At 43.3% G+C, this 72089-nt stretch overlaps 1 protein-coding gene across 3 annotated transcripts; it reads left to right on the forward strand.

Moving 5' to 3' along the window:
- The first annotated feature begins 43215 nt into the window (after positions 1-43215).
- On the forward strand, positions 43216-57967 carry LOC117839277 (WAT1-related protein At4g08290). Of its 3 annotated transcripts, XM_034719585.2 has the most exons (8): positions 43216-43507; positions 45603-45665; positions 45759-45875; positions 45980-46220; positions 46377-46535; positions 46660-46811; positions 57059-57149; positions 57242-57967. In XM_034719585.2, exons 1-7 carry the CDS (start codon positions 43317-43319, stop codon positions 57120-57122), a joined length of 987 nt encoding a protein of 328 aa, XP_034575476.1. In that variant the 5' UTR covers positions 43216-43316; the 3' UTR covers positions 57123-57149; positions 57242-57967. The 3 variants fall into 3 exon arrangements, with proteins under 3 accessions (XP_034575476.1, XP_072146839.1, XP_034575475.1); XM_034719584.1 differs by lacking the exons at positions 57059-57149; positions 57242-57967 and adding an exon at positions 46913-47351 and having other exon boundaries at positions 43217-43507; XM_072290738.1 differs by lacking the exons at positions 45603-45665; positions 45759-45875; positions 57059-57149; positions 57242-57967 and adding an exon at positions 46913-47351.
- Positions 57968-72089: the final 14122 nt, after the last annotated feature.

The raw sequence follows: 72089 nt of genomic DNA on the forward strand, positions 1-72089 counted from the left end.
TGCGCGAGGCTAGTGGTCGTCTGCCACGTGGCCCATCAAAGGCTTCCCGCGCCCGCGTGCTCCTACTAGGGCCTTGGGGCGCTAGCCGGTGGGGCGCCTAGCCTACATGGCGTTGACCCGCGCCATCACGTGGTGCGCTAGTTGCTGGGTCCGCTCACAGCAGGGCCCGCCCGTATGGCTTCTGAGCGTCATCAGACAATGACATCAGAACCTCTTAATATTTTATTTATCCCTGTATGCAGACGCGCTGTCCTGAAAAAAGTGATTTACCAAAACTCATGGAAATGATTAGAGATAAACTCCTATCCCTAAGTTGGTGCTTGTTATTTTACTATTTTGATGAAGAAGTTGACAGTCTGATTTGGCGATAAGGATTGTCAACACATGTCATAGCGATTCATCACTACAAAGTTCATAATCATCGTTCATACTTATCCTAATTTACTATATAATACCATCAGCTACAAAAAGGAAAGAACGATCCCACCTCTCAACGATCTACCTTAGCAACAAGCAGTAAAAATCACAGCAGCAACAAGTTTCATAACATGGCATGTCATAGCCATTTATCATTACAAAGTTCATAACCATCCTTAATAGCTATCATAATTTGCCAGATAGTATCATTAGCTACCAAAATACAAGCATGATCCCACCTCTCAACCATCCACCTAGCAATAACATCACATTATGCCTTTAACAGTCCTTGAGTGACCTTATATATTTGGCCTGCAGCAGTGACTTTCTTGACCTTCTTCACCACATTGGTGGCCTGTTCCAGGTGTCCCTTCACCTTCTATAGCTCAGCGGCAGTCTCTTCAAGCTCCATGTTAGTCTTTGTGCATTCTTCCTTCCTCATCCTTGCATTGTTTTCAGCTTTTAGATTCTTGTACAATTTCCCAAGTTTAGCTCCAACATCAATGCATCGTTTCTAGCTTTCTTCCTCATGCTCATTAGCACATTGGTGGTCTCCCCAAGTATCGCTTCACGATGTGCAGCTCATAGATTGTTTCATTGAGCTCCTTCCAGAGTCTTCTTCCTACTTGCTACCTCTTCAACTTTTTTCTTCCTCTTCATCAGCTTCACTAGAATACGTTTAGTCCTAGCATCCCATTTAGGATCAACCCACTTAAAAGCCACACATTTCTACCCTTCATCCTGTAGGGACCAATTGCATTCATATAATTTGCCATTAACAACACTAACATCAAAGTACAAGCTAGGTTCACTGGAATTGAAACAAGTTATCATTTACATTGTAGCATCATCCATACCGCCACCTAGGGTTGTCAAATGTCCAATCATATCTCACATAGAGAGCCATCCTGTGTTCGCACTTGTTTTTTAGGATCCACAATGATAACATCACGATCAGGCAACGACGATCTGTAGCTATCAGTGACTCCAAGCACCTGTGGAAGCTAATGAAATACAAAAACCTAATAAACTATAAACTAATTGTATCATGAAAGTCATTGTAACTTGAAATCAATGTTTAGTTTTGCACTTCATAAACTATAGGCTATCGACCTTTAACACCAATTAGAAATCTCCTAGTATCTTCAACCCAGATCCCCAAATCTAGAAATCCCCTTCCTTAGGGAGATAGGGGAAGTAGCGGCACAAAACAAGAGACTAACTTGATTGTACCTCCTCCACCTCCTGTCACCGCTAGGATGCATCATTCCCACCATGGGCCGTCGCAGATATGCGCACTGATGCTAGCTCTAGTCTTTGCCACAGCAGATAGGAGCATGGTGTTGGCAAGTCTCTTGTAGTAGTGTATGCCGTGTCAAGAAATGAGAAATATACCTGATGCTTGGGCCTGCAACTGGCATGTGGACCACACATCATGTGGACATCCCACTAATTACATAAGACCATGCATCAGGTACACAAGCTCATGTGTATGAAGGACCAATTACATGCAGCCTTGCTAAGAAACTCCAACAAGAGGTTCATGCTTTCTTTGCTGAAATTAACTTCAACATACGTCAGGATTTTATACTACCTAAATTCTTTAGATTGGTTGTGATTAGGTATAGACATGAAGAGGATGGTAGTGCACTACCTAGAGATGAAACACAACAATCAGATCAAACCACAAGAAACAGACCAGCAAAGAACATTTGGATACAAGCGGACCAACCTAATGAAGCCAAACGTCCAGATTGTTCCCATTTTGATCTATTCGTACATGTATAATGAATCCGTCATAACTCTTGATTTTCGATATCTCTGCAGGTGAATGAGTTTTTCATGGAACGGGCTTGAGGTCTAGTTTCCAATACAACAAACCGCATATCCATAGGACATCCCAATAAGGAGTTGAACGATTTAGTGAAGACTGCACAAAAGCTGAGAAGACGCGCGGGATTCAAAGGTCACCTCGTGAATGCTTCACCACTTGACCTTCCACCTTTGAACATGGAGAGTTCAGTTCATACCTATCTACGAGGGTTGTTCCTAGTATAAATAACCCCTATGTACTACTAGAAAAACAAGTTGAATTTTGATGAATAGATAACCTCATATGGTTTTGCAGCCAAGCTGCTGAGCTCGTTGCATACCCTTGTTCTTCCCTGTTCTTCGAGGAATTGTGAAGAAGATCTCTCTAGGTTCCCCTAATTCATGCTCTATGGCTTCCAATTAGGCTGCACCATTTTTTGTGGATTAGTCCCGGATTGTGGTTTTGCAGTCGTTCGGTGATCAATTCGAAGTCTTCAAGGTTTTAGTGCTTCTCACCCTGTCGCTTGGTTACATCCACCCTAGATCGTGGTTCTGTGCTCGTTCAGTGATTGATTCACATTTCTCTTTGGTGCCTCTCTCCCCATCACTTGGTCGCACCCAACCTTTGTCAAGTATAAAGCTACTTACCCGTTGCTTGCAGCAAGTTATCTTTGTTACGAGACCTACTACAGTGAAGATCGAGCCATTCCAAGGATCTTTCTTGTAACGGTCCATATCATGGGGTAATAAGAGCTATCGTTGTCATGGTAGGTTTTGTTATCACCTACATAACTATCCTTTACTTTACCATCTGTTACTTTGTTTTGTTCATGTCCTACAGTCCACTAAAAGCTACACAAAAAAACCCATAGCCTTTTCATGGTACTGTTGCTTTGTGTGTTGCGTTGATCTTGTTGCAAGTCACCATCGTTGTTCTTCCGCTGTACTTTAATTTTTTTCCGCACCCCTCATATGTTGTGTTTGTTGTTAGTGGAAAAAATCAGAAAAAAATGTGAAAGAAAGAGCAAAAAAATAGAGAAAAAAAGAGAAAAAAAGAAAAGAGAAGTTGAAAGTGGCTGTTTTGCGGACCGTGTTACCAAAAGTTTTATATTTGCAACTAAAGTTGGTGGTGATTTCTGGATAGTAGCGTTTACATTTTATTGAATGGGATATACACTTTGTTACAGTACCATAGCCTTCCTTGAACAACCACCGATAGCTCCACAAAAAGCCGTAAACTAGACCTCTCATTTATTAAACCTTTCGATCACTTAATCACAGATAGGATACACCACATTAGCACACTCACGGTCCTTAAGAACGGGTAAGAACTTGGGTAAGCAAGAGGTGAGGTTGTGTGATTCCACAAATTTTTCCTATTCCACTTTCTCTTGCAATATCCTAACATGGTAGGATCTGATTCGAGTGTTCATGGTGGCCATCATGGAGAACAAGAAGCCCCTATTCAGCTAGTTGAGTTACATCAACTCCAAAACTCACTCTTGGAGGCCATGGAGAGGATGTTCAATGAACGTCTTCCTGTAGGGGATGGAAGAGCTCCATAATATCAACATGAAGAATCTAGTGATGAAAATTCTGGTTTCGGGCATGGTTTTCATGACTGTTTTGGAGGTGGTCGTGATGGTCGTGGTGGTGGTAGGCATGCTGGTCATGAGGACCGGCGTGCAGGAGGTGATCATGGAAATTGTCGCCATGTTCACTTTGATGATGAAGATGAATCTTAGGGAAGCTATGCAGAGAGCTATGATGATGAGAATTCTTTTGCAAACCATGGGTGGTTTGGACATCACCATAATCATCATCGTGGGGCTGGTCATGATGGTGAACATCATTATGGTTGCAATAGGGATGATCCGGACAGCATTACTCGTGTGAAGTTAAGTGTTCCAAAATTTTCAGGAAAAGAAGATGCAGACACATATCTTTAGTGGGAAGAGCAGTGTGATCACATTTTTAGAGTGCACAATCTCTCTAACAAGAGGCGTGTTAGTCTGGGTTCCGTTGAATTCTCTGGTTATGCTCTCACTTGGTGGAATCTAATAGAAGAAAATCAGCTTGTGTTTGGACATGATCATATCAACACATGGGCTGAAATGAAGCGAGTGATGAGGAGGCATTTTGTTCCATCAAGCTATCAACGTGACCTTCGCAATAGGTTGCAAACATTGAGACAAGAATCCATATCAGTTGATGACTATTACAAGGAGATGCAATTACTCTTGATCAGATCTGGACTTAGAGAAGATGATGAGTCAAAAATGGCAAGATTTTTGCATGGTCTCAATGATGAAATTTCAGATTTTGTTGAGATGTTTCCATATCATAATTTGCAAGATCTTGTTGATCAAGCTATGCGCACTGAGAGGAAGATTCAGCAAGAAGGATATGGTTGGTCCTATGGAAGTCGATCTATCTCAACTCCATGGCGTCGGCAGCAGCCCAGTACCTCTGTTGGTGGTGGTCAATCTCAAAGCACTACAACTAGGCCTTCTCCATCTATTGGTGCTGCAAAGACAATAGTTTCTAGTGCTTCTTCACCTACAATTCAGCAAGATACTCGACGTCCTGCTACAAGTACATCAGCCTCATTGGTTGCATAGGCCGCTGCATCACATAGCCGAAGCATTATGTGTCACAAGTGCCAAGGTAGTGGGTATATTGCTACTGAATATCCTAGTAGAAGGACCATGATTGTGAATGAGCAAGGTGAATGGGAATCTGAAAATGAAGCAGAAGATGCTCCAAAGTATGATGAAGAAATTGAGAATGATGAAAGTGAAATCCAAGTTGATAAAGGTGATAATAATTGCTTTATTTCTCGTCGTGTTCTTAGTGTTACTACTGCAAAGAAAAGAATGGGCAGCAGCACAATCTTTTTCACACTCGAGGCATGATCAAGGACAAGCTATGCCAAATCATTGTTGATAATGGCAGCTGCAACAATATTGCAAGTCAAAAATTGGTTGATAGAATGGGTTTCAAACCGCGGCGTCATCCCAATCTATACAAGATGCAATGGCTTAATGATTGTGGTGCACTGCGTGTATCGAACAGTCTGACCGTTCCTTTCTCTATTGGAAGGTACAATGATCAAGAGGAGTGTGATGTGGTGCCTATGCAAGCATGCCAGCTGCTGTTGGGAAGACCATGGTTGTATGACTGTGATGTTCAGATTTGTGGTTGAGCCAACAAGCATCTTCTTATGCACAAAGGAGAGTGCATCTCTTTGCTCCCGTTGACATCAGAGGAGATCTTGAAAGATGACATAAAAACAAAACAACGAGAGAGTGAGAAACACTTGCGAGTGACCCACAAAAATAGTGAGGGAGTGTCTCCAAAGCCAAATGAAACTCTACAGCTGCAAAGAATCGAGCCTAAGTGAAAAGTGGGTTTAGTGATGATGGCTAGGAAAGGGGATTTAAAAGAATTGAGTGAACCCAATGCCATGTTCTTTGTAATCCTGTAGAAGGACAATTTTCTTTCCACTAACGACTTACCCTCTACTTTGCCTACTGCTATTTTTGATGTGCTATAGGAATATGATGATGTCTTTCCAAAGGAAGTACCACCAGGGCTGCCACCAAATAGAGGGATTGAACATCAAATTGACCTTATTCCTGGTGCTTCACTTCCAAACCGTGCACCGTACCGCACCAACCCGGAGGAAACAAAAGAAATTCAGTGTCAAGTACAAGAGCTCATCAACAAAGGCTATGTAAAGGAAAGCCTCTCACCTTGTGCAGTTCCTGTTCTTTTAGTTCCAAAAAAAAATATGGCTCATGGAGAATGTGTGTTGATTGTCGCGCTATTAATAACATTACCATAAGGTATAGGCATCCCATACCTAGGCTTGATGACTTGCTTCATGAGCTTAGTGGTGCTATCATTTTCACAAAAAATGATATGAGAAGTGGCTATCACCAAATTCATATGAAAGAGGGAGATGAATGGAAAACAGACTTCAAAACAAAGTTTTAGCTATATGAATGGTTGGTGATTGATGCCTTTTGGATTGACCAATGCACCTAGTACTTTCATGTGATTGATGAATCATGTGCTTAGGGCTTTCATTGGCAAGTTTGTTGTTGTTTATTTTGTTGATATCTTGATTTACAGCATGTCTCTTGATAAACATGTTGAACATATAAAATGTGTGTGTGCTATTTTGAGGAAGGAATGCTTGTATGCTAACCTTGTCAAGTGCACCTTTTGCACCGACAAGGTAGTCTTCCTTGGCTTTGTTGTTTTTGCTCAAGGACTGGAGGTTGATGAAGAAAAGATTAAAGCTGATCGTGAATGGTTGCATCCACAAAATGTGAGCCAAGTGCGAAGCTTCCTTGGACTTGCTAGCTTCTACCATCGGTTTGTGAAAGATTTCAACACCGTTTCTGCCCCAATTAACAAGTTGACGAAGAAGGAAGTGCCATTCCATTTGGGTGCAACACAAGAAAAGGCTTGTGAAGAGCTGAAAAAGAAGTTGACGATAGACCAACTCCTTGCACTTCCAGATTTCGGTAAGACCTTGGAAATTGAATGTGATGCAAGTGGTTTAGGGATTGGAGGCATGCTCATGCAAGAAGGAAGTCCTATTGCATACTTCAGTGAAAAGCTAAGTGGTCCAACTCTTAATTATTCAGTTCATGACAAAGAACTTTATGCTCTTCTACGGAGTTTGGAAACTTGGCAACAACATCTTTTGCCTAAAGAATTTGTGATATATTCAGACCATGAATCCTAGAAACATCTTAAAGGTCAACTAAAACTGAACAAAAGATATGCTAAATGGAGTGAATTCATTGAATCTTTTCCTTACATTGTCAAGTACAAGAAAGGGAAGGAAAATATTGTTGCTGATGCTTTGTCTCGACGCCATGCTTTGCTTTCTCAACTTGATGCTAAAATTCTTGGTTTGGAAAGTGTTAAAGATCTGTATGCTACTGGTTCATATTTTGCTGAACCATTTTCTAAATGTTTTGATGGCAAGGGCTAGGAAAAATTCCATTTGCATGAATGATTTTTGTTTTGGGCTAACAAACTTTGCATTCCAGAATGTTATGTTCGTCCTTTGCTTTTCCAGGAAGCTCATGCCGGAGAACTGATGGGCCAGTTTGGTGCTAAGAAATCAGAACAAGTGCTGGTTGATCACTTCTTTTGGCCAAATATGAGAAGTGATGTGGAGACATACATTCTACACCACATAACCTCCCACAAAGCTAGGTCACACTTGAACCATCATGGTTTATACACTCCTTTGCCTATTCCTGGTGTACCATGGGAAAATATTTTGATGGACTTTGTTCTTGGTTTACCTTGAAAAAAGAGGGGCAGGGTTCAATCTTTGTTGTGGTTGATTGTCTTAGGAAAATGGCTCATTTTATTCCGTGTCATAAGAGCGATGATGCTTCACACATTGCAGAATTGTTTTTAGGGAAATTGTGCATTTACATGGTGTGCCACGGACCATTGTGTCCGATTGTGAAACCAAGTTTTTGAGCTACTTTTGGAAGAAGTTGTGGGGAAAACTTGGGATAAGATTGCTATTCTCCACAACGTTTCATCCGCAAACTGATGGAATAAATTGTTGCGGGCTGTACTCAAGAAGAACTTGAAGCTTTGGAAGAAAGCTTGCCTCGTGTGGAATTAGCCTTTTCGTATGCAGGAACATGTGAACTTTGACGCAAGCAAGTGTGCTGAATTTGTCAAGAAATTTCATGATCGACCATGAGCCAACATTGAGAAGGTGACCAAGATGTACGAGCGTCGTGCCAACAAGGGTTGCAAGTGTTGGGATACGAGGTAGGCTACACTAGCGCAATTCAAAAATTCTACCGCGTATAACCAGGAAGAAGTGCCATATAAGGATCACGGGATTACCACTCGACGCACTACTAGTGCGGAAGATGTAGATATGCGTCGATGCAGTGAAGATGATCACGTAGTCGTACGTAGTCGATCAACGTAGTTGTACGTAGTCGATCACGTCCAGCAGCTCCTCAGCAGCTCGTCCACGTGCAGCAAGATCGCCTCCGGTGCCGCGGCTCGTCGTGGGTCGTCAGTGGCTCGTCGGCGGCTCGTCCAAGTGCTGCAGGCGCAACACCTCCAAGGTATCCACACGTGCAGGGAGGAAGCGTCGCAAGCCGGATTGCTAGATCCGCGAGTTGCAACAGGCGAGGGCGTGGGAGGCGCGGCAGGTGTGTTTCGCCAAAAAGGTGTAAACCCTAGGGCGCCCCCACCCCTCTATTTATAGAGGTTCCTGATGGGCCTCTGGGTTCGAGGCCCATTAGTACTTCTAAACCTAATCCAACTCGGATCAGATCCGAATTGGGCTTCCAGCCCCTTAAGTGTGTGACCCTATGGGCTCGGATACGTATAGACATGGCCCGAGTACTCCTACTCGGCCCAATAGTCGGTAGCGGCCTCTAGCAAGGCGTGCCAACTCCTATACGCACACGAAGATCATATCAGACGAACCATCACAACATAATATACATGCTATTCCCTTTGCCTCACGATATTTGGTCTAGCTTCAAGCCGACCGCTCTTTCTCGATCCTGTGATTCGGAATCCCTTTGTAGGTTAACTCTTAACCGTACGTAGCATGGCCATGCATTTTCGGATCCGATCACTCGAGGGGCCCAGAGATATCACTCTCAATCAGAGAGGGGCAAATCCCATCTTGATTGACCATGTCTCATAGCATGCTTCTTGACAAACCCGAAAGCTACCTTTATAACTACCCTATTACGGCGTAGCGTTTGATATCCCCTAAGTAGGTCGATCCACATCTAGAATACATGCGACAATCTCAGGTCTAAGGACAAAGCGTATATGTTGTTTAAAGAGAGAACTACTTCTCGTCTTGGGTCAGTCCTAGCACATGTCTCCACATGTGTCCACATTATTAGTTCAACATCTCCATGTCCATGACTTGTGAAACATAGTCATCAACTAATACATGTGCTAGTCTAATATTCATGTGTGTCCTCACATGAACTCCGACTAGGGACAACTTTAGAATAACCATACAAGTAAAGAGTTTCACATACAATTCACATAATTGCAAATCAATTCAAGTAGCCTTTAATGGATATTCAATGAACACAATATACAAATCATGGATACAAATGGAATATCATCATCTCTATGATTGCCTCTAGGGCATACCTCCAACAGTCTCCCACTTGCACTAGAGTCAATCTAGAAGGTACCTAGTACCCATAGCTCTTACATGCGCATCATGCTTAGCCTGCGGGAGTGGTTTTGTCAACGGATCAGAAATGTTCAGATCCGTGTGTATTTTGCATATCTTGATCTCACCCTGGTTAACGAAGTCTCGAATGAGATGAAATCACCGCATTACGTGTTTGTTCTTCTGGTGGTTCCTTGGCTCCTTTGCTTGCACAATTGCCCCATTATTATCACAGTAGAGATTCAATGGGCTGGACGCATTCGGGAACACACCAAGCTCAATGAGGAAATTCCTTATCCAAACACCTTCCTTCGCGGCTTCCGAAGCCGCGATGTACTCGGCTTCTGTCGTAGAATCGGCCACTGTCTCCTGCTTGGAACTCTTCCAACTAACAGCACCACCATTTAGCGTGAACACAAATCCTGATTGTGACTTTGAATCATCTCTGTCGGTTTGGAAACTAGCATCGGTGTAACCTGTTACAACGAGCTCCTCCTCACCTCCATAGATGAGGAACATATCTTTAGTCCTTCTCAAGTACTTAAGAATGTTTTTCACCGCTGTCCAGTGACTCTCACCTGGATCAGATTGGTGCCTGCTTGTCATACTTAGCGCATATGAAATATCTGGGCGAGTACTTATCATTGCATACATGATAGATCCAATAGCCGAGGCATATGGCACTCTACTCATGCGATCCCGCTCATCAGCAGTCGAAGGACACTGAGTCTTGCTGAGATGTATGCCATGTGACATAGGCAAGAACCCTTTCTTTGCCTCTTCCATGCTGAACCGCTTCAACACTTTGTCAATGTAAGTATCTTGGCTTAAACCTATAAGCCTTCTCGATCTATCTCTATAGATCTTAATGCCCAGAATATATGCCGCTTCCCCTAAGTCCTTCATCGAAAAACTATTTTTCAGTGAAGTCTTTACGGACTCAAGCATAGGAATGTTATTTCCAATCAGTAATATGTCATCCACATATAAGATTAGAAATACTACAGAGCTCCCACTAACCTTCTTGTAAACACAAGACTCTTCTTCGTTCTTGGTGAAGTCAAACCCTTTGACCACTTCATCAAAACGAATGTTCCAACTCCTAGATGCTTGCTTCAATCCATAAATGGATCTCTGAAGCTTGCATACCTTTCCAGCATTTTTCGGATCGACAAAACCCTCGGGCTGTATCATATACACATCCTCAGTTAGGTTTCCATTCAGGAAAGCTGTCTTGACATCCATCTGCCATATCTCATAATCGAAATATGCAGCTATAGCTAGAATAATCCGAATGGACTTAAGCATCACTACGGGCGAGAAGGTCTCGTCGTAGTCAACTCCTTGAACTTGTCGAAAACCTTTTGCGACAAGTTGTGCTTTATAGATGTGAACATTTCCATCCATGTCCTTTTTCTTCTTATAGATCCACTTGCACTCTATGGCTTTAACACCATCAGGCGGGTCAACCAAGTTCCAAACTTGATTGTCTCCCATGGACTCTATTTCGGATTGCATGGCATTCTGCCACTTTTCGGAGTCTGGGTCCATCATTGCTTCTGCATATGTCGCAGGCTCATCATTGTCCAACAATAATATTTCCCGCATTTTGCGGAGCCTTGCCGACCTTCGTGGTTGTGGCGGTGCTTCTCTTGCCATGGGTATCTCAACTTGTTCTGCTACGTTAGCATCACTCATTGATTCTTGCCCGATCGGCTCATCTTGAACTTCTTCAAGATGCACTGTCTTTCCACTCTTTTCTCCTTTGAGAAACTCTTTCTCTAGGAAAACCCCGTTCCGAGCGACAAACACTTTGCCTTCTGATCGGTTGTAGAAATAATATCCCAAAGTTTCCTTTGGATATCCCACGAAAATGAACTTATCCGACTTGGGTGTGATCTTGTCCGACTGAAGTCGCTTGACGAAGACTTCACATCCCCAAATCTTTAGAAAAGACAAACTAGGAACCTTTCCAGTCCATATCTCATATGGTGTCTTAACTACGGATTTAGATGGTACCCTATTAAGTGTGAAAGCTGTTGTTTCTAGAGCGTATCCCCAAAATGACAATGGTAGGTCCGACTGGCTCATCATTGATCGAACCATGTCTAACAAAGTTCGATTACGTCGCTCGGACACACCGTTTCTCTGAGGTGTTCCAGGCGGCGTAAGTTGTGGAACAATTCCGCAACTCTTTAGATGATTGCTAAACTCGTGGCTCAAATACTCGCCTCCACGATCAGATCGTAAGGCCTTAATTTTCTTGCCACGCTGATTTTCAACTTCATTCTGAAATTCCTTGAACTTTTCAAAGGTTTCAGACTTGTGCCTCATCAAGTAGACATAGCCATATCTACTAAAATCATCAGTGAAAGTTATGAAGTATTGAAATCCTCCTCTAGCCGCCGTGCTCATTGGTCCGCATACATCACTATGTACGAGTTCCAACAAGTCTACTGCTCTCTCAGGAAATCCTGTGAAAGGCGTCTTGGTCATCTTGCCTAGCAAGCAAGCCTCACATGTCTCGTATGATTCAAAATCAAACGAAGTTAGAAGTCCATCAGAATGGAGCTTCTTCATGCGCTTTTCACTTATATGACCCAAACGACAATGCCACAAGTAGGTAGGACTCAAATCATTAGGCCGAGGCCTTTTAGCACTTACATTACAGACAGGTGAACCATCAAGATTTAAAACAAATAATCCATTCACAATGGGTGCAAAAGCCATAAACATATCATTCTTAGAGATCACACAACCATTGTTTTCACTCGCAAATGAATAACCATCCTTCATCAAGCATGAAGGAGACAAAATGTTTCGACTTAAACTAGGAACGGAATAACAATTATTCAACTCCATAATAAATCCTGACGGGAGGTGGAGTTGCATCGTCCCGACGGTCAACGCAGCAACTCTTGCATTATTGCCCACGCAGAAATCAACTTCTCCTCTTTCCATGCTTCTACTTCTTATCATTCCCTGCATCGAATTGCAAATATGAGCAACTGATCCGGTATCAAATACCCAAGAATTAATAATTGTATCAGCGAGAAATATGTTGTCTATAACATTAACAACAAGCGTACCTGAGGTAGAAGTACTCTTACTTCCGCCATTCTTCAAGGAAGCTAGGTACTGCTTGCAGTTTCTCTTCCAATGACCAAGTTCATGACAGTAAAAGCACTCTTTGTCTGGAGCAGGTCCAGGTCCAGCTTTAACCTTGGGCGCTGGGTTTGGCTTGGACGTTCCAGCCTTGCCCTTCTTCTTCCAAGAATTGCCCTCCTTCTTAAAGCTGGGCTTGTTCTGTATAGCCATCACATGGCTGGTACTAGCGCTTTTCTTGATGTCAGCCTCTGCTGTTTTAAGCATGCCACACAGCTCATTCAGACCCTTCTCCGTCCCATGCATATGGTAGTTCGAGATGAAGTTTCCATAGCTAGGCGGAAGAGACGAAAGAATGAAATCAGTGGCCAACTCTTGGCCCAGTGGGAAGCCTAGCTTCTCCAACCGTTGAGTGTAACCAACCATCTTGATTACGTGTGGTCCTACTGCTGCGCCTTCTGCTAGCTTACTCTCAACAAAGGCCTTAGACACATTGAACCTTTCAGTCCTGGCCTGTGTTTGGAACATGTCTCTAAGCGCCACGATCATATCGTGCGCCTCATGGTTTGTTTCGAACTACATCTGCAGCTCGGGTTCCATGCAAGCAAGCATAAGGCAGCTTCCTTCGAGGTTAGCATCACATGCTTTCTTGTAAGCATTCTTAGCAGCAGCAGGTGCATCATCAGCAGGTATTGGTGGTAGTGGGGTGTCTAGAACATCTTCCTTTTTATCGGCCCTGAGAACAATTCTCAGGTTACGGATCCAATCCGAGTAGTTTGTTCCATTCAACTTGTCCTTCTCAAGGACCGAACGCAAAGCAAACGATGTGGTGGTGTTGCTAGGTGCCATTTAATCTACAACAAAAGTAATGCAAAATACACTAAGACAAACATATCCATGATAGAGCAAATTACATTAAACTATTTTAACAGAATCTACTCCCACTAAAATCAATATCCCTCTATTAAAACTTAGTGATTCAGGATCCACAACTAACAAGTCTACTAGTGAGCTTTAGCATCACCGCTAGCAAACGAGGTAGATCGGTAAGCAACTTTCGCTAATCATATCACATATGACTCCTGTTGTTGGGTGACATCTCTATGTCTCGGCGCCCAACCTTTATGCCCCAAGGTCCTTAACCGTTAAGATAACCTTGTTAAGCAAACCAAACCTTTATGCGTGTAAGTGTCCGACACAAACCCGTCTAGTCAAGGAAAACTAGTGGCACCCTAATTTCATAGACCCACCACTAATTGTACAAGACATGGGACGGTGCAAGTTTTAGTTGGGAGGGCATACTAACTTAAACTTTGTGAGGGATCGTTCTACTTCTAACATCACAGCATGCAGAAAGTAAAACATAAACAGAATAGCATTCACACAGTTGTGACACAGTATGGCCCGTTTTCATATGGTGATCTCCATCTCCATAGAACCTGTTCACCATGGTGATCTCCATCTCCATGTTCCATGTGCGCCATCCTCCTAGTGATGAGTCCTCCAAGAACTAGAACATGCTATTACGCCTAATAGCTAGTAAAGAATCTAGTAATGAAGATTACATAGTTGCTTGGATCATCACAGATTGGTACGCAGACCATTAAATACAATAAAGTGACAACACATATGGCTCTGTGTTGCCGTACGCGCGACACGCAGGTCACGAATGAGTTACACACATGCATCACATACACAAGGGGGCCATACTGATCACAAGATACATACATACATCCTGCAAAACAGAGTTAGGCGTCCTAACGTTCCAAACTTCGGAGGCCCGAAACCCCATCTTCCAAGCCGAATTTGGGAAATCTAGTTTTGCCGAAAACGGCGAAGCGGTTGAATTTCATGTGTAACTTTTTTTGTAGATCAATTTTCATATAAAATTCGCCCCGATCCAAGATTGTACCGAAAAGTTACGGCTGATTTACCGAAGCATACGTGATGAGGACACCACGAGTACATCTACACCAGCAGCACCTCAGGCGGCTCCGGTTGCTCCTCCACCTCAGGCGCCTACAGTTGCTCATCCAGTTGGGCCAATCACTCGAGCCCGTGCGAGAGAATTAAACTTCATCATGCTGTTAAGGAACGAAGGCCCATCGGAATAAGAAGATGGCCCAACAGGGCAGCCCAGGTGGGGCGCCTAGGGTTGGGCGCCGTGACCCCTTCGGACTCCAGGGGCTGCGCCCCCTTTATTTAGTCCGAGTCCTTTTTGTTTACGACTTGAGTTTTGTTTTACATCTAGCTTTAGCTACTCTAGAACACGCGCAAATACGCGCTGTCCTTGTGTGATTCAGAACTCCACCTTCGAGTGATATTTAGATTGCTCGCCTCTTTTTCTTGTTCGTTCTTCGATTGCGGACAGGAATCGATCTTCGTGATCAGGCTGATCTCGCACCGGCGAGGTTGGTAACCATCGGGAGTTGGTTCAGCGATTGCATTGGCGCTTCGGGTTCGCTCGTCGTAGTCGGATCGTGAGGGTCTACTTCCACCAAGTCGAATTTATCTCCACTCACCGAAAGATCGGGCACTCCGACTCTATCAATACGCATACGGCAAAAATCCCGACCCCGGCAGTAGATCCCATCTACTATTGCACATCTAATGCGCCTGGCGTATGACCCTGGATTTCGATTCGACCAATCATATTGATCTTCGCTCACTGCAACTGGATTTACGTGTATCACTTAACTCCGATGGCGGAAACCGACCGGTAGGAGTATGTCGTTACACTACCATTGCAGCAAGGGCACGAAACCAGGACATAGATCAAACGGAAAACTCGCATATCTCCATATGCACACATCCCGAATCCAAAACTAAGTAGCTACAGCTCTGATACCACTGTTGTGATACGAGGTAGGCTACACTAGCGCAATTCAAAAATTCTACCGCGTATAACCAGGAAGAACTGCCGTATAAGGATCACGGGATTACCACTCGACGTACTACTGGTGCGGAAGATGTAGATATGCGTCGATGCAGTGAAGACGATCACGTAGTCGTACGTAGTCGATCAACGTAGTCGTACGTAGTCGATCACATCCAGCAGCTCCTCAGCAGCTCGTCCACGTGCAGCAAGATCGCCTCCGGTGCCGCGGCTCGTCGTGGGTCGTCGGTGGCTCATCGGCGGCTCGTCCAAGTGCTGCAGGCGCAACACCTCCAAGGTATCCACACGTGCAGGGAGGAAGCGTCGCAAGCCGGATTGCTAGATCCGCAAGTTGCAACAGGCGAGGGCGTGGGAGGCGCGGTAGGTGTGTTTCGCCAAAAAGGTGTAAACCCTAGGGCGCCCCCACCCCTCTATTTATAGAGGTTCCTGATGGGCCTCTTGGTCCGAGGCCCATCAGTACTTCTAAACCTAATCCAACTCGGATCAGATCCGAATTGGGCTTCCAGCCCCTTAAGTGTGTGACCCTATGGGTTCGGATACGTATAGACATGGCCCGAGTACTCCTACTCGGCCCAATAGTCGGTAGCGGCCTCTAGCAAGGCGTGCCAACTCCTATACGCACACGAAGATCATATCAGACGAACCATCACAATATAATGTACATGCTATTCCCTTTGCCTCACGATATTTGGTCTAGCTTCAAGCCGACCGCTCTTTCTCGATCCTGTGATTCGGAATCCCTTTGTAGGTTAACTCTTAACCGTACGTAGCATGGCCATGTATTTTTGCGGATCCGATCACTCGAGGGGCCCAGAGATATCACTCTCAATCAGAGAGGGGCAAATCCCATCTTGATTGACCATGTCTCATAGCATGCTTCTTGACAAACCCGAAAGCTACCTTTATAACTACCCTATTACGGCGTAGCGTTTGATATCCCCTAAGTAGGTCGATCCACATCTAGAATACATGCGACAATCTCAGGTCTAAGGACAAAGCGTATATGTTGTTTAAAGAGAGAACTACTTCTCGTGTTGGGTCAGTCCTAGCACATGTCTCCACATGTGTCCATATTATTAGTTCAACATCTCGATGTCCATGACTTGTGAAACATAGTCATCAACTAATACATGTGCTAGTCTAATATTCATGTGTGTCCTCACATGAACTCCGACTAGGGACAACTTTAGAATAACCATACAAGTAAAGAGTTTCACATACAATTCACATAATTGCAAATCAATTCAAGTAGCCTTTAATGGATATTCAATGAACACAATATACAAATCATGGATACAAATGGAATATCATCATCTCTATGATTGCCTCTAGGGCATACCTCCAACAGCAAGAAGATGTTGTTTGAACAAGGAGACTTGATATGGGTGCACCTACGCAAGGATCGCTTCCCCGACCAACGCAAGAGCAAGTTGCAGCCTCGCGCCAATGGACCATTTAAAGTGCTTCTGAAGATCAATGACAATGAATATGAAATTGATCTTCCAAGTACATATGGTGTCAGTACAAGTTTCTACGTCGCCGATCTTTCTCCATTCTTTTGATTGGAAGAGTCGAGGACGACTCTTTTTCAAGAAGGGGAGGATGATGTGGACATCCCACAAGTTATAGAACACCACGCATCGGGTACACAAGCTCATCTGTATGAAGGACCAATTACACTCAGCCATGCTAAGAAACTCCAACAAGAGGTCCTTGCTTTTCTAACTCAAATTAACTTCAACATACGTGTGAATTTTATACTACCTAAATCCTTTACATTGGTTGTGATTAGGCACACACATGAAGAGGATGGTACTACACTACTTGGAGACGAAACACAACAAATAGGTAAAACCACAAGAAACGGACCACAATGGAACGTTTGGATACGAATGGACAAACCTAATGAAGCCTAACATCCAGATTGTTCCCGTTTTGATCTGTTCTGATTTGCATGATGGATCCATCATAACTCTTGATTCCCAATAGCTCTATAGGTGAACGGGTACTTGATAGAACGAGGTTGAAGTCTAGTTTCCAGTGCAGCAAACCACATGTCCATTGTACTTCCCAATAAGGAGTTATGACCGATTTAGTGAAGACTGCATAGAAGCTGAGAAGATGCGCCGGACTCAAAGGTCACCTCGTGAATGCTTCACCACTTGCCCTTCCACCTTCAAACGTGGAGAGTTCAGTTCATACCTATCTAGGAGGGTTGTTCCTAGTATAAATAACCCCTATGTACTACTGGAAAAATAAGTTGGATTTTGATGAATAGATAACCTCATATGATTTTGTAGCCAAGGTGCTGAGCTGCTTGCACACCCTTGTTCTTCCCTGTTCTTCGAGGACTTTTGAAGAAAATCTCTCTGAGATCCCCTAATTCGTGCTCTACGACTTCCAATTAGGCTGCACCATTTTGTGTGGATTAGTCCTGGATTGTGGTTCTGCGGTCGTTCCATGATCAAGTTGAAGTCTTCAAGGTTTCTATGCCTCTCACCCTGTCGCTTGGTCGCATCCACCCCGGATCGTGGTTCAGTGCTTGTTCGGAGATTTAGTCGGAGTTCTCTTTGGTGCCTCTCTTCCCGTCACTGCAGGAGTTTTGCTCGAAAAACTCTCTAGATGATTCCAAAGTAAATATGCTTTGTCCGACGGTCACCTCGACATAGGAATCAGATCATCCGATGCTTCAGTCTTCTATGCATTTGCTTAAGAATTCATCCAAAGCTAATAAAAAGTAGGCCATCACAACATCCAGTGCACTTGAAGTTTTTCCTATTATACCAATTGCTCCAATGCTTGCTCCGATGTACCATTGGATTATCCAATGCTACTATTTTTTCCGAGTTGAATACCGCCATTAGAGCACCATTAATACTGTCACTTGGATGCTCTAGATTATCTCTATCATTTGGATACTTAAATATCATAGAATAATCTTAGATACCATGACTTGGTCACTTAAATACCACCCTTTGGATACAGAGAATACCATCATTTGGATCACTTGAATACCATTATTTGGAAAATAACATGGTTTGGTTTGCATTATTGGGACCTATAAAACCTACAAGGTGCATGCTACACAAACTATTAGTCCTAATGACTATGTTGTCACTCAATCACAAAAATCACAAACTATGGCCTAATGGAGCCATATTTCTTACACGCTGCATCAGAGTCCTAACTCCCCATCCAGCGGCACCGTCTAGGCCACAGCATCGCCCACAACCTCCTCTTCCTCGTTCGCCCACTGCTCCCGATAGTACACGGCCAGCTCGGCATCCCTCTCCTCCTCATCCTCCTTCCTCCGTGCCCCAACCTCCTCCGCCTTCTTCTATGCCTCGGCACCGCCTCTTGACACCGTTGTTCATCCTCTGCGCGCCTCGTCTGCTACCCCCACCTCATCTCCCCACATCCCAATCCGTTGATCCCAGCACCACCTTCTCGTGACTGAAACCTGACGGGATATCAAGATCACTGCTTGGGGCCTCCATGGAGGTCGATGCTGCAACAGCGTAGGCACCCTCGTGGTTGCCTCTATTCCCATGAGATGCTCAAATCACATCCCTCGTTGCTACTACCCGCCGGGACGCCCCTCACCAGATTCACCACCTGATTGGTGTCTCCGACTCGCCTCGTAGAAACCTCCGCCTCCCCTTCCCTCATGTCGCTACCCCTCATCTCATTCACACCTACAAAAATAGTTTTTAGGGGCGGTTGAAATGGCATTTGTAGGGGCAGGCACGCTACCCACTCCTAGCTTTTGTAGCTATAAATAGCTATTTGTAGGAGCGGATAACTGGCCCGCCCCTGTAAAGCCATTTCTAGGGGCGGGTGATGACACCACCCACCCCTAGAAGTGTATTTCTACTTTAGTGTGCAAACTGTTTTCCTTGGGTGAGTGATGGCATCACCCGCCCCTGAAAATGTTGTTCCCACCAAAAAATTTAGCGATTTAAATTTGAATTTGCCAAATTTGTTTCCCGCCAGTTTTTAAAACTTTTGGTTCCCACTAATTTCACCCTAACAGTCTAGTGTGCGACCGAATTGAAGAAGAGTGAGCAACATAGAATATATGTTACATAAATATAAATTAAGCATATAAAATAATAATAAGGAAATAGAACATATATATATATACATCATTAGTGCGCATTGACAACATGTTTTTCTATCACTCATGAAGGCTAGCCCCGGTGGTACAATGGATTCTCCCACTCATCATCTTGTGCTAATTCATGTTCAGGGTGATAAAAGGTACCTAGCGGGTTTACCACTTCATGCAAAATGAAACGACATAAATCGGCGCCTATATTTAGAAGTTGTTTCTCATGGAGACACGAACTGTGTAGTTGAGGCCTAGTCTTCAATTAAAATCCACGAAAAAATTAAGCAAGTGTTAGATAGGCGGAAAAGAATGCAATGTATATATATATACTTCCTTATGTATGAAAGAGTAGCCCCTTACACGTCTGGGATCAGTTGTGTATCTCTCGTGCACCCTGATGTGCTCGCGCACGTAATACCTATAGTGTACACAACCATATGGTTTCTTGTGGCATGGAAAGTTTGTGCGTACAACCATTTATTCTAGTCTCTCAGGGTTATAACTCCCTCTTCTGGCAATGTAGTGCTGGGAAGCCCTATTTTGAAAAAATGCAAAGTTAGTTTATATGTAATCTTTGGGGGAACAATTTGCTCAATGTAAGTGTACACAATGAGAAATTCACTAACATTTGTAGGATGTATATGAATTCTTCGTATCTCTTTTGTTCCCAGTCCAATGAGTCAGATACGGTCACATTTCCTACCTTTGGCTGTATCATTAAAGCAATCTAGTGACCCCTACAAAAATATTATATAATATTTTTTAGGCATGAAGGACCAAGTATATATATTATAACAAATGGTAGAAAATTAGACTCACCGGAAGTTGTAGGGCGCCCATATGTAATGCCTATCTTCCCACGTAATCATCATATGTACTATGTAGGTTGAAACCTTCTTCATAGCTTTTTTGTGTTTTCTACTCATTTCGCCCTTTTCTCCTCCTTTGTCTTGCACTTAGCTAGCTTGTCATGGTTCTCTCTCCACTTGCTCGGGAAGTTGTTCTTAACTTCGCAAATAGCATAAGGATCAAGATATCCGGGATTCTCCTTTACAACATGCACGTCATTTTCTTGCATCCTGTACAATGTATTGTAATTAATTAGTTATGCATAGTACATGTAGGCCATAGCATATATTAGCATCGATGAAGCACTTACATGCACCATAATTTGACGAGCTCTAACTCTAGCTCTGAGAGGCAGAACATATCATGGATATCTTGAAAATTGAAGATGAGGTTAGCCTCATCATCAAATGGAGGTCCGAACACATCCGATGAGTACTGTGCCCAAATAGTTCTCAGCCCTAATCTACATGCCCTAATGTACCAATTGTGCAACCTTTTGCATTTCACCTGGAACCAATATGATTGCGAATCGGGTAGTAACGGTTTACCATACTCAAATTTTTTAGCACAATCTAGTAAATATGGTATATCATCAACTCCAATGATCACGTTGTATTCTATGTTAGTGTGAAGCTTGGAATATCTCTATCGTCGAATGTCTGCCTTCTTGCCTGTCATCTTGTCCATCGGCTTGTTTGCTTTGTTGCTCATGTGCCATCTTGCTGCAATGTCTAATCTTTCCTTCTCATAAGCCCGCATGACTTGAGCAAATGTATGAGGGACCACTTGTTGTGGCTGCTATGGTGGATCCACCTATTGTTGTGGTGGCTGCTCTAGCAGGTCCACCTGTTGTTGTGGTAGCTACTCTAGCGGGTCCACCTGTTGTTGCTGTGGTGATTCTAGAGCTGGTGTTTTATGGTGTTCCGACCAATCACCATCTCTTGTTGTGGTGATCATGGAGCCAATGGTGTGGCCTCCCGTTGTACTTCTGATGCTGGAGCTGGTGGTGTGGCCATCCATTGTTGTTGCGATTCTGGAGCCAGTGCTGTCAAGTCCACAAGTGCAAGCTCAGAAGGAACTGAAGACAGTATGATATCTCATTTATACCACAATATGGTATTGCCAACACTTTGTCCAAGGCAATGGATCGCTTCCACAGTGGGAATGTCCATCTTGAATTAATTTCAAGCACTGTTACGCATGCATATAGGCATGCGATAGGTTTTCACTCATACAAACTACCAACTAGAATCGCAAGGCCCTTGGCAACCTCCTTTGTCTTGCTAGCTCTTCCAACCGGAATGTGCAACATGCAACGAGTACTGATGGATAGAATCTATTGGATATGGTCGTGCTGTCGTAGAGCCAACGTTGCTCGGAGCATAAACTATATTCGCTTGGCCCAATAGCGGAGGTGGCATCATGAGCATCAGCATCTGTATATTGGCTTGACTGCTTTGTTGCTGCTCTGCATGCGTTGCCACCAAAAAGTTCTTAAACCTAGCTTCTAGTGCTTTCTTTGCCGCCTCTCTTAGATTGTCCTAGTAGCGGGAGTGGCTCCTGTAGCTAGCCCTATCCCTCTCGAACCCATCCTTGATGGTCAACTTTGAGGAAACCCCTCCAACACGGCCTCCATGATCTTTCATCCCAAGGGTCGAACTGAGCACATCTTTGTCCCTATTTGGATTGAACTATCCTTTCCTCTGAAGCTCGAAAAGCTCGTATATGGTTTCTACCACCTGATTGGTTTTGGGTTGTGAAAACGTACGTTTACCATCTACTATTGTAGGTTCCCTTGCTTGAAGCCACTGCCAGCCATGCTCATCCAAGCATTCATAAGGGTCGGTTTGCCCTACGACTATTGCTGCCTCCCTATCCTGCCACCACTTGTCGATCTTCTCTCGGTACCCACTCGGCCCAAGGCAAAGTTTATGTATGTTGCTTAGCACAAGTTCTCTATTCTTCTGGCTTACGAACTCATCCCATTGGGCTTGTGTGATGCTACCATATTCATTAAAGGGGGTTAAGCTCTTCTTGACATACTTATCATTCGACTCACCCTCTACCGGCGAAAATGTTCACTGAGCTGCTTCCTGGAATATTGCCTTACGCATTTCTTGAGCTCTTTTGATTTAGGCAAAATAAATGTTTGTTTCAAATGCTTCCTCATCTCTACTTTCCTTCCCTCAGGAACAAATAGCCAATTAGAGATCAAGGAATCCAAAATCTCCTTTGTTCTTATTATTGTTCCTATTGCATTATGAAACATTGAACGCACCAAGGGAGGCTCTATGGGCTCTCCTACTAGGCTGACAACATCGACTCTCCATTGGCCTTCAGGGTATTGGTTTCTTCCTCGCTGACCCCATTTTTTTTTACTTTGACACCCAGAGGTTGTAGTTTCAGGTTCATGAGCGGAGCTGTTACTGTCTTCAAGTTCTTCCTCTGTGGGGGTAGGGGGTCAGCACGGCATTTAGTCCTTCCTGTGGCATCCATCTACATGAATCATAAGGTTAAGCAAATCGAAGTCATTGCACTTAGTACATTAAAATGTGGACTAAATATTAGGCGGCAATTATATTCGGCATTACCTCACTTGGATTCGGATTGCAATCGCGATCAAAATCCACCATTGAACGCCCTTCTCTCGGAGGCAAAGGGTGTGGATCTAGGTGATCTTTTCACATGCTATCTATCCATGCCCCTGCTCCTATCTTAGCTCTAACATTATCTTCGTTCCCAAATCCTACACCAATGTTTGCTTCGTCCCATGACGGCATCTGGGATGCAATTTGGTCCATTTCATTTTGGGACACATGATCTTCTTTCGATGCATCCCTTTGGTGTATAAATGGCGAGGAATCCATTTATGAGTTCTACATATAAATTAAAAGGTCATAAATAATAAAGAATTTCATATGGAGTTGTATTAACTCTTTCTGATACAATATACAATTTACCATTTCACATGTAATAATTTCATTGTCTTTACAATGTAAAATTTGAAAATTAAATTTGCCACACAATTCACATGCATGTATGCCTATTGAGAATTCATATTTCAAAATTTAAAATTGGATTGACATTCCCAATTTCCCAATTCATATTTCACAATGAAAAAAATTAATGAAAAGGAAAATTTCAATATTTTACAATTTCACAATTCACAACTTACAATTCACAATTTCACAAGTCACTAAGTATAATTTCAAAAATTACTAAGTACAATTTCACAATTCACTAAGTACAAAATGAAAAAAATGAAAAGAAAAGAAAATTAAAAGGAAACTGATGTGTACTGGCGGAGCAGAGACGAGGGGATCGGCCGGTGGTGGAGCGGCATGGGGAGGTGTTGCGCCGGCGGTGAGGGGAGGGGAGGAGGCACGGCCCGGTGGTGGAGGAAGCGTAGGGAGGTGTGGTGGAGGCGGAGCTCGTGGGGGATGGGTGCGGTGCTGGCGATGAGAGGCGCACGGTCCCGGCAGTGGAGCCGGCGCGGGGAGGTGCCGTGTTGGGATGGTGTTGTGGAAGGAGGGGAGGAGGCGCGGTGAGGCGCTGTGGCGGCGGAGCCTGAGTACCTGACGGCTTACCCACGTGCTTCTCCGAAAATTTGGTGAAGTCCCCGACGTGTACTCTCTATGTTGGGTGCCATTAGCAGGGGTCCGTGATGGCGTCACCCGCCCTTGGACAGCCTTTGCAACGGCACGTGATGGTGTCACCCACCCCTGGTAAGGGTTTCCAGGGGTGGGTGACGCTATCACCCACCCCTAGAAATGATTTGCAGGGGCGGATGATGGTGTCACCCACCCCAAGAAACCATTACCTTGGAAAGTATTTGTGGCGGAACCGTCCAACTTAAACTGGTTTAAATGCGCCTAATCGCTGTTGATGCAGCAATTATCCGAAACGCACTTAAAACAGTATAAGTCCAGTCGTCCGTCGAGTGTCCCTAGGACTCCTCGAATGATGCACATCATGTCTCGTAGCCATATATTAGGATTGTATCCGTGATGGGATAGCATCAACAAATACTACATTTTTACATACATACACGAGGTACGAGTTATTACAAGACATAGTTTGAAACAAAACTTAACAGTGCAGGTTAGACAGAAGTTCTAGGATTTTAAACATAACCGGTTCCGGTGGAGATGAGCATTTAAGATTGCTTCTAAGCGTATTGTGAGACTCATAACAATACCCTAGTTTTTCAGGCCTTCCTCCTCGGTGGATTCCTGCGGTGCCTCTGAAAATAGCCACAAGGGATAACCCTGAGTACGAGGTACTCAGCAAGGCTTACCCGACTAACCAATATAATAGTTTTTCGTGGAACTATATGACAGCTTTTTCAGTGTACTGGCTGACACATTTTTGGCAAAAGAGCTTACTAGGAGTGAGACCTTAGCTTTATCTTTTATTTTGATTAAGTTATTACCTAACCATTCTAAATGATGATAAAAGATTGAATGCAATCAACAAGGTATTAAGTCATACACCAAAACATTAGTGGAAAGATATAGCAATCATGAATTTATGCTACGATGCTCAACAGTGATCAAGTGCATTCATAATCGAGAATTGCGGCGATCCGGATCAAAATACATCCTGCAGGAGAGTACCCTGATCACCAATTATATACGACTGTCCAGGTCGTACGTAATGACTTTTCGATTAGCAAATCCAATGATTGGGAATAAGACTACCCGGACCCAGGGACGCACCCCCACATGGGACCCCACGTCTGGCCTGATCACCATGTGAGTTTCAGGCTACGCCCTTGCCAACCTCCAGCACGTCAAGCGCAGGTACGAAGTATTCCCGATCAAATGGTTTACTAACCTACTGGGCTTTACTGGTCCCATACCCAATAAGTGATCAGATGTCTTTCACTTGATCAAAGGATAAGACAACGAATCGGGCCTTAACCAAATTAATCTAGCAGACAGAACTACATCCTTAGCTTCTGTCCGCTTCTTAATTTCCAAGTTATCTTTCCATAAAATAACATGCATGACTCAATATTTACCTTAAGGCTTGGTAAACCAATTACTTAGGCAACTAAGCATATTCTAGACTTGGGTTATTTACTAAATGTTTGAACAAGTGGCAAAGATGTCCTTAAAACAAGGTATGATAATGCACAAGAATGGGTTTCAAGCAACTCCTAGACTTAGTGCATACATATAACAAATAACCGATAATTGGACACATGAAATATCGACTCCAAAATAATAGGTATAATGCATCGGGGCTTGCCTTGTTCGCTAAAAAAATTAGCACTGTCTGAAGGGTTGGCCTCGTAGGGAACCAATTCAAAGACTTCTTCAAACTCTGGAGATCCTTCTGAAAATTCCTAGAAATCTCCTTCTGGTGCTTCGGTGTCTATAACACAACATATGCAGGGGTTAGGAATGCAACTTTTGAATACAAGACTATATAACTTTCCTTCATGATAAAGTTGCAATCCAACAAGGACTATACAATTTATCATGATGGAGTTGCAAGCCCACACACAAAAACCCGAAAAGATTAGCCCAACAATTTTATTTCCTTAACTAACCTTACTTAGGCCTTTTTCTTTTATTTTTAGAAGACATTATAATTATTTTCTAACCTTGGAACCTAATTTCCTATGAGTTAACAATAATTTGTGATTATGAAAATGTTATTCCATATTTTATGCATTTAATAAAGATTAAGTATTTGTTTAAATACCTTAAAAGAAAGGCATTAAATAAATACCCAATTTATTATTATTTTTCCTAGGGTATAAAAATTTTAATGCATAAAGGAAAATAAAACAATCCTAACAAAATTGGTTTCACTAATTTTGGACACCCCTAGAAATTTCTGTGATTTAAATGGTGAGATTGGATTTAATCTATTTATCCTATAAAGGAAATCTAACTTTTTCCCGAAAACACCCCAGCCTACTTTTCTCACGCGCCTTAACTCGACCCCCTCTCTCTTACGCTGGGCCCGGGGCTCGGACCCACCCCTTTCTCCTGTTCTCCTTACCCGCCGGCCTACTCCCTCCTCTGATGGGCTCCCTGGGCTGATTTTTCTTTTTCTTTTCCTTATCTCGGACCAGCACCGGCCCAACGGCCCACTGCTCCTCCTCCTTTCTTTTCCGCGTCACCGGCCTGCCTTACCGGCCTACCGGCCTGCTGGACTTCACGGGTCTCCGGAACTCTGGCCCACTTGACACCCGCGCCCGACCGGCCTCCCTTCTCTCTTCTCTTCTCTGACGCGCGGGCCCGCGGCACCAGCACCTTTTTCCTCCTCCCGCCAAAACCCGAGCGCAACAGCGGCGGCGCAATTCGCCGGCCGGTGCCCCACCAGCGTCGGGGCTAGGCTGGGAAAGCATCCCCACGCCCTAGCGCACCTGTGCGCGGCGGTAGCTTCCCGGGAGTTGGCCGGAGCCATTCCCTCCACGACGGCGGGCGGCGGCGCCTACGGCCGGCTGTGGCTAAGCACGACGACGGCGCAACCTACCCCGACAACCTCCTCTACGGCTTCCTAGTGCCCCGAAGACTTGCCCACGACTACCCATAAGGAAAGAGAACAGCAGCAAGAGGGTGCTCACCGTGAGTAGGAGGTGCGGCGGCGGCGGATGGAAACGACGGCGGTTTATGGTATGCCGGCGGAGAGGCTGGACAACAAGCTGCTAGGGTTGTCGGTGGGGTGTGTGTGGAGGTGTGGACGGAGGGAATCGATGAGAGCAGCGGTGTGGTGGGGGAATTTTCTCGGCGATGGCGGTGTGACACAGGCGGTAAAAGAACAGGCGGTAAGCGACGGCGGCGTGAGCGGTAGTTATTCGAAGTTTTCACCGTGCGCATGGTTGACAGCGTGGCCTAGCTATGGACACACGTGGCAAGGAGGTGGCGTAGCTGCTGTGCTGGCGGTCGACCGAGAACGCCGACGGCGACACGTCGAGCTCGGCTCTGTCACCCTCCCCCTCTTTGTTTTCTAACGCCCGAAGTTCAGAGCTCGGCCACGGTTGATTTTGCATCCAAGGGTCCAAGAGCCCCTTAAGCAAAGTTGTAAATAAACTCGGGCTCTACAATTCATATTTAAACTTTTGCCCGAGATAAACATCCAATTGTTGGAAATTTTTTAATTCCTTCCATCGGTTAATTGAATTTCCTTTGACACCTTGTTCAGTTCGTCAGTCATTCGATATGGTCATGTACCCATCTGTTAATTCATTTTCAGTGCACCAATTCCATTCTTCTCAGTCCAACTTCTATCCATTTGTGTTCTACAACTTCCAAAGATTCCATTTTGCCGAAAAACACCTATACCCTTTACACTATTTTCTTTTGAAATCGGCTCCAAACTTAGCTACTTTTTGCCCTTTACACTATATTCATCAATGCAGTCTACCGTGACAAAGTGCTGACTTTGAGCTTAATTTTGAATTTGTCCCCCTCACTGTTCCTGATCAACAACACCCAAATCTATTTTTCCAAAGTCCATACTTCATCACTGTATAGTTGCCTTGGTCCACTTATTTAAAAAATTCAGCAGAATTTAATTTCCAAAATGGACTCTGGTGCTGTTTTTCTGAGATTCCTGTTGTCGGAGTTTTAATTTCTTTCTTTGATTTTCTTGAGATATTTAGGACCAGATCTTGTCCTCAATATTGATCTCCAAGTTTTAAACATTCTTATCCTTCCATTTCATATTTTTGCTAAATTTTTCTGAATTTCAAATTCAAAATTCAAATTTCGGTCAAATTTGACTCGAATTTGATTCTTAGCCAATTTCTTCTCCTTTTCTTCATGATTTGGTTCTATTTCTTCGGAATTATTTTTGATGGCTAAAATGGCAGGTGTTACAGCCGAGACCCCCTTAACACAATCTCGTCCAGAGATTCCAGGGGTTAAATTCTTGTCTTTGAGAATGGAAAGGAAACTGCGTCAGGTCAATTATCTTCTTTTTTTCTGTACAAGGAAAGTGGGGTGGTGGCTTCTGTTCATTTGACCCTGACGGTTTCAAATAACTCAGGATATTTAGACTCTAGGTCTTCAGCCTGTTCCCAAGTAGCTTCATCTGGAGTATGATTTTTCCATTGTACCTTGTAAAACGTAATACTCCGAGTTCGGGTATCTCGTCTGTTGATCCAGAATTTTAATAGGCCTTTCTTCGTAGGTTAGGTCTGGTTCGAGCTCAATTTCTGGATCTTCTAGAATCTCTTCTGGAACTCTTAAGCACTTCTTGAGTTGGGATACATGAAATACATCATGTACAGAAGTAAGTTGGTCTGGTAACGATAGCTTGTACTACCGGACCCTTTCGTTCCAGAATTTCATAAGGACCAATATACCTTGGGGCTTATTTACCCTTTATTCCAAAACGTTGTACTCCTTTCATCGGGGATACCTTCAAGTATACAAAATCTCTGATATGAAATTCCAAGGACCGTCTCCTTTTATCTGAATAACTCTTCTGTCAAGACTGGGCTATTTCCAAATATTTACGAATTTTCCGGACCTTTTCTTCGGTTTCCATAACCAAATCTGATCCTAAATGTGTTCTTTCTCCTACTTCCGACCAATTCAAGGGGGTTCGGCATCTTCGACCATACAAGGCTTTAAATGGTGCCATTTTAATACTAGCTTGATAGCTATTATTATAGGAGAACTCGGCTAGGGGCAAACATTCGTCCCATAGCTTAGAGAAGGTAAGGACACATGCTCTTAACATATCTTCCAAGATTTGGTTGACCCTTTCCGTCTGTCCTCCGGTTTGAGGATGATAGGCAGAGCTTCTGATTAGAGTAGTGCCCATGTCTTTTTGCAGTTGTTCCCAAAATCTGGAAACAAACTGGGAGGCTCGATCGGAGATAATTGTCTTTGGTACTCCGTGCAAAGATACGATCCGGGCTATATAGAGTTTGGCATATGTCGACACTGGATAGGTAGTCTTGACGGGAATGAAATGGGCTGACTTAGTAAGTCAGTCGACAATAACCCAAATGGAATCATATCCTTTTGAAGTAGTAGGCAACCCAACTATGAAATCCATGGAGATATCCTACAATTTCCAGACAGGCATTTCTGAAGGTTGCAGCAAACCTGCCGACTTTTGTAGAATTGGTTTAACTCTCCGGCAGGTATCGCACTCGGCTACATATCTTGCATTTTCAGGTTTCATCTTGGCCCACCAGAATCTTTGCTTTAAATCTTGGTACATTTTGTTGCTTCCGGGATGAATGGCGAGCTTAGATAGATGTGCTTCATCTAAGATCAATTTTCTTAGGTTTTCATCCTTAGGAACTACTATTCTTTTTTTGAAATATAGTCCCCCATCCTCTTCTTGAGTAAGTTCAGAAATCTTCCCTTCCGCCTTCTGTTGATAAAGCAACTTGATCCAAGGATCTTCTTTTTGGGCTGTTATGATTCTTTCCTTTAGAGTGTCTTGCACAATAATGTTCTGGAGGGCGCCTTGTTTTACCATTTCCAGGCTTAAATCTTCTAATTCTTCACATAGGGTCTTAAGGTTAGACTGAATAGTAGTACAGTGGCATTGGGCCTTTCTGCTCAAAGCATGAGCCACCACATTGGCCTTACCAAGATGGTAGTGGATCTCTAGCTTATAATCTTTAATTAGCTCCAACCACCGTCTCTACCTCATATTCAAATCCATTTGAGTGAATATGTACTTTAAGCTTTTGTGGTCAGTAAAGATACGACATTCACTACCTAAAAGATAGTGTCGCCATATCTTTAATGCATGGACTACAGCAGCAAGCTCTAAATCATGGGTAGGGTAATGCTCTTCATGGCGCTTCAATTGATGAGAAGCATAAGCAATAACTCTGCCTTCTTGCATAAGAACACACCCTATCCCTGTCCCTGAGGCGTCACAGTACACGTCAAAGGGCTTCTCTATATTAGGTTGAGCTAGCACTGGGGCTGTAGTCAGTAGCTTCTTTAGGGTTTGAAATGATTCTTCACATTCGGGGTTTCACTCAAATTTCACTTCTTTCTTTAACAACTCTGTGATTGGCTTGGAAATTTTTGAGAAGTTGGGGATGAACCTACGGTAATACCCGGCCATTCCCAAGAAACTTCTTACTTCATGTACAGAGGTGGGTGATTTCCAATCCAATATGTCCTTGACTTTTCCGGGATCTACTTCAATTCCTTTTTCGGACAGTATGTGCCCAAGGAATGGAACTTTCTTTAACCATAATTCACATTTGCTGAACTTGGCATATAACTGGTGTTCCCGAAGTCTACTTAGAACAATACGCAGGTGTTGCGCATGTTCCTCTTCATTTTTAGAAAAGACGAGGATATCATCTATAAAGACAACTACAAATTTATCTAATTCTGGCATGAATACCGAATTCATGAGGTACATAAAATGCGCTGGGGCATTTGTCAGTCCGAAAGACATAACCAAGTACTCATACAATCCATATCAGGTTGAGAAGGCTGTTTTAGGTATGTCTTCGGGTTTTATCTTAATCTGATGATATCTTGACCGAAGGTCGATTTTTGAAAAGACCTTGGCTCCAGCTAGTTGATCAAATAACAAGTCAATCCGTGGCAACGGATACTTATTTTTAATGGTTACCGCATTCAAGGGTGGTAATCCACACACAACCTTAATGTGCCATCTTTCTTTTTAACAAATAGTGCAGGGCAGCCCTATGGTGGAGTGCTAGGTCGGACAAAACCTTTATCTAGCAATTCTTGGAGTTGTACTTTTAATTCTGCTAACTCCTTAGGTGGCATCCGATACGGCCTTCTTGAGATAGGAGCAGTGCTAGGCTCTAACTTAATAGTAAATTCTACCGCACTGTCAAGCGGTAGTCCAGGAAGATCTTCTGGAAACATATCTACAAACTCATTAACCACAGGAATAGATTCTAGAGTCACTGCTCTAGTCTTTTTGACCATCTGGTCCAGACAGGGATGAGCGGGTAATTTGAGCTCAAAAGGATGGCCTTGGTCATCTCTCATACTAACGATCCGGTTATCCATGTCGATTTGAACTTTATGTTCCTTCATCCAATTTACCCCCAAAATAATATCTATTCCTTGATCTTCCAGAATTAAAGGATACGCACCCACCTTATTTCCTTCTAAATTCAAAATCACATTGCGAGCTACCTGATTCGTATTTTGAGTAGCTCCAGTAGCTTGAATAGCATATTTGACATTTAAGGTGTGCACTTCTAGTTGGTGTTGCTTAACAAACTTTCTACTTATAAAAGTATGTGATGCACCCGAATCAAATAAAATCATGGCAGGATAATCATTGACAAGGTACATACTTGCCAGAATAGGTTCCCCTTCCGGAATCTCCTCCACATTCATATAACGAGCCTGCCCCGTCTTGGTGTTCAGAAATTTGCGACGAACAAACTTCTGTCCACTGCCCTGACCAGAGGTTTGAGCCCTTAAATTCGCGTTTCCCCCAACTTTGGGAAAACGGCAATCCCGGGCAAAGTGTCCCGGCTTCCCACAGTTAAAACAAACCTGTGGATTCCCCGGAGGAGTAGGGCTGCGAAATCCAAGAGGTGGCGCACTTCCAGGGCGAGGAGTATTAATAGGAGCTCTGACATTCCAGAACTGAAATGGCCTCTGCTGAAAAGAAGGCCGATACGCGGATCGAGGAGGACCTCGGTATACTACCTTCATCCTCTGTGGGGCACTCCCAAAGGTTCCAAAAGGAATATTCTTCCTCTTCAAGGATTCCTCTTTCTTTAAAGTTTCATCTAAGATTCTCATCTTCTCTTCTGCAGTAATGGTTGTGCTTACTACAGAACTATAATCAGCAAAGGTGCAGGTAGACAGCTTCTCCTGCATCCGTGCATTAAGCCCACGAAGATAACAGTCTCTTTTTCTGGACTCCGTGTTAACATGTTTTGGTGCATACTGGGCCAAGTGATCAAACTCATTGGTGTATTCCAGAATGCTACAGGTCCCTTGCTGCAGCCCTAGGAATTGCTCCAGCTTCATTCGCATAATACCTTCTGGCACAATCTATGTCCGGAAGGCTTCCTTGAAGTTCTCCCACGTAACTTCCCTTCCAACCGGTTGCCTTGTCAAATAGCTAGTCCACCAGGTCCCAGCGGGACCTTGGAGTTGGAGTCCAGCAAACTCCGCCTTCTGGGTGGTGGTGCACTGGGGGATCACCCGAAATTTCTGCTCCATCGTCTGAAGCCATTCATTAGCTTCTAGTGGGTGCTCAGCTTTCAAGAATATTGGAGGACGAGTTTCCAGAAACTAGGTGTAGGATACACCACGTTCTGGGTCCCGTCGGTTTCCACCATTGCCGGTGTTTTGTACGATCATCTAAAGCAGTCGAGCCTGTTCGGCTCCTGAATTCATGAGGCTGGCTATGGCATCAGCCAACGTTGGGGCTCTGGGTAAATTCTCCTCGTGGCCCCCTGACCCCAAAGCTCGAGGACCTCTCAGATCCCTCATGCTGCCAAAATCAAACAGAGTATTAATATCTAAGTCACAGTTTACCAACAGTTCCATGTGCACGCTAGTATTTCACACATCACAGCATGACTATTGTAATTACACACAAACCACACTTATATACATAATTATTTCTATTACATGACTCGAAGTTACTTTTTACAAAACCACCATACTACTTCGTCCACTGCGTGTATCTTACATAAATACATCATAACATCTCTTGGTTAAGATCTTGCTTCAGCCTTCATAGGGGTAGATGCCTAGCTCTTCAGCATTTAGTCCTAGCCGGGCCATCGCAACCTGCAGAATATCCTGGTCCACCATCATCAACGTCTGTCCCGGAGGAGCGGCAGGTGGGGCCTGATTTACTGAATTCTTACTTTCCGACTCTGGCCCGGGGTCACTTGAAGTATAGGAGGTATATGATGTAGAGGTATTAACTCCAGAATTCCCTTCCATTTCTTCTGGGTCTTCTTCTTCTTCCCCGCCTTCTTGCTCGGCTTCACCCCACTGCTGCATAGGTCCATAGCCTTGTGGATCTAACCCATCTGCGTTTGCATCGGCCCAGGCAAATTGATGGTTTTCCATTGGAGCTTCACCCAAATCATCTTCCATGTCGACATCAAAACCTTCTAAATTTTCGTGAGCGTATAAGTCGATCTCGGGAGCTGCAGGTGGAGCAATATCACCCTCTACTCCTACAACGTCCACCAACTGATCTGCTTCTTCTGGGTTTGGTGGCTGGGGTTCTTCCGGTGGTGGAGGCGGTGGAACATTGACTATGTTCTGAGCAGGTACCTGAGCCTGCGTTTCCTCCAAAGCCAGACGAAGAGATAAGATTTCATCCAGCTGCTGGAATCTCTCTGCCTCGATCCTGTTAACATTAGATTTAGCTTCTTCTCTTGCCCTGTCTGCTATATTTCTACTGGCACCCATGAATTCCTTCATTGCCCTGAGCTTCTCTTCATATTCATCTATCCTTCTGGACTGCTCTCTCATGATCTTCTCCATGTCATGTTCCCTTGCTAATGCCGCTTTCTTGTACAACTCTTTATCGTGTCTGGCACCCATTAATTCCATCTTGGCATCCTCATTTTTCTTCCTCTGATTATAATATTCCCTGATGCAAGACTGGTGCAGGTTGTACATGGCCATCATATAGTCGGAGGCAGCAGCAACCAAAACATCATGCTCCACGCGAGAAGAATTCTTCAAAGCTTTAATCCTCCTCTTCCAAATTCCATCGTCTTGATGCTTTATAGGATAGAATCGAGCAGAGCTCAACCCTATTTCTACCTTGTGTTTCTCACATAGGTCCGTGAGAGCAGTCATAGCTGCCCTTTCAATTGTAACATTAAATTCGAAGCCCGACTCCATTACTTCATCAAGACGCTAGTTGAGGTTGGTGTCTTCATCCAGGATATGCACATAAACAGTACAACACTGCTTGTGACACGTGTCCTCCTTCCTCCAATAGTACTCCGGAGGGTTATGGAAGCCTAACTCCTGCAGCGTTTTCCATAATAGCTGCACAAATCATGGCTTGTCCAGGTAATGTCCTCGGGTCCAACCATCCTGGTCGGTGTAGCCTTCTTGGAACATCCTATAAAAGAAACGGGGTTAGGTCTAACAACACTCACCAAACCCAAAATTTTTTAAAACATGCCTATGCAACATAATGCAACGAGTCCTACGTACTCACAGACTCATATACACACTCATAGAGAAACTGGTGGCATCGTAATCTCTTCCTAATAATATACTACCGAGTACTAGCGACACGCATCAAACAGTTAGCATCTGCAAAACAAACAACCGGTTAACACTACTGCCACCTGTGACTCACATTTTCTTTATTTAAAATAGAGTCTCAGTGTTTAAATGGTAATATCTATTGACTATCCCAACCTACGGCTCTGATACCAGCTGTGGCGGAACCGTCCAACTTAAACTAGTTTAAATGCGCCTAATCGCTGCTGATGCAGCAATTATCCGAAATGCACTTAAAATAGTATAAGTCCGGTCGTCCGTCGAGTGTCCCTAGGACTCCTCGAATGATCCACGTCATGTCTTGTAGCCATATATCAGGATTGTATCCGCGATGGGATAGCATCAACAAATACTACATTTTTACATACATACATGAGGTACGAGTTATTACAAGACATAGTTTGAAACAAAACTCAACAGTGCAGGTTAGACAGAAGTTCTAGGATTTTAAACATAATCGGTTCAGGTGGAGATGAGCATTTAAGATTGCTTCTAAGCGTATTGTGAGACTCATAACAATACCCTAGTTTTTCAGGCCTTCCTCCTCGGTGGATTCTTGCAGTGCCTCTGAAAATAGCCACAAGGGATAACCCTGAGTACGAGGTACTCAGCAAGGCTTACCCGACTAACCAATATAATAGTTTTTCGTGGAACTATATGACAGCTTTTTCAGTGTACTGGCTGACACATTTTTGGCAAAAGAGCTTACTAGGAGTGAGACCTTAGCTTTATCTTTTATTTTGATTAAGTTATTACCTAACCATTCTAAATGATGATAAAAGATTGAATGCAATCAACAAGGTATTAAGTCATACACCAAAACATTAGTGGAAAGATATAGCAATCATGAATTTATGCTACGATGCTCAACAGTGATCACCATGTGAGTTTCAGGCTACGCCCCTGCCAATCTCCAGCACGTCAAGCGCGGGTACGAAGTATTCCGAATCAGGGGGTTTACTAACCTACTAGGCTTTACTGGTCCCATACCTAGTAAGTGATCAGATAATTTTCACTTGATCAAAGGTTAAGACAACGAATCGGGCCTTAACCAGATTAATCTAGCAGACAGAACTACATCCTTAGCTTCTGTCCGCTTCTTAATTTCCAAGTTATCTTTCCATAATTAACATGCATGACTCAATATTTACCTTAAGGTTTGGTAAAGCAAGTATTTAAGCAACTAAGAAATTCTAGACTTGGGTTATCTACTAAATGTTTGAACAAGTGGCAAAGATGTCCTTAAAACAAGGTATGATAATGCACAAGAATGGGTTTCAAGCAACTCCTAGACTTAGTGCATACATATAGCAAATAACCGATAATTGGACACATGAAATATCGACTCCAAAATAATAGGTATAATGCACCGGGGCTTGCCTTGTTCGCTAAAAAAGTTAGCACTGTCTGAAGGGTTGGCCTCGTAGGGAACCAATTCAAAGACTTCTTCAAACTCCGGAGATCCTTCTGAAAATTCCGAGAAATCTCCTTCTGGTGCTTCGGTGTCTATAACACAACATATGCAGGGGTTAGGAATGCAACTTTTTGAATACAAGACTATACAACTTTCCTTCATGATAAAGTTGCAAGCCAACAAGGACTATACAATTTATCATGATGGAGTTGCAAGCCCACACACAAAAACCGAAAAGATTAGCCCAACAATTTTATTTCCTTAACTAACCTTACTTAGGCCTTTTTCTTTTATTTTTAGAAGACATTATAATTATTTTCTAACCTTGGAACCTAATTTCCTATGAGTTAACAATAATTTGTGATTATGAAAATGTTATTCCATATTTTATGCATTTAATAAAGATTAAGTATTTATTTAAATACCTTAAAAGAAAGGCATTAAATAAATACCCAATTTATTATTATTTTTCCTAGGGTATAAAAATTTTAATGCATAAAGGAAAATAAAACAATCCTAACAAAATTGGTTTCACTAATTTTGGACACCCCTAGAAATTTCTGTGATTTAAATGGTGAGATTGGATTTAATCTATTTATCCTATAAAGGAAATCTAACTTTTTCCCGAAAACACCCCAGCCTACTTTTCTCACGCGCCTTAACTCTACCCCCTCTCTCTTATGCTTGGCCTGGGGCTCGGACCCACCCCCTTCTCCTGTTCTCCTTACAGGCCGGCCTACTCCCTCCTCTGATGGGCTCCCTGCGCCGATTTTTCTTTTTCTTCTCCTTATCTCGGACCAGCACCGGCCCAACGGCCCACTGCTCCTCCTCCTTTCTTTTCCGTGTCACCGGCCTACTGGACTTCACGGGCCTCCGGAACTCCGACCCACTCGACGCCCGCGCCCGACCGGCCTCCCTTCTCTCTTCTCTTCTCTAACGCGCGGGCCCGCGGCACCAACGCCTTTTTCCTCCTCCCGCCAAAACCCGAGCGCAACAGGGGCAGCGCGGCTCGCCGGCCGGTGCCCCACCGGCGACGGGGCTAGGCCGGAAAAGCATCCCCACGCCCTAGCGCACCTGTGCGCGGCGGTAGCTCCCCAGGAGATGGCCGAAGCCATTCCCTCCACGGCGGTGGGCGGCAGTGCCTACGGCCGGCCGTGGCTAAGCACGACGACAGCGCAACCTACCCCGACAACCTCCTCTACGGCTTCCTAGTGCCCCGAAGACTCGCCCACGACTACCCATAAGGAAAGAGAACAGCGGCAAGAGGGTGCTCACCGTGAGCAGGAGGTGCGGCGGCGGCGGATGGAAACGACGGCGGTTTATGGTATGCCGACGAAGAGGCTGGACAACAAGCTGCTAGGGTTGTCGGTGGGGTGTGTGTGGAGGTGTGGATGGAGGGAATCGACGAGAGCGGCGATGTGGTGGGGGAATTTGCTCAGCGACGGCAGTGTGACAGAGAGGGCGGCGGCGGTAAAAGAACAGGCAGTAAGCGACGGTGGCGGGAGTGGTAGTTATTCGAAGTTTTCACCGTGTGCATGGTTGACAGCGTGGCCTAGCTATGCACTCGCGTGGCAAGGAGGTGGCGTAGCTGTTGCGCTGGCGGTCGACCGAGAACGCCGGCGGCGACACGTCGAGCTCGGCTCTGTCACCCTCCCCTCTTTGTTTTCTGACACACGAAGTTCAGAGCTCGACCACGGTTGATTTTGCATCCAAGGGTCCAAGAGCCCCTTAAGCAAAGTTGTAGATAAACTCGGGCTCTACAATTCATATTTAAACTTTTGCCCGAGATAAACATCCAATTTTTGGAATTTTTTGAATTCCTTCCATCGGTTAACTGAATTTCCTTTGACACCTTGTTCAGTTCGTCAGTCATTCGATATGGTCATGTACCCATCTGTTAATTCATTTTCAGTGCACCAATTCCATTCTTCTCAGTCCAACTTCCATCCATTTGTGTTCTACAACTTCCAAAGATTCCATTTTGCCCAAAAACACCTATACCCTTTACACTATATTCTTCTGAAATCGGCTCCAAACTTAGCTACTTTTTGCTGTTTCAGACTTAGGCAGATTCAGCAATGCACTCTACCGTGACAAAGTGCAGACTTTGAGATTAATTTTGAATTTGTCCCCCTCACTGTTCCTGATCAACAACACCCAAATCTATCAATGTATAGTTGGCTTGGTCCACTTATTTGAAAAATTCAGCAGAAATTAATTTCCAAAATGGACTCTGGTGCTGTTTTTCTGATATTCCTGTTGTCGGACGATGAATAGTGCAGTTCGGTTTTAATTTCTTTCTTTGATTTTCTTGAGGTATTTAGGACCAGATATTGATCTCTAAGTTTTAAACATTCTTATCCTTCCATTTCATATTTTTGCCAAATTTTTCTGAATTTCGAATTCAAAATTCAAATTTCGGTCAAATTTGACTCGAATTTGATTCTTAGCCAAGTTCTTCTCCTTTTCTTCATGATTTGCTTCTATTTCTTCGGAATTATTTTTGATGGCTAAAATGGCAGGTGTTCCAGTATTTTTCCATGTGTTGTCAATGATTCATTTAAAAGGTGGAAAATAGCAAAACACCAAAAAAAAATTGAACTCCCACACTAAGGTTATAATCAAGTATAGATCATGGAAAAAAAAAGCTAAGAATATTTGAGTACACATAAAGGTTAAGAGAGTAGTAATTCTAAAGTATGGCTTCAGTTACATGAGATAATTGATTCAAACTACATGCTAAATGAGATAATTTTGAGCTTATAACCGTCCACTACAACAGCATTTTTGTGTTTGACCCAACGGCACCGAAATACTAGGATCTGTATATTGGAACCATAGGCTAGCTGTCAATCTTTTGATCATTTGATCTTCCATGGTTTCCCCGTCTAGTAGATTCAGGTCCTTCAACCACGCAGTCAATCGACGCTTGTGCTCGCCCCTCAAGATCCAATCTTCTGAGCGGCCATTACTTTCGGCACGAATCACACTCAAGTATTGACTCACTAAAGGTGACATTATATTTTTGTGAGGTGTTGCATATGATGCTATAATGTGTATGTTCTTGGGGTTTCTCATCACAAGTCTCCCCCTTGAGAGCTAACCAAGAAAACCACCGCCAAGCTATCTAGGTGATGCCGATCACCAAGTGTAACAATCAAAAACCCACACTTGACCCACACAAGCCAAAGAGGTGGATGCATGCACACTTTGCTACTCTCCAAGCACTAATGATGTTCTCAATCTTGAATTAATAAACTTCTTTAATCACTTCTAGTGCTCAACTTGCCTTTGACCCCCAAATAAACATATCAGCTTCATTGACTGCCAAGAGAACTGAAATGAACCAGCCAAAAGTGTATTTATAGGCTAAGGCCAGAAACTCATTGCACTTTAAATGCACATAATCTGCCATCACAAACTTTATGATGCTATAATGTGTGCTCACATCTATGAATTCCTTGTCGATGAAGGGTTTCCTCCCAACTATGCAGAATTGACATGAAACGCTCATGTACGTCCACATTTTGTGTAGGTAAATTGGACCTAATGCCCGTATCTGATCTTATCATCATGGTTGCCAAGTTTTGTTGTGACTTCAAGGTATCCTTTGTCAAGGAAGAGACTAATTGTGTTACCAAACATATTCTTTTTCAGGTGCATTATACCATGCATTGATGGCATGGTGGACCTCATGGCTAAAAGTCCGACCAATACGACAAGTACTTGTAGAAGATAGGTGTCCATTCTTCGTGCTTGGTACATCCATGTCCTATCCATCTCTCTAAATACAAAAAATTACACAAAATAAAATATCATCCATGCCAACTTGTTTTATCCTAATAAATACAATATATATATGATTACACATGTAGTATTTCCTGATAAAAATATATATCATCCATGTCAACTTGATTAAAACTATCATAATGTTAAACAAACTTGATTAAAACTATCATAATGTTAAACAAACACTAATATATAATTACACATGTAATATTCCCTTATAAAAAAAGAAAACATTGAGATCTTGGAAAAAAAATTGATTAACAATTAATCATCATTTGTATGGGAAGCATTTGTAGGGGTGGGTCTATCGGGGATACATCCCCAGTACCCGCAAGGAAGGAAGAAGTCGGACTCCTACTAGGATTCCCCTGTAATCCTACTAGGATTCATCCCATGTAATCCTACTAGGAGTCCCCCTTGTAATTCGACTAGTACTCTGCCCCCTGAAGTATATAAAGGAGGGCTGGGGTACCTAGCGAGGCAGGTCACACCTCAACACCCAAGCGCAGGGCGCAATATACAAACATCCCTAAACAGGACGTAGGGTATTACGCTGCTCTAGCGGCCCGACTGTCTAAATTCGTATCTCGTGTCCTCGCTTTTATCTTCAAGTTCCAGGTCCGACGATCCCCTGCTACACATTCTGCTACCTCGGGTACCCTTTGGTAGACAGCCGGTATAAAACACCGACATTGGCGCCCACCATAGGGCAGATCGTCGAGATCATCAGGCGAGCTGATGGGACCAAATGTCAATGTAGTCAAGATTGTGTAGCCAGATGCCCTTCACCCACCCCTCGAGAAGAATTTCCAGGGGCGGGTAGCCCCGTGACCCGCTCCTAAAAAGATCATTTTCGAGGACGGGTGATGGATTCTCCAGGGGCGGGCTAGATGCCACAGTAACTGCTCCTATTTTGTAGTAGGTGCGGGTGGTAATTTCGTCCACCCTAGAAAAAATTGGAACTACAAATCGATTCTATAGCAGTGGTTCCCTCCGTTTTTGCGAGCACCGGAAATGAAGGAAAAAAGTAGAAGTTCCATTTTCTTTATGCGTAGGCTCCCATTCACATTGCTCAGGTGGGCCTCATGTGAAATCAACATGCGAAGCGTGGATGCATTGGACAGTGCTAAGAGGGCTCTCGGAATAAGTTTACATGGAGAGCTCTTTTTATGGTAGTTTAAAAATACTCATGGGTACTTGTTGTTACTTCAAGATACTTTTTTTCCACCTTCCAATTGGACAAACAATTGAAAAATAAATTTAAGAACTATTTTTTATATGACCCTACAAATTTTGTACTTCCTAGTACTTCAGTACTTCAAGGTACTTTCTTCATTTCCACCGTTAGATTTTTCGGGATGGATGGCTCTCATTTTTTTCAATCATTCTAAAATTTCTCTGATATAAACTGTCATATTAATATGATACGCAATCTCAACCTACGGTGTGAAATCTAAGAATTAGTGGTACACGATAAAGCCATCGAGATCACGAGTAAGAACCCAAGTTAGCAGCGTGGCCGTGGTGATTTTAGCGTCTTGCTCCGTCGGCTGGACTTATTATTGTGTGGCTTCTCGGTCAAATAATTTCTTATTATCACTGCGCTCGCTTACATTGCGACGATTGGGCAGCTAATACTAACTAGACAAATCGGACGTACCTGACATTTTAATTTATGGTCATGGGTACTGAAGCACGGATAAAGCACGGATAAGCTCGGGGTCGTTCACCGGCCCGTTGCGAATCCTCGCGTGACCGCACCCACCGGCCAAAGCAAAGCAGGCAAATCATGTACGCTTTGTTTGCCACCATCTGAGCTAGCTAGCGCGGCAAAAATCCGACCTCGCCCTCACTCTCGGCTCCCACTTATCGCGACCACTCCAGCAACTTTAAAGTGACCGGCCACGCACCACACATTTCCATATATATCCCAACTACGTGCAGCAATTTAAAGTGAAAATCAGCATGCGTAGCATTGGCCACTGTCCTTCAAAAGTTAAGGTGGCAGACAAACAAAATTTAACAGAGGTAGTATATCCCTGCGACGACTAGATCGATGCATCTTCCGCTGCCCGAATTTTTTCCGAATAAATTTTAAATTTGCAATAGAAATTGTCAAAACGATTCAGATCAGCAGACAGATAGTATTCCGTTTAGTTTATTGGTTGAACCCTGAGGAAGAGTCGGCACTCTATAGATGGATTCAGTAGAAAATGGTGCACTACTCCACAATGCCTTATCACCGCCGGCTCTAAATTGCTCTTTACCGCCGGTTTTAAATCCGTGGCAGTGATGCGGGTACCCCATCACTGCCGGTTTAGGAACCGGTGGTGATACCCTTCCAAAAAACAAAAACAAAAGCCTGACCCTAGCCCCACCGCGCGCCGCCGCTGCCGCCGGAGCCTCGATGTCCCACCGCACGCCCTCGATTAGAGAGAAAGAGGGAGGGAGAGGGGGTACGAAGGGAGAGAGGGAGGTAGAGGGAGAAAGAGAGGTGCCCCAGGGAAAGACTCATCAGCCGCCGAGGAGCTGCCACACCTCCTGCGCGCGCCCACACGTTGCTGCCCGTCGCGGCTCCCCCACCCTGCAGCCCTGCCGCCCATCGCCCCGCCACTGCGAGGGGCGAGTGGGTGAGGTGCGAGCGGAGAGGGTAGGGAAGGGAGGGGAGGCGGCGGATCCTCGCCGGCTGGCCTAGAGAGAGAGAAATGGAGATCAAGAAGTGGGGAGGGTGGAGGGCCTAACGAGATCTGAGAGGGAGGGGCGGGTGAGGAAGAGAGAGGGGGTCGGGAGAGAGATGGAGGTGGGCGCATGGGGTGGGGTGGGAGAGAGGGGAGAGGGGGGCTGGTGTCCGGACTCGAACTGAGTTTAACTTGGGCTCATAACAATTTTGGGTCTATGTGGCCCCCTTTCACCGCCGATTCCTAATGTCGTCTGGTGGTGATAGTTCTCACCGCCGACTCGTAATTAGACCTGCAGTGATGAGTTATTATCACCATCCGTTCATGTTTTTCCCATCAGGTGATGTAAAAATCCGTCAGTGATGAGTTATCTTTCCCAATTTAGTGGTGGTGTAGTAGTGGTGTTGTTATCTTTCCCGATTTATGAGAGTTGCGTGATCAGATTGGATGACCCAAAATACTCTGCACACGTGCGTCCGCAACGCCATCATCAGGAGCAGAAGCAGCAGAAGATTACTGGGCCGGCCGGCTTTGTCAACTTTGGGATCTCGCTTTAGACTTTGCAGATAACGTAGCAATGTTTGGAGAGAACTGGTAACCACAAACCCTGGGTTGGTTGGTTAGTACTCAGTACCCACCTGCAGCCACGGTAGTGCCGTGTGGGGCAACGTTGGCTGGCCGTCCACAGGTGGAGTGTGTATATAAGTATGTGTGCCGGGGGTTTGCATGTCAAGCAGGCAAGGCCAGAGGCGTGAGAGAGCGATATAGGGTGAGGCAGTTACCTGTAGCACAAAGGTAGCTTAAGAGGAGGGTGATCACATGGAACTTGCCGGGACATGGAGGAAGGTGAAGCCTTACATGGCTATGGTCTTTCTCCAGTTCGGCTTCGCCGGGATGTTCCTCATCTCCGTCGCGTCCCTGCGTCAGGGAATGAGCCACTATGTCCTCGTCGTCTATCGGAACGCGGTTGCAGCCGTTGTAATGGCTCCGTTCGCGCTCTGGTTTGAGAGGTGATTGATTCGTCCATTCATTCTTATTGCAAAGTGATATGCACTTTCCTTGTTATACATACATGGAGGTATGTACCTACGTACGTGTTATGCATGACGATTAGATGTATATATTGCCAAGTATACTGGTCTCGAAAGTTGCTACTACCACAAGGCCGAAAGTCTCTGTTGTCATATTTGTTTTCGCGTGTTTTATGTTGTTAACTGTAAGTGTGGGTACTGTTTTGTTTGTTGCCGACGCGCCTTCAGATTTATTAGTTAATAATTAGGAACCTGGCCGAAGTAAATGTCTCAGGCAAATGATACTACTATATTTTTTGTCAGGTCTTGAGTGGTTAATTCATACCCTTAATCACAGGATAGGGATTGAAGTAATGTCGACTTGTTTAACATAATTATCGTCTTGTATTCATAAATTCGAAATACTAGATGATTTTCCATCAAGAAATCCCTCCATTAGTTCTAAAGTAATAAATGGCCCACTGCTAGATATCATTTGCCGGTCTATTTAAGCGCAAAGAATTAAGAGAGGCTGTTTGATGCTAAGCTACATTTAAATGCAGCTGGCATTTACTCTTTTTTGTAACGTCACATTAGGTTTAGGTTTGTTCTAAGTCAAATTTCTCTAATTTTGATCAAATTTATAGAAAAATGTAACATCTATACTACCAAATATATGAAGTATCAAAATATATTTCATGGTGCACTTAATGAAACAAAATGTTGTTGTATTTTTCTATAAATTTGATTAAAGTTGGATAAGTTCACTACTAGATTCCAAACATTCACCGACAGGATTCTTTAAGTTGGCAAGGGGAGATGTACTCATCAGTATTTTTCACTTCAAATGGGTGACGGTGCTTAAGTGTAATTGGACCATATCCTGTGAGTGAAGATGAATTCCCTAACAAGTATTTCCCGACCCGACCAGGAAAAGCAGACCAGTTGTACAGATGAACAAAGGCCCGCCCTGTTGGCCACCTGCTGGGCATCTCTAGGCAAATGTCTCAAATCTTGTAGTGGTTTAATTTAGCACCAATCTAATGTGACATTTCAAAAAGAATAGAGGGAGTATTTGCATGTGACTCCTTCTCGTGGTGGTTATATGAGTACTTAGCACAGCCAACAATCATGAAACAATAGTGCTCCAAGTACACCATTTCATTTTTTATATGAATCGTTCCACTTTTGACTGCATTAGAATAAAAACACACCACGATGTGGGAACGTACCACTACTTTTATTATTTTCCAGCGGATAGATTATCACAACGTGGATTTAAAATTTCACATGTAAAATTCCTAAGTATTTGTTTGGTATACAAACGTTTTGATTCGAGATGTTTTGTGCGGTTTGGCTCCTGAATGTTATATGTGCTGTTAACAATTGTATATCTCGTAGCCAATTGTCTATAGCGTGTAAGTTTTATAATTGTAGACCATCCTCAAAACTCGAGTAGGTTTCAGAAGATCTAGAACAAATATGGAGATCCAGATTTAACTTAGAGTACGCATTACGTAAACTAAAGAATAAATAAAACAATGTACAAAAAGCTATTCAAATTAAGTTCTATATGCTTAAGTACGTAATAAAATAACCAGGATAAATATAATATTAATTGATTTCACTTTCGTTAGAAAGAGAACAGATTTTGGTGGCTCTCATTATTGTAATTCCTCTCATCGGCTAGATTACTTTTTTTCGAAACACATGACAGGTGCAGATGTTCACAAACACACACGCACACTCGCCCTCTACGAACGTACGCACGTAAGCGTACTCCTATGAACACCTTCGAGAGACTAAACTAGTAGATACTCGAGATTGACGAAGTCATCTCTGGTGGCTCACTATCAATGAGCATGTTGCTTACCACTGAAACAATAGCTTTGGTTAAATTATAGAATAAAATCTGGAAAATAAGCACACTAGTACGGAGTCCAGGTTACTTATCGTTCAATGAAAAACAAATACTATCAATACTACGTCAGCTCGTTGTCTTTTCTTACTTTGACTAAAGTCATATGGTAAAGGAAAGGAAGAATGCGGCCTATTGGTCATTAATTGTTAACAGTACCATCTATTTCCATGACAGGAAAACAAGGCCCAAAATGACCCTCTCAATCTTCTTCAAGATCCTTGCTTTGGGATTACTCGAGTAATGAACCAACACCATCACAATTTCTATATGGTCTTTCAATTTATAATTTACATTTATTTAACAATTATACTCATATGTAAATTAATCAAGGCCCGTGCTTGACCAAAACTTCATCTACATGGGAGTGAATAACACATCAGCAAGCTTCTCCTCGGCGCTAACCAACATATTGCCTGCTGTAACTTTTGTAAATGCGATAATACTCAGGTGAAGCTACAATTTAAGGACATACAAACATTCATAAATGTATTCCCCTCTGGTTAGCAAGAAAACATATATGCTAACATTGCTTGTTGCATATGACAATGAAGGATGGAGAGAATAAACATCAAGGAGCGACGTAGCCAGGCTAAGATTGCTGGCACGGCCATAACAGTTGGGGGAGCGCTGCTCATGATACTTTTCAAGGGCCCCATCGTCAACTTTCCATGGACCAAGGACGTCAGCCACGCTGTCTCCGACAGTGGTGCCCACAACGGCGGCCACTGGCTCATGGGCACCTTCATGATCCTGTTAAGCTGCTTCTGCTGGTCTGCCTTCTTCATACTCCAAGTAATTAACTAAAATTCCTGGCACCTATATTTAGGATGTCATGTGATTTTTACTGTAGATACAATATTTTGAACGACCTGTTGGGACTTGGGACTTGTTTTACGCTTCTTTGAAAAAGATTGTACTGTGTTACTAAGTCACCCGATAATGTTTCAGTCATACACGTTGAGGAGTTACCCATCTGAGCTCTCCTTGACCACTCTGATTTGCGCACTGGGCGCCACGGAGAGTGGCGCAGTCGCTCTAGTCATGGAGCGTGACACTAAGACTTGGTCCATCGGGTTTGACATGAGACTCTTCACGGCCATATACTCTGTAAGTATTGGTAAAGTGGTCAAGTTTCCATCCAATTTTTGCAGGTCATACCTGTCATTAGTTAATAAGTATACATGGCTCTATATGTAATGGACGAATAATCGTCTGTTGCTCATTGGTGCAGGGCATAATGTGTTCGGGTGTTGCTTACTACGTGCAAGGAATAGTGATCAAGGAGAGGGGGCCAGTGTTTGTAACAGCGTTTAGCCCACTCTGCATGATCATAGTGACTCTGCTAGGTTCCATCATTCTCTCCGAGGTGGTCACTTTAGGCAGGTATATTTTCTGATCCTAGACTAACTACGTTGTCTTTTTAATGCGTAATTTTAAAAGGAAAAAACTATAGCATCTTAGTTAATTTGATTGCCCACATATAGGCTAATCGGTGCGACAGTAATTGTTTTTGGCCTCTATGCGCTGATATGGGGCAAGAACAAGGACCATGTGAATGGAAATGATGCAGAAAACAATTTTGAGAAGCACAGGACTTTTGAGTTACCATTCTCAACTACCGACGTGAACAAAACGAGCAGTCTCGGCAATATTTAGCTGTTACTGAAGCGGCATAGCAAGGAAAGTTTGAGTCAACCACTCTGACTTTGTGTGCCCGTGTGTGGGTGTCTAGTGCTGTTAGCATGTAATAGTATATGTTCCGTGGTCGCCTAATTCCTGTGCAAGACGTAATTTTTGGCGTCTATATATGGCTCATTATGCAAATTTATTGTGCACAGTAAAATAAAACGACTATATGTGTAATTTTGTCGAGATATAATGATTAATGATCATAAAAGAAGCACTAGCTGCTCCCTCATTTCATTTTGTAAAGCCTCGCTGTTGACCAATGATTGCCGAAAAGTTTAATGCCGGGAACTAGGCTCAGATGAAAAGCTCATGGCTCTGTAGCTCGGCTCTGCTGGACTTGCCTTCGACGTGTTTTGCTAACAAGCCAAGCTAGGACTTTAGCTCATTCAATTTAATGAACTGTCTCGAGCTGCTCACGAGCTAAATGAGCCAAGAAGCCTAGCAGAAAAGCCATGCTAGCAACAGGAGTCAGGGACATTCCACCGGTAAACTGTGCAGCGCTCCAACTATTTCAAGCCGAACCTAATCCACGTGCTCCCAACTTCAATATAAGATTAATCCTAATGTTAAAAATATGACCCTAATTTTTTATTAATTATAATTTTGATGATTGAGTGATAATATATTTATTTTTTAAGTGAAAACTGCGGGGAGTTCCTGACAATACTACATTTTCAAACAAGAGTATATATGGAGAAAGTTACTTACAACGAAAGAGGGAGAGAGTAGGCGGCAGGGGATGTTTATATTACAATATATATACTGTAGCAATTGGATCAATATTGGTTTAAAATCGTCCTTAACTTGATGGAGTTGAGTTGAAGGATTTGCTCTTTGAATCGCACAGTCCAAATGTTCATAGTAGCTCTGGGCCCCTCAAACATCTTGCCATTCCATACATTCCATAGGTCCCATGCTGCTATAACCAATATTTTTTTGAAGAAAGGGAGTTGTAAATTGTTTGTTGCCACTGATAGACTTTCATCTATGCAAGGTATGTTATTCTAATGGAAACCAATCTTCTGTTACCATGACAGTGCACACAGACACTCGAAAAATAGGTGTCTTATGTCTTCCTCACACTGATCATCGCATAGCAAGCAGTTGACATCTTGTTATACGTTGAAATGTCGACGCTACAGCATGATCTTTGTGTCCAGTCTAAATCAGCAATGCAAAGAACTTCAGTCTTTGTGTACATTTTGACTTCCATATCCATTAAAGTTGCTGGTACTTGCAGATGAGTAAATGCCGAACCGTAAAATTTCCGTGATGTAGCTGGGTTTGCAACATGTGAAACTCCTGCAGAGCCTGCTCAGATAGACGTAGGTTAAAGAGTGAGACTAAATCCTCCATTTTCATGATCTGTTTCACCGAGATGTTTGGATTGGCAGAAAAATGAATAGAGGGTACTAAGCTCAGAGAAAGCCATCAGACTAGAGGTCATCCAAAAATAAGAAGGTGGAGCCATCTCCAATGGTGCACCATGCTATATTCCTTTATACATCACATTGAGCCTCAAGACATCTTTGCACCAGAAGGATCCTACCTCTCTAGCATACTACTCTCTAGCATACTGTGCAACATTCTTGTTATAGTACTTGAACTAGATTAACTGCACCAAGGGAACATCAACCTTGTCCGAAAACCGTACACGTTTTGTAGCAGCATTTATCAGTTGATGTGTATAAATATATTTCTTGTTTTGAGAAAGACTTCATGTCGCCTTAGAAGCTGGAGTTTTAGTAGCACTTTTCTCAACCGTTAGCATTTATCAACCACCTGTAGAGATGCAACATCTCTTCCACATCGCTGCTTGTAGTACAAGTAATCCCTCTGATGTGCAACTTTTATTTCATTCGAAACAAATTGTAAAATGATATATCAGCCCTATCAATTTCAAGATTATATTTTTCATTTCCTAGAGGTGAGGTGCCCCTCGCAGTTGAAGTATAGAGTCCATACCTCACCCGTCATCCTGCATAAATATATATTGAAAAAAAGTTAATAGTTTAACATGATGATATGATCACATACGACATTGTTGCTAACTTGCAACAAATTATGAGGGCTTGGCATTAGGGACTTGTACTGTAGTGGACTAAACATATTAGCTTTACTATGGTGACTATGATATTCAGAAAGTCTAATGGTTCTGACATAATTATTGTTTTAACAAGAGCCCATCATATCTGAACTGTGTACTCTAGTGACCACATCTCAAAATTGACAAAGTAATAGTGAGAGATTGGATGTGTTTTACGAATTGAACTCAAGGGCTAACAAAAAATTGTTGATTTTCCAGTCAAACAATGACTCTGATGGCGGATGACAAACAATTTAGACAAGAGCAATACAAGACTGAGAAACAGATGGAAAACAAAACACTAATAGGTCAGCAGATGAAACAAAACATATAAACCCTAGATAGATTCAGCAGGACGATGGATGAGAGGAACGCCGGCCCTCTCGTAGTTCGGCAAGGGGTAACCGTATAAATCCTGAGTCTTCTCTATAACCCTAATGTTAATACTCAACAGATCCAAAATGAGATTAATTGGGGCCCTAGGCGCAGGTACTTGCATCCAGATCAAGATAGCAGCCGTCGTTGCTGGATAGGGGATGATAACTTACGTGGCTGGGGGAGGATCATTGGCCCCTCCTTTGTCCAGATCAAGGTAGCAGCTGCCGGTGAGGTCGGGGTCTCCGATGGCCGGCAGCGTACCAGTCGGCGTCCTGGTATAAGTAGCTGCCATCGTAGAAAAGAATGAACCACCGATGCCTCCTCTCCCTCTGTGATTAGATTAGTATGCGAGTTTAGGGGGTAGGGATGTTTTATTAACGTGTGTTTTGGACTCTGGTGGGAAAAATTGAGCCGGGTTTTCATGTTTCCGGAATTTTTTGGGAGGGAAGGCTAAAGATTGTTGTCCTAAGTTTCATGCGCTTTGGTCTTGCCTGACGATGGCTGTTGAGAACCTGAACTGGAATTTTTAAATGTGACATTACATTGAAATTTATACGGCAACGATCCAAGTGCTTCAACTACGAGTTATAGAGGGATGGTAGGGCTACAATTAATCCTTGTATTCAGCATTTCGTGGTTTGAAAGACCTAGGGGGTCATACTCGAGTCAGGCACATAGAATGTTCATAGATCACCGTCACTACTCTTTCAAGATTTTTTAAACCTTTGAATAAGTGATTAACAACTTCAACTACTTTACTCTTCCATAAAATTGATAAACATTCTTAGAACAAGTGTTGTGATATGGTCTAGGCTCGATGTTGCATCTCTGATGATGGACATTGATAGAGTAATAAGTGACGAGCTACGGTTTTTGTTAATTCAATGTTCACTACGGCACAATGAATGACACACAAATTGGTAAGAACAGAACGAGAGAGGTAGAAAGCACAAACAATCGATAGTGTATCACACTTGATAATCACAGTGAGGACCAGTAACTAAGGTTCAGATATGCTGTGGAACTCTGAACAATGCCATTCAATAGTCTATATGCACTACTGTGCAGTGTCCTCAGCGAAGTTCAGTTTTGCCATTCAATTGTAGCCCTACCATCGCCCAAAGCAATGAGAAACACTAGCAGAGTTAGTTAGTTATAAGATGCATTTGTTCGCGAATTATTAGTAGACATAGTGTCGCCTGCATCTACTGAATTTCTCAATAGACATAGTTTACAGGTTGAGATGGCTCCAGTATATAGTTATCATATTATTTGTCTTGCATTGTATATTTTGGTTGGTACTATAGACATTCGTGTGGGCAGACCACCCAAATTAACCCGGCTAAACTGTGCTAAACATCGCCTCAGATGCGAACAGACACTTTAATCGGATCAAAATGGTAGTCTGTCGGGTTTCACCCGATACAACCACGTATTTCCGATCGAAACAAGCATACATCACTGGTACGAAGATGAGCCCAGAGATTACAAAAATCCAGATAAAATATTACATAGGTTCCAAATTAATTATTACAAACCGAGTTTCAATGCATAAAGTAGCTTCAAAGTTCAAAAGCAGCGGAAATAAATGATAGATCTAACGTCGATACATGATACCATGGTGAAGCCATTCATAATATCACTCACCACGATCCTCGCCCACCGAGGACGGGTCCTATTCAACCATCCATCCCGAAGGGAGGTGGTACGGCCAAGTAACACTAGCAACCACATCATCAATATCAACATTACCTGAAAACATAGCCATAAGCAAGGCTGAGTATACTAATACTTCGCAAGACTTACCCATCAAGTGGTATCTAATCCACTGACTCCTAGAAATGCAAGGCTTTTTAGCTGATGCGTTTGTTTTGCCAAAAGCTTCTAAAGTGGATCCTTACTTGCAAGTTTTAGCATCAAGTTTTAGTTGATTAACCATTCTAGGTAGGCACCTAGTCTAAGCAAGCATGGTAGAACAAGCAATTGAATCAAGCATCAATATTAAACATCATTCTTGTTGGTTCTTACTCAGTGCAGAAAGGCGGTCAAGCAGTCCCAAACTATGAGAAGTAGACGATTCGACTCGAATTTATTAACCTTGGAAGGTGAACCTAAACACACGACATATACGTACCATTCTGGGTTCACATATATCAACCGTTTCCATCAATCGCCAGCATGTGTCCAAGGTCTACTTCCCTTGGATACAATGCCCCAACAGTCCCGGAATGATGCCGTACCGAGGCTACACTTGTACCCACATGATGCATCAGGGGAACCCGGTTCCAGAGAGAGTAGGGACTATGTCCACGCTTCGGTTCAATCAGGTACTAGGCTTCCCGATCCCATACTCGGTATGTGTTTAGTATGTTCAAACACTTGACCACAACTCTAACACATTTCGACCTTAGCAGTTTTCCTCTAAACAAATGGGGCATCCACCATTTCAGAACATATTACCAGGCCCCGTAAACTTTATGATTCCAATAACAAGCAACTCGTATAGCTTGCGAGTGACAGGAAATCACTCGACTTTTACCATGTTCCTATTTAGCATAGCAATTAAACAACTTATCATGCTAGTAATCCTAAAATGGGTACTAGGAACATGCAACTAAGGTTTCAAGCAACTCCTATGAACTTAATGCACAAACATAAGTAACATAAGTATTACATAATTTGGAAACCAGGGTTATGCTCCGGGGCTTGCCTTCTTGTCCTATGTTAGGCTGGGGCTCTTCCGAAGCTTGGCTCGGGTCTTGAGTTGTTTCGATCAGGTTCAATACAGCAGTAGACTGTTCTTCTTCAACTTTCGGGATCAACTCGTACATGACGTCAGCGAGGTTAGCTTCTACACGAGATGCATATGCATAAGATTTCATTTATAACCGTTCATGATGTAGATTGCAATTCGTAATCATTGCAGAAGCATGGGGTGCAATTTCAACCACATTCACCTAGACAAGTTTGTAACATTTCTTTTCTTCATAAAACAGGGTTGGTTGGAAAGAAAACATAGCCTTTACTTTGATGGTGATTGTATACATATATCTGATTCTAAGAACTTAGTATTCAAAAGACAAAAGGTGGTGTCATGTCGGTACTGTTTAGCAACTCTTTAGGAAGGATCATGTTACTGATGACAAAACATAAATAACCATTTTGGGAGCCTACAAATCCTAATAGTACTTATTATTAATGATTAAACTAGCATGCAACATGAATAAATGTTTCAGGGAATTTAAGTTATGGACATGAAATTTTTACATGAGCTTCCCCCCTACACAAGATATCTATTGTAAAAAATTGAGATGAAGTTGACATCTCCAGAATTTAGTAAAAATCAAACAGTGTTAAATTGCAGATCATGAAGAATGATTTTTAACTAGAGTTCTAGTATCAGTTTGGTTCCACAAATTTTACAGAAGGGAATCCAACACAAACATAAGCTACTGTGAATTTCGCAAGATTTTATAAGCACGACATCTCTTTATTGTATAATAAGGAGATTAAACAACATGTATTTCATTAAGCATTAGAAAACACATATTTCATAGGAACAAGTATTTTTACTAGCAGGCATGAGCATCAAGAATCTAGCAAAATTTATTTTGCATTTTTATCCATTTTTCACTAATTATCATGCAAATAACAATATTAAGAGAGTAATTAAGCATTTTGATTTAGATCAGTATGAACACCATAGACTCTACTAACACAAGTTGTAGGTATGGAACATACATGTTAAAAGGAAGCTAAAAAAATTGGTTTCACAATTTTCAGACCACTATATGACTTATAAAGTATTTAATGGCTTTTATACAAAATAAATCATAGCACTAGATACAGGAAATTAACATGCACATAAACATTTTTAATTTAAACTAGACTTCATCAGGACCTCAACATAACTAGTTTCATATTTTTCTCATTTTTCTACAATTTCTTAGATATTCCCAAGTTTCAGCCATTTTAATCAATTTAAAACCAAAAAGGAAAAATAAGTTTCATGATTAGGTCCTTAGATCTTTTGAAACTTTCACAACGAGGCCCATGTATTTTATGCCTAAGACCCTGGAACTACTTTCGGTCTTGCAATGTGATCCTCGGCGTCCGGCCAGCGGCGAGGCGGCGCAATCCAGCGAGGAGCCGCCGCGGGGTTGCGGGACAATGGCGGGGGAGTGTTGAGGAGCTCACCAGAGGTCTTTGGGCTGTAGGGTTGAGGGCGGAGGAGGTTCAGCAAGGGGGCTCGATGGCGGAGCTCCGGGCACAACTCGGGTGCTTCGTCTCTGGCGAAGGTGACGGTGGAGATGGCTAGGGAAGGGCTGGGAAGGTGGGGTGTGGATCTGGTGGCGCGAAGGAGGGTTCGTGTGGCGGTGGTGTGGCTCGGAAGGGGGACCTTGACGGAGGGGCTCTAATGGTGCTCGACGGAGCTTGGTGTGGGGGTGAAGGGGTGGCGCTGGCGAGTCTGGGCATGGCCCTTTTATAGCGGCAAAGCAGCGGGAGGATAAGGTGACGTCTAGGATGAGCTCTCAGCGCATTGGGCAGGCCGACGCTGGCGGCAAGAGGGGGTGGCGCACGACTGGCCGATGATGGCGTCCGGCGCGCGGGCGCACGAGGCACGCACGTTGGGTTGGTCGGCAAGGATTCGCCATGCGTAGGGAGGAATCATGCGCGCGCTGAGTGAGCAGCAGCTAGGCTCATGTTGTCTTGTCGTCGCCAGCGGTTGGGCGACGGGGCGGAGCCAGGCAGGTGACGCCACGTGGTGACGGCGTGTTCGCCGCATGCAGTGACCCTGCTCTGGCGCACATGGCGCTCGCGTGTGGCGCATGAAGGCGCTGCCTTCGGTGCGATTTTTCTCCAAAATTTTGAACTGAGTAGCAAATACTCCAAATTCAAAAGTTTGAGACCAAACTACAGGCTCCAACTTCTACAAAGGCTGATGGATGAAAAACTAGCTGGATTTGGAGATAAAGTTGTTGGAACTTTGCTGGAACGCTGGTCCAAGTTGATTTTGAATTTGACTTGAATTTAATTTGACCTAATTTTTGAACACCTTGTCCTCAAAATCAGAAAAAGTGCTACTTATGAGAGTTGTTCAGTTTGAAAAGTTCTACCACTTTTGTATCAGCCAAAATTGAGTTCTTATATAAAAATCTATTTTTATTTCCTATCAAATTGAGTACCATTTAGAGATGTTTTTAACACTTAGAAGTTTTGAGATGTTTTTGAATCTAAACACTTAGCAATTTGATTTGTTTCTAATCCCTTCCTTAATTTCTCTTGATGTTTCTTTGATTTATCCTCTTAATTACTAGGGATGTCACAATTCGTTGATGTTCTCAACAGAAATAAATAGAACTCCATGGCATGACATAGAGATCATTGGATATAAATTTGAAAACAAAAAATTGGAAAAATAAATGCCCATTCGTCTCACAATAAACTGGGACAAAATACTCCATTGTTTTGAAAATAAGCACTCTGGTTTGTCAAAATTCAAGCATCTAACATGAGGTAAATGGTGAACTGCATTAATTGAAGGGTGTAACCAGGTTATCAGGAAGTATAAATCAAAGGTCATTAGAGGCAATTTCACATAAATCAAAGTCATAATTAAAGTGTTGCGTGTGGCTGAAAAACCTAACAAGCACGCCTGTTCACCTAAATTAGCGGGAGGTGACATGTTTACTTAATGAAGGCGACACAATTTTGACTAAAAAGAGGTCTGCTTTCCATGACACACCATATCTCCTAAATCACAATGACTAAATTTGCAAATCTTGATCCTAAAGGAAACTTATAAATTCCTATGCACCAATATGATTTTTTTCTCTAATTTACAAGGTCTAAAAAACTAGAGATATCACTAGATCTATACGTCTTCTTACTCCTGCTAACTCTTTTGCTGTTGTCCCTTCCCTCTCTTTTTATGCAAAAATTGACCACCAGCTGCATGCATTCGCACACGCCCAGGCCTGCCAGCCGCAGTAAATAGAGACGATGGTGTGCGTACCTCCTCGTGCCTCGTGCGAGAAATGACGGTGCCACCAATGAAGATGGATCTCCCGAGAATAGAGTCAGACCGAGACTTCTCTTCTTTCCCCTACCTTGATCTAGGCGTTGTTTATATGGGTCCACACATAATGTAAAGCCCATGAAATAAATTTTGTGGCAAATCACTGATTTATTGCAACAAACTACACCGCTATATATCAATAGAAATATTTTGTGGCAATAGCATCTTCTTTCATGCAACTACTTAGTATTTGGTTGCAGTGTAGCCACATGTATTGCAACAAACTAAACCACCATATACCAACAGAAATATTTGGTGGCAATAGCATTTTCTTTCATGCAACCGCTATATTTCGTCGCAATATAGACACATGTAATGCAACACAAAATATTATGTGGGAATATCTTTTACTAATCGCAATGACTCTAAATTTGGTGGTAGTAACCCTTACATATTGCAACAAAAACAAATATTATGACAACCGCAACATAATTGTGGCATAAAGCTTATCTATTCACAACTAGTTTTTAGGTACTGGCGAGGGCATCAATGTTTTGTAACTAAATTACAAAATGGTTGCAATAACACCTATGTAATGCAACATATTTTTGTGTCGTTGCAACTATTTCTGTGACATTAGCCCTAAAATCTAGGTAGTGTATGCTATACTACCTAGAAGGATGCAACATTGTTTGATTGACAAAACTAAAAGTGCTCATAGTTGACCCATGTGAGATAAGCCTTGAGAGAAGTCCTGAAGTGCACTAACTCAGCCAAAACCGGCTTGGTCGGTTTCTGGCTTTGACATGGGGTAACGGCTAGTTTGTTCGAAAACCAGCTAAAGGCTAGTGTCTTTGTCTTGGGGTATTTATACCCCTTGAGCTCTTCCTTGAGGGGCTGCTGTTGTTTGCTGGACCTAGAGCATGCAGAAGCCTTTCTAACATTAGTGGAGGTCTCTCCAACCTCTCTTTTGTGAGATTTGGGTAATTCTTTATAAGTCCTAGAGTTGGGTAGAGAGTGAGATTGTGTGTGAGCATTAGAGAGCACCTATGAGCAATCCGTAGCTTGAGCACTTGTGGATGACGTCAAAGCAACTTGTGAACCATTTGTTACACTTGGAGGTGAAGCCTCCTAGATGGCTAGGCGTCGCCGGCTAACTCCCAAGGTGTGGTGAGTAGCGGGAAGTTTGTGAGGACTGCGATCTTGCCTCCGCAAGGGAAAAGATCATCTAGTGGAAATAGGGAAGCGGTCGAGTGCAACCCAACTCATTGGAAGGGAGTTGAAAAAAACTCATATCCTAAAGAGTTCCTCAACGGAGATGTAGGATTCACGATTGTGAATCTGAACTTTAGATAAACAAATCCTTGAGTCTCTATATTAGTTTGCCTCACTTGTTCAATTCTAACATTTATTTATGTTTCCGCTTCGATTTACTTGGGTGTGCTTTTTTGTGTGCAGGGACCTTTTTCAACTTGCTGCAAATCATCTAAAGAAGTGCATGTCCAAGTTTGGTTTGTGCTAGAACTCGTTGAGGGCATCGTTCACCTTGGTGGGGTTTTTTATGTTGCGGAGATTCCGTAGAAATCTGCTGAAACTCCGGAAGTTGCTGACAAAAGTGTTTTCGATTGCGATAAATTTCAGGTTTGACTATTCACCCGCCCCTCTAGTCGACATACAAGATCCTTTCACTAAGTCTTAGCATTTGCTCGAGATGAGCAAAGAGCTAGCTTGGGGGACTTGTTGATGGTTGTTAAGTACAAAATATGACTGTCAATATGCTCAAGGATAAAGGAGGTTGGCATTTCTTACACGCATATTTAGTTAAGAATAATGTAGTTCCACTTGTCCTTGGAGAATATTTGGTTGCAGGTGAAGAAAGCACAAAGTGGGAGGTTGCCACATATTCATCCCATGGATTGAAAGGCCCACAAACTACCACAAGTTCCTCAATCCACTGGATAACGCACACAACCGCCATTGGGAGCCACCAGGCAGTCACCCGGAGAAAGGCGGTTGCGAGGCGAGCCCACAGGGGGTCGGCCGAACTGGCCGAATCACCCTTGGCTCCTCTCATCTCTAGCTCATGTGTAGCAATGGTTGACGGGGCCCCTACGTCAGTTATGGGATATTCCCCGAAGATTCCTTAGCAGAATCGCCTCCAAGCTCCTATAAATATAGAGGCACCCCCTCCATTCTTACACACACCACAAGTTGAATCACTCTCTCCCTCTTAGTTTTAAAGTTAGTGGAGTTAGGCTAGAGTAGCTCTACTTCAAGGTTCTTGGTCTTCTTGGAGTCTAGGGTATGTCTCTTGTATCTTACATTCCTAGGTTGACTTTATTCTATTCAAAGTATTCATCTTCTTTATATAGTGTTGTGCTTGGTTCTTATATGTATGAGTTAGTCTTATATCCTTGCTATGTTGATATGCTAGGCTTATATGCTTGTATGCTAGCTGTATACCCTTGCTATCGTAGTATTGGCTTATATACTCTCATGTGTAGCTTTAGACCATACTATAGTACATACTCTGTGTGCGTATACCATGTATAGCTTAGTTGATCTATGCTATGGCATCGGCTCAATGGCCATGTTTATGTTGGCATTAGCCTTTGTCATAATAGCTTGGGATGGCTGGAGTGTTGTTAACAATGCAAACATGGTGCTTGGATTGCTTAGCTTCATTCGATATGAGTTTACCCCACGGGCTGCTAGGGGTAGGCGGCAGGTGGTGACAACCCTGTCCATCCTTTGTAATCCCCCACGTTTGGGTATGCTGTAGGAGTTTGGAAATTAGCAGTAACTTTATAGGGTAGAACTGGTATAGGTATTGTCTCCTCGTGTGTGTATGGGTGCATAGGCTTGAGTTCTATACATGTATATGTATGCTATGCTTGTATAATATGTGTAGTATGTAGGAAGTACATATGAACCTAAAGCTAACTCTTATTCCTTCTTCCTAGCTTAGTTATCTTGAGATGACTCTTGTGTCTATCACACTACCCTTCTATCATTATCTTATCCCTGCCTTGAGTATTGTCTATATCCATCTTATGATATACTGATATGCATAGTAAACTCTTTTGACCTACCCGCCTTCCTTTGGGAAATATGATACCCTTAGGAATACTCTTGGGTGAAATGCTACAATAGTATATCCGTGCGCTTGCGGATTTATTCGTAATAGTTAAATATACCAACAACCAACATGATCCTAAAGGACTTTGAGGGGAAGAGATCAGAAGCTAAAGGGATCTTGAACATCGAATTGATGATTAGTAGCAAGATTTTGCCTACTACCTTTTTCATCATCGATGGGAAAGGGTTCATACAGTCTTCTTCTTGGTCTTGATTGGATTCATGCTAATTGTTGTATACCGTCTACAATGCATCAACTACTTATTCTATGGGATGGAGAACTGGTGGAAATCGTGCCAGCTGATGAAACTGCTAGCATCGATGCGGCCGACATGGCCCATTGGGAATCTGATGAAGTGTGCTACTAATTCGGCAAGGCCTGGTAAGTGGAGGAATTCATAGATGCTGCAAAGTTCCTGTTCCAGCCGATTCAAGCAGCTGATGAGGAGGTATAAAGCAAATACTTGAGTTTATGGTTGCTAAGCTGTTAGATAGTGATATCCATGGGTAATAGGCCAAAGCCGACAGTATCTAAAAGCCGATGTATTGTTTATCACCTTAGATAGCCGATATCTATTGATATCCTCTTTAGCATAATATATATATATATATATGTATGTATAAAATAGAGATTAATAATGTTCTATTTGGAAGAAAGAGTATTGCCGATAAAGTTCAAGCATAAGAGAAAGAGCTTTATCATGTGAACTTTTTCATCACCGCTGGATTACAAAGCTGATGGTTCATCATCTCTAGATAGCCGATATCTTGAGACATCGCCTTTAGAACAAAAAATAAAAGAGAAATACAAGAGGAAGTACAGGTTTCACGAGAGGTGGTGTCCTTCTCTCACGGCATCGAGGAGCTCGCTGGAGATGGTAATGGAGGCCCATCACAAGGATTCTTCTTGCATCATGACCTCCATGTTTGATAGAAGAGGCTATGAAGGGAAGGAGCATCCTATTCTATTTCACAAGAATTCTTCTAGCATCTAGTGGATGTGGGTCATCTACAAGTTTCAAATACTACAAGCTTCAAGCCTATAAGTTCTATCTTTTGAGCCATGTTCTTGGGTCATAGGAATTGCTAGTGCTGCTGGTTTATTTATAGCAGGATTGATGATGTGTGGCCAAAATGATATAGAGGACTCCTGAGGCATAATGGCAGGAATCTTTTAACCTTTACAACTCAGCAGGGGCCAATAGTGTTCTTGTGACGATTGGCTTGGCTTAAGGTAGTAAATAAGATTCATTGGGTCAGGTCAAGAAAAGTGAAAGAAATATTAAAGGGTCACTTTCAAGGAGTAAAGTAACTGCATACTGGTTATTGGCAAATTCAGAAGGGGATTAATTGTTCCTTACAGGGCCCTTTCAATGGCCTTTATCGCACGCAGGTGGATCTGGTCAACATCTGCTATTAGTTTGTGTTCTTCTTCATCAGATCCCGAGACTGTACTGATACAATGGTGTTGTTGACAGACGTACTTGATGGAATTGGCTGGCTCCTTTTTCTCTTGGATGGCAGCAGAATACTTGTCAACTTGATCTTTTGCTATTATGATATCCCGCTTGACTTGGTTCAGTTCTTGCGACAACCGATCCCGTTTGGCCTCGAGATTCTTTAAATTTTGCGTTGAGGGAAGAGGCAGCTAGCTCATAGCCTATTGTTTGAGCTCCTTAGTCTTAAGCCGACTGATCTCCAGTTGGGTAGCAGCTTGTTGGTTGGCTTGCCGATCGGCTATACTCTTTTTGGCATCCTGGACTAGGATATAATGTGATTCAATAATAGCCGCAGGAGTTAATGCTGCCGCCAAGTTTTTAGTCAACTGGGTCCTGATCTGCTTACAGATTTTTGATCGGCTTGGCATCTTCTAACAGAATAGATGTATCTTGATGAATCAACTGCAGAATGGCCGATAGCTAGTCTCAGATGTTTGGTTGATCTTTGGATGGATGGCCTAAGCTAATCTCTTCATCATTTGCATATTCTTCTATGCTAAATGAGAAGACAGCCGATGCTGATGGGTTAACAGTCTACACGAAGAATTGATTAGACCAACAGATTGTTATATTATTAACAAAGTATAGGAATTTCGTACCTGAATGGGAGCTTTCTGCTGCTGAGTTTCGACTTGGGGATCTTCCTCGTCGGCTGTGATCCCCAGACTTTGTGATTAAATGGCTAATGGAGTTATTTCTGGAAGAGTTAATTCTTCCCCAGCCGATGGTTCTTCCTGGGGATGGATATGAATTAAAATTTATTGGTACAAAGGCACGATTATTGACGATAGAAACAAATATTACCAAGATATTTTCTTGGCTTGGCGATGGTTGTTGGCTTGGTACAGGGTTGTCTTCAAAGGTTTTTGTGTTCAGTGGAGGAGCCGATGCTGATGTTGATGCTGATGCCGATGCTGATGCTCCCAATACCAACTGAATAAATTGTAATATTAGTGCAATGTGAGTATGATGAACAGATTAAATTGGTGGGGGTTGTACCTCTATGACAAATTTCTTCAGCCGGATGTGGATTTCTTATTCCATTGGCATTGTTTCTGATTGTTGTTCTCCTGATGCATCGTTGACTAGAGGTTCTTGAGCTCCAGGGATACGAGGATTTCTCTACGATGGCCGATTAAAGTGAAAAATGTTAATAAAGGGAGAAGAATGTTTAGTAACAGTGAACCAGAATTATCAATATATTACTGAAGCTGATGGAGATCCAGTCCGTGGAGGTGTGCTTGATGAGGCAAATGTCTTCTTTTTCTTCTCGCTCAGTTGCATGCTTAGATGGCAGCTTACGCTTACCCATTCAAGAAAGTTTGGGTAAATCAGAGACTTGGGGGGCTGAGCATGCTTAGATGGCAGCTTACGCTTACCCATTCAAGAAAGTTTGGGTAAATCAGAGACTTGGGGGGCATCAGATCTGGGGATAGGGTGTGGCGTATGAGGAGCATAGGCAATGTTCCTGGAAAGAGGAGCTTCATCACCTTCCTGGAAAGATATGAAGTGTTATAACAGACTAAAAAAGAGGGATAAAAATGGTGTGCGAAGTAATTACATCTCCATCGGATGGTGCATAGTTAAGAAAAAGCCTTTTGCAGTAATATGCTACTGCCCCATTCATCAAGTGATTTTTCCATTCATTCCACCATTGTTGATGCTCGTTATTTACACACTTTTACCCCTATTTATCATCAATATTGGCATGCAAATGATATCATAACTATTGATCATACTCAATAATCGGGCTGTTTTGCATATAAATTGTATTTTGGAGGACACTTTGTTTTCGTAGGAAATTGAACTTAATTGGAGCATGACTGGATCAGTCTCAGGACAAACCAAAGAAAGAAGAAGGCCAGAGGCCCCAAGAAAGGCCTAGACTGACGGTCCTATGGAGCCCAGACCAATCGGCCTAGAGACCCCTAGGCCCTGTTCATGCTCATCTTTGGTGAGGACTCCTCCAAGAATACTTAGGAGCTAAGTTTCACAAGATATGGCAAGTTCACTTCAGGATCAAGGATGGAAGCAAGCAGTGCTTTTGAAAGTTATCAAGATCAAACCTTATCCCATGGCTATCATCGAGCTAGGCCCACATGCATACAAAAATAAGGTTTTAGAACATTGTAGAATAATTGGTGACAAAGTTGAGCGCGAGGGAGTAAAAGGAAGGGCCAGGCTGAGCAGCCTAGACCCTCCCAGGCCGATCAGCCAGACTCTTTCCTTCTCCCCATTTGCCTTCCAACAAAAACCACAACCTTTCTAGACTATAAATACCCTGATATTTCATCGAGCTCGCAGATTGGATTGAAGATTCAAAGCAGAAGAAGCCGAGGAACTTGAGGGACAACCATCGACAGATAGCTGAGGGCCGTGCAGTTGTCCGGAGGCAAGCTTAAGCTAGGCTCTGGCCGACATGATCACACTGCGAGGAAGATCCACGCTGGAGTTCTGGAGCTAGGATTCACAAGTCGATAGGTAGGATCGTGACGGGGTCTAAAACCGTGTAAGGCAGGGGTTTTCGAGAGTCTGACCAGAGGTGGTGGTTTAAAGATGCTTTGAATGAGAACCATGTGTTTGCTTGCCTTCTATGTAGAACTACAACATATGCATAGTCTTGACTTTGCTCTAGATGAGTTAACTCTTGTTCATATCTGCTCATGCTTCCTATCTATCCATGTCTATGTTCGTCCTTATTCACAATCATCTTGCAACTAGAATCATGTTTCCTGATGCTTAGTTAGTTTATATCTTGTGACCTTGTTTCCACGGATGGATAAACCTTGAGGGAATATTCTAACGGAAAAGCTACAACTAATCGGTGTGCTTGTGGTTCAAACTGCCGTGCTAACTGCCGTCAACAAGTTTTTCTGGCGCCGTTGCCAGGGAAACATGTGATCAAGTTTTAGATTAACTTTTGCATCTATAGATATTTTTCTTGTTGATAATTTTCCTATGAATATTTTTCTTGTACATTCTTGATCTTGTATAATTCTCGTATATGTTTTTCTAACCCTAATATGTTATGGACTTGTGCCTCTCAAAAAAACAAACAAATATTTTCTTTTCTTTTTGTGCATGGAAAAAATAAAAAGTGTAGGCAAATTAAGCGAGCAACTGCAGCGGAAACATCAACTAGGAAGGACGAAGAACAACAACTCAGCACTCCATCAAACAAGTTCAACCGAACCTTGATAACAAGTAGCAATGGGAGAATAGCCTGAACACAAGTTTAGCGAGATTTGGACATCGAACATCAATGATCTACCAATCCTGTACATATCTAAAGTTGAAGGCCCATTTGAGATCAACATTTCAATCATTGAGATGGTCGGACGGCGTCGATGACAATCAGCTACGTGCAAGACTTTCCTGTACTTGCTATTGGACAAGGCACTTTGATAATTTTTCACTTTGCAAGTATCAATGGTCGAGAATTTGGAGAGCCTGGTGCAAGAATTTTTCGAGAATCGAAGATCAACTCTTTCCAATAACAAATGATGATAAATGAGTTATGCTGTTGTGTCAATTATTTTTAGAACTAATGTCTCCTGGAGATTTGCTTGTTCAAGCAACAGGTGGTTGAAGCGACTATGTCAAGAAAAGAGGGAAGGTTGGAGAACCTCTCTGCTTATAAGGAGATCGATGATCTGGAGGTGATATGGACTGGAGACAACAATATTAGAAGCACAATGACACTATCAATCTTCTCCAGTCGGATGCTCAATAGGTTCTAATTGAGTGATGCAACCAAGGAAGAAAACTGCTCAGATAAGCGCAGGACCCTCCTCTGATCCCGGTACCTTGGCTAAAGCAAGAATTATGGAGAAGACGCATCATTGCCGCCATGCAACACACTTTTGCAGCAATGATGATGACCTTGAAGCCAAAGTGTGCGTCACATAACGCCCCGAAAGACCACAAGATTAAGATCATCAACATCTCCAGATCAATTTCCAAGAAGCTATTGTTGTCATCAGGATTTTGCACGACCTCAGAAGAAAACAATAGAATAATTTGGGATGCTAAGAAGCCCCATGAAGTTTATGTTCCAACAAATCAAGAATCAAGGCAATCGGAGGTTCCTACAAGCAGTTATGGCTAAATCATCGAAGGTCGCGCGTCCTGAAATCAGTTCTGGATAGCATGCAATGCTGAAATAAAACGGGCATAACTCTCTCATTTGAAATCTGTTGGGATACGAGGTAGGCTACGCTAGCGCAAAACAAAAATTTTCTACCATGTAAACCAGGAAAACTGCCGTATATGAATCACGAGATTACCACTCGATGCACTGGTGCGGAAGATGTAGAATCGCGTCGGGGCAGCGAAATCGATTAGCGTAGTCGAACACGTGGTTGATCACGTTGACATCGAGCAGCTCCTCAGCAGCTCGTCCACATACAGCAAGATCCTTCTCGTGCCGCGGCTCATCGTTAGCTCGTCGTGGCTCGTCCAAGTGCTGCAAGTGCAACACCTCCAAGGTATCCACACGTGCAGGGAGGAAGCATCGCAAGTTGGACTGCTAGGTCCACGAGTTGCAATAGGCGAGGGTGTGGGAGGCGCGATGGCTGTGCTTTTTCCAAAAGGTGTAAACCCTAGGGCACCCCCATCCCTCTACTTATAGGTTCCTGATGGGCCTCTGGGTCCGAGGCCCATTAGTACTCCTAAACCTGATCCAATTCGGATCACATCCGAATTGGGCTTCCAACCCCTTAAGTGTGCGACCCTATAGGTTCGGATACGTATAGACATGGTCCGAGTAGTCCTACTCAGCCCAATAGTTGGTAGCGCCCTCTAGCAAGACGTGCCAACTCCTATACGCACACGAAGATCATATCAGACGAACCATCACAACCTCATGTACATGCTATTCCCTTTGCCTCACGATATTTGGTCTAGCTCCAAGCCGACCGCTCTTTCTCGATCCTGTGATTCGGAATCCCTTTGTAGGTTAACTCTTAACCGTACATAGCATGGCCATGCATTTCCCGATCCGATCACTCGAGGGGCCCAGAAATATCACTCTCAATCAGAGAGGGGCAAATCCCATCTTGATTGACCATGCCTCACAGCATGCTTCTTGACAAAACCCAAAAGCTATGTTTTTAACTACCCTGTTATGGTGTAGCGTTTGATAGCCCCTAAGTAAGTTGATCCACATCTTGAGTATATACGACAATCTCAGGTCTAAGGAAAAAGCGTACATGTTGTGTAAAGAGAGAACTACTTCTTGTGTTGGGTTAGTCCTAGCACATGTCTCTACATGTACCTACATTATTAGTTTGACATCTCCATGTCCATGAATTGTGAAACATAGTCATCAACTAATACATGTGCTAGTCTAATATTCATGTGTGTCCTCACATGAACTCCGACTAGGGACAACTTTAGAATAACCATACAAGTAAAGAGTTTCACATACAATTCACATAATTGCAAATCAATTCAAGTAGCCTTTAATGGATATTCAAGGAATACAATATAAATCATGGATACAAATGGAATGTCATCATCTCTATGATTGCCTCTAGGGCATACCTCCAACAAAATCCGTTTTAGATAAATGACTACTCGTCTGAATGGTAATTTCATAAATTTTCAGTAGAGTTATATTTTGGTATGTGTTTTGTTCTGAATGCTAGTGAAAATCTATGAACAAGAGGAAGAAGTAAAGCGATGAGAACAAGACAGAGGAGATGAACATGAAAACAATGAAGAGGAGCTTGGGCAATGCTTTCATTAAGCGTACATGATTAAATTCAGAAGCTTAGAATATAAAAAAAAACCTCTAGAGCATTGTCTAATGAAGACACGAGCAGGCAACATTCAACACAAGGAGATGTTAGAAGTGAATCATGATGGATTACAAAGAATGACATCAAGATGCATGGATGCTTTATATTCTTGAGCTACCCTCCAGGGAAGACGTAGATTCTTTGTTGGATATCAAGCTTCACCTAGTACACTATGGAGACAACCTCTGAGGGATTTGAGCGCTTCAACGACTACCCTGGCCACATCATAAATCTAGTTGTGAAGTTCTACGACGGGTTGAAAGCAGCTTCACATGCAATCATCGATGCATCCGCCGAAGGTTTCATTATTGACCTCACTCCCACTCATTTGAGAAGGATGATAATAATGATGCCTGTGCATTAGTGGGAAACAATTCACTTATTCTGTCTGTGTGCAAGGCAAAAGGTGTACTAGAAGTGGAGCTGATGTGGACACCACGAGTACATCTACACCAGTAGCACCTCAGGCGCCTCCAGTTGATCATCCAGTTGGGCCAATCACTTGGGCCCGTGCGAGAGAATTAAACTTCGTCATGCTGTTAAGGAACGAAGGCCCAGCGGAATAAGAAGATAGCCCAACAGGGCAGCCCAGGTGGGGTGCCTAGGGTTGGGAGCTGCGGCCCTCCCCCTGGTCGCGCACGCCGCCCTCCTGCCGTGGCGCCTCCTCCGGACTCCAGGGGCTGCACCCCCTTTATTTAGTCGGAGTCCCTTTTGTTTACGACTTGAGTTTTGTTTTACATCTAGCTTTAGCTACTCTCGAACACGCGCAAATACGCGCTGTCCTTGTGTGATTCAGAACTCCACCTTCGAGTGATATTTAGATTGCTCGCCTCTATTTCTTGTTCGTTCTTCGATTGCGGACAGGAATCGATCTTCGTGATCAGGTTGATCTTGCGCCGGCAAGGTTGGTAACCACAGGAAGTTGGTTCAGCGATTGCATTGGCGCTTCGGGTTCGCTCGTCGTAGTCGGATCGTGAGGGTCTACTTCCACCAAGTCGAATTTATCTCCACTCACCGAAAGATCGGGCACTCCGACCCTATCAAGTGGTATCAGCTTTCCAGGTTGATCGGTGAGTTTTACCGAGTGTTTTTCCCTTCCTACAGTCCACAAAAACCAAAACAAATTTTTTTTCAGGTTAGATCCTTGTCCCAGCAACCGTTTAGCCTTGCACATTCTTTCAATAAGTGTCTTTGTTGAATTTGTGTGCCTACTCGTTCAATTGTTGCTGGTTACTTGTGTTTAATCTCTTGTTTCTTATTTTCTTCTAACCCTAGTTTTTGCCGCCGCTGTTCCGCTGCTCGTCAATCCTACCACACCGCGCCCACCGTCCTCCCTCGCGACAACCGCGCCGCGCCATCCCACCCCTCCGATCGCCCCCTCCCCTGTCCAAAAAAAAAAGATAGAAAGCAATAAAAAAAAGGAAAGTGCAAAAAAAAAGGAAAGAAGCAAAAAAAATCCAACAGGGAGAAGGAAGGTGATCCGGTTTTGTTTCAGTGGAAACTTTCTTTGCGCGCGCCGTGAACCCCCCTGGGTCACGACCCTTCGGGGCAACTCCGCACCCCCCCACGCATACCGCGCCCTTCCCCACGCATCCCGTACCAGCTCTTCATATCCGTATCCCTCTGTCTTGGTACATTTTTCTGAGGTTCACCTTACTCTAGAAAGAGAGAGAGAGAGAGTATCTTTTTTTACCGGAATACCCCTGTACTTTCGGAAAAAGTGTGTGCCGCAATTTGCTGTTTGAGATCCTCTGTGTTCATATTATCAGTTTTTGGGGCACCCTGCAAAAAAAAAACAGAACAACAAAAGAGGTGCACCCTTGTTCTTTCGGTTTCCCTTGTTACCAGCAACTCTTGTTACGTGTTTGGCACTATATTTCAACTTTGCATTATTGTTTGATTGTGCTAATCCTTCATTTGAGTGCAGCCTTCCCAAAACTCCACATAGTTCTACAACAAGCAGATTTTGTTTCTCCAGGCAATCGCTCCTCCAATCTTTCACGAGTTCCACCGGTTGGTTGCAGTTCACCCCTGTGTGCGTGGTAAGAACGGATAAGAATTTGATAACAGCACTAGTGTGAGCGCCTTGTGAGCCGTTGCACCCCTGTTTTGTCATCGGTTTTGTTCTTGTCTTTGCGCTTACCATGGCAAATGATGTCGACGCGGGGGCTAACCAGCTGCAGGGCATACGGGCACAAGTTGAAGGGCTTGTCATGGACATTCAGACGATTCATGAACGGCTGGACTCGACGATCTCCTCGACGACCGAGCGGTGCGATCAGCTAGACCTTGTACAGACGGCCGCTAAGGCCACACTCGACTCAGTTGTGGCACGCCTTGATGCATTGCACACAACAGTCACAGAGTTGCAGCAGGGTTATGGTGGTGACTCGGAACAGGACGATGGCGACCGCCGAGGCCGTGCTCACCGCGTGCCACGCCGTCCCGGTAATGATTCCTTTGCCAAGATTAAATTTAAAATTCCACCTTTTAATGGCAAATATGATCCTGCTGCATATCTTGATTGGGAATTAGAAGTTGAACAGAAATTTTCATGCCATGATATTCTTGCTCATTCTCAAGTTAAAGCTGCTATTAGTGAATTTACTGATTTTGCTTTAATTTGGTGGCGTGAATATAAACACAAACATCCCAATACCATTCCAACCACTTGGGATCAATTAAAAGCTGCTATGCGCCACAGATTTGTGCCTTCTTATTATGCTCACGATTTGCTTAATAAAATGCAACGTTTTCAGCAAGGTTCCAAATCTGTTGAGGAATATTTCCAGGAATTACAAATAGGCATAATTCGTTGTGGGTTATTGGAGGAAAATGACGCTGCTATGGCACGTTTTCGTGGTGGTTTGAACCGCGAAATTCAGGATATACTTGATTATAAGGACTACACAGATATGACAACATTATTTGAATATGCTTGCAAAGCTGAACGTGAAGTGCAGGGACGCCGCTCGAAGACATATTCTAACTCTTTTGCAGGAAGAAGCTCAACATCCAACTCCGCACCCGCTCTCCCTGCGCCACCCACGCCCTCCACTACACCGCACGAGAGAACGGCCAAACCTACAAGCGCTGCCCCTTCGACAGGCGCCGCCCCTCCCACAGGCCGTACACGGGATATTCAGTGTCATCGTTGCAAAGGATTTGGCCACATGTTTCGGGACTGTCCGAACAAGCGCACTTTGCTTCTTCGTGACGATGGTGAGTACTCTTCCGCTAGTGATTCTGAAGATACTCAACATGCGATGCTTGCCACTGACCATGCAGCTATGGAGGTACATGTCAACCCGGGCGACGCCGATAGGTATGAAAGTCTTGTTGTGCAGCGTGTCCTTAGTACACAGGTCACTACGTCCGAGAAGAATCAGCGACACACTCTTTTCTATACCAAGGGCGTTGTGCAGGAGCGGTCGATTCGCATCATCATCGACAGCGGCAGCTGCAACAATTTGGTGAGTACCACGCTGGTTGAAAAGTTGTCTTTACCCACTCGTAAGCATCCAAATCCATATCACATTCAATGGCTTAATGATGGTGGGAAAATTAGAATTACTCGATCAGTTCGTGTTCCTTTCTCCATGGGTGCTTATTCTAATTTTGTCGATTGTGATGTTATTCCCATGGAAGCATGCTCTCTGTTACTTGGGCGACCTTGGCAATATGATACTGATAGCTTGCATCATGGTCGTTCAAATCACTATTCTTTCATGTTTAAGGGTCAGAAAATAATTATACATCCAATGACACCTGAACAAATTCTTAAAGATGATCTTGCTAGAGCTGCTAAAACTGCTAAACAACTTGACGCATCGACATCTGTTAATTCTGAAATCAAGTTGAATGCTCCTGTTTTGCTTGCTACACGTGCTGATTTTGATGAGTTACGCGATGCTCCTTTGCCATGCTATGCCCTTATATGCTCTAGTGTGCTCGTTTCACTTGATGATGCACCATCTTTGGATATTCCCCCTACAGTTGCTAACATTTTGCAGGAGTACGCTGATGTCTTTCCAAAAGATTTGCCACCTGGACTCCCACCATTTCGTGGCATTGAGCACCAGATCGACCTCATTCCCGGCGCACAGCTTCCGAACCGCGCACCGTACTGTACAAATCCGGATGAGACGAAGGAAATCCAGCGCCAGGTACAGGCGTTGCTTGACAAGGGTTATATTCGTGAGTCTCTTAGCCCTTGCTCCGTTCCCGTGTTACTTGTTCCAAAGAAAGATGGCTCATGGCGTATGTGCGTAGACTGTCGTGCTATTAATAACATTACCATTCGCTACTGATACCCTATACCACCCTTGATGATATGCTAGATGAGCTTAGTGGTGCCATTATTTTCACTAAGATTGATTTGCGTAGTGGCTACCATCAGATTCGCATGAAATTAGGTGATGAATGGAAAACAGCTTTTAAAACGAAATTTGGGTTATATGAATGGTTGGTTATGCCGTTTGGTTTGACAAATGCTCCCAGCACATTTATGCGTTTGATGAATGAAGTTTTGAGGCCCTTCATACCATTGCAGCGCCTCTACGTGAGCTTACAAAGAAGGATGTTTCCTTTGCTTGGAGTGATTCGCAAGAGGTTGCGTTCAACACCTTGAAAGATAAGTTAACCAATGCTCCTCTCTTGCAGTTGCTTGATTTTACTAAAGTGTTTGAGCTTGAATGCGATGCTAGCGGTATTGGGCTAGGTGCTGTTTTGTTACAAGAAGGAAAACCGGTTGCTTACTTTAGCGAGAAATTAAGTGGTGCTAGCTTGAATTATTCTACTTATGATAAGGAGCTTTATGCTTTAGTGCGCACTTTGCATACTTGGCAGCACTACCTTTGGCATCGCGAGTTTATAATTCATTCTGATCATGAGGCTTTAAAACATATTCGTACCCAAACAAACCTAAACCGTCGTCATGCTAAATGGGTAGAATTCATTGAGTCTTTCCCTTACATTATTAAACACAAGAGCGGGAAGGAAAATGTCATTGCTGATGCTTTGTCTCGTCGCTATACCATGCTGTCACAGTTAGATTTTAAAATCTTTGGCTTGCAAACTTTGAAGGATCAATATGTGGATGATGCTCATTTTAAAGATGCTTTCGCCCATTGTATTCATGGCAAACCATAGGGCAAATTTCACATACAGGACGGGTTCCTGTTTCGCGCTAACAAGCTGTGTGTTCCAGCTAGCTCGGTTCGTCGTTTGTTGTTATAGGAAGCGCATGGAGGCGGTCTCATGGGGCACTTTGGCGTCTACAAGACGCCTGAAGTGCTGGCTGCCCACTTCTTTTGGCCCCGGATGTGCGTTGATGTTGAGCGCCTTGTTGCACGCTGCACTACTTGCCAGAAAGCTAAGTCACGATTGAACAACCATGGTTTGTACATGCCTTTGCCTGTTCCTACTTCCCCTTGGCTTGATATTTCTATGGACTTTGTTTTGGGATTGCCTAGAACTAAGAAGGGGAGGGACAGTATTTTTGTGGTTGTTGATCGTTTCTCCAAAATGGCTCACTTTATACCTTGTCATAAGACTAATGATGCTAGCAATGTTGCTGAATTGTTCTTTCGCGAGATTATTCGTTTGCATGGTATTCCAAATACAATAGTCTCTGATCGTGATGCTAAGTTTCTCAGTCATTTTTGGAGATCACTGTGGAATAAAATGGGAACTAAATTGCTGTTTAGCACCACTTGTCACCCTCAGACTGATGGACAAACTGAGGTGGTTAATCGAACCTTGTCCACCATGCTTAGGGCTGTTTTAGATAAACACTTGAAATGTTGGGAAGATTGCTTGCCTCATGTTGAGTTTGCTTATAATCATGCAACGCATTCTTCTACCAAGATGTGTCCCTTTCAGGTTGTTTATGGTTATATTCCTCGGGCGCCTATTGATTTGTTTACACTTGATGCCGAGGACGCCCCACACATAGATACCGCTACACATGTTGATCAAATGATTAGCTTGCATGAGCAAACTCAACAAAACATTGCTGCTGCTAATGCTAAGTATCAGGTTGCGGTTAGT

This window comes from Setaria viridis, chromosome 9, assembly GCF_005286985.2.
Source record: "Setaria viridis chromosome 9, Setaria_viridis_v4.0, whole genome shotgun sequence".
NCBI classification, from domain to species: Eukaryota; Viridiplantae; Streptophyta; class Magnoliopsida; order Poales; family Poaceae; genus Setaria; species Setaria viridis.

Coding starts and splice junctions, on each gene's coding strand:
- LOC117839277 (XM_034719584.1), top strand. CDS start 43,317: ATGGAACTTGCCGGGACATGGAGGAAGGTGAAGCCTTACATGGCTATG. Junction 46,221..46,376: donor CTGCCTTCTTCATACTCCAA/GTAATTAACTAA, acceptor ATAATGTTTCAG/TCATACACGTTGAGGAGTTA. Junction 46,536..46,659: donor TCTTCACGGCCATATACTCT/GTAAGTATTGGT, acceptor TCATTGGTGCAG/GGCATAATGTGTTCGGGTGT.